We start from the raw sequence: 72089 nt of genomic DNA on the forward strand, positions 1-72089 counted from the left end.
TTATTATATACTATACAGGTGACCGCTCTGGTGGCCTGGTGGTTAGAGCATCTGCCTCAGATGTGGGAGGTCGCGGATTCAAACTCCGACCAAGTCATACCAAAAACAATGGTACTAACATCTGCCTCGCTTGGCGCTCAGCATTAAGAGGCTAGTGTTAGGACTGTTAGTCCTGGTTTCAGGATAATGTGACTTAGTGGGACATGATGCTACAAATCTGCAGCATGATGCCCCAGTGCCAGACATCACTATAAACTGCCACACTGCAGACATCGTAGCGATACGACTTGAAAATTGTTAACGCTACGTTATAGATCTAAAACACACTATAATATACAGGCAAATGTACATTTATATGCACGTGTTCTTTGTAAAACTCTAACAATAATGATTATTATTGTCACCAGATATGGATGAGCACTAACAAAGTGTTATCATTCAAGTTGACATATCCACTGAACAGACTTCTGATGTTCAGCTGATTGTAAAATATCAATACTATTGCAATCAGCAAATAAGTAAATAAAAAAATGACCCCCAAAGTATAATTTAAGTCTGCAAATAACAGAAATGAAGACCACGTGTGAAAATGAATGGCTAATAATGTATAAAACTATGATGTCACATAGTTGATAATATTTGGGTGGGTGGGTTCGTAACAGCAACTTATCGAAACGTTTCTTCTTGTGAAATTCGTTGATTTCTGCTCGTTTCTCGTACTGTATGATATAATTCTCATCTAGTGTATCCTATAATGAGTTTCTGTCTTTACAGTACAATAATGTCTGCTGGTAAAAAGCGTGGTCCACATCATTCTAGTTTATGTGATGAACAACAAGCTGGTGCCTTAGATAGCTCACTGAGGACGTTTAGTATGCTGAACACCAGAAAGAAAGGTGTAACCATCGATTTAAAAAGAAATCGTGGTTGATTCTTTGATTCTTCCAGTACACACAGTAGGTCATACAGATCATGGTTCCTGGGTTTGACCAAAAATACTTCTGCATATTTTTTGGCTGTGAGCACATGTTCTGTCGTATGCCTTGCTTAGGAGCATTACTGGGCAAATGATGCTTATAACTCAAAGTGACCATTACATTTTTATTCACGAAGATCACAGGTGAACACAATGTTGCCAATGATCATGCCACATTGTGACTTCAGTGATCAAAGATCTCTTTGTATTCGCCACCTTTTCATTGTTCTCATGGTTCCTGCTAACTTATAGATGATTCAAACAAATTGTCTATTTTTTATGTTGAGCTCTTTGTCCATAACAATATACATCTATGTATGTTTTGAACACACCTACTACCTGGAGTCAGCACTCTTCGTCACATCCACAAACAGCAAAACTACCGCACTTATGCATTTTGCTGACATGTTCATTTTTAAGTTCCATGTGGGGTCGCTATTTTTCAGCACCATTTTGCAGTTACATAGTACTCATCATTTACTGCTACCATAACATGCATATGAGTTCCAAGTTTGCTACAATGTCACAATTCTGCAAGATACCAATAATGGTGACCGGCCATATTCCCAGACAGTCAGACAGTGTTAGCGTGGGGGTTGAAACTCAAAAGGTGTGTTTTGTGGTCTCAAGAGGAGTCAGTGCACGTGACAACCAAACACAATGTTATCCAATTGAGAATAAGCTAACCTTTCATATAAGTCTGTGTAAAATGTTCTCAGCATTTAATACACTTACACAGAAAAAATGGTTGGTAGACTGAGTATTATCACACATCATCACCATAAACATACATATATGTGCAAACACTCACATAAACACAAAGATATTGATTTTCAATAAAAACAAGCACCCAGTTTATGTCTTTGGCTGGCAATATAAAGGTTTAATTAAACAGTCTTTGCTACTCTCTAGATGAGTTTGAAAATAATGCAAGTGTCTTTAGTGTTCATTACTACACTCGCTAGATACTAGATGGTACTGTGTTCAAACGTTTCTGCTGGATTCTCTGAGGGCGTCCTGGTCAGAACGGAGTTGTTGTTGATAACTGTAATGTTAGCCTGCCAAAAATGTATCAGATGCAGTTTGACCATGAGATATGCTTGTTTTTATAAATAAAAATTGGAATATACATCACATTTGGTACCTACCATTTCATTGTGTGAAGGGAGGTGCATAATATTTTCAAGTTGAATGAGGACTTTACACGTAATACAGCAGTAATAAACGCATCTATACAGCATTATCAACAGAAAGCAAGTGTGCAAACATGAGCTATTAAGATAATAAATAAGAATAAGGAGAACTAATCTGAATGTTCAGTTTAGCGTGTTGAATAAGTTATTTACAGGTGGTACTCCTATTTCGACAGAACTCGTATACACAGTAAATATTCTCATTCAAGACAATGATATGTAATAACTTTTGTTCCCCTACATGCATCTAGCATCTCTTTGATAAACCTATATTGGGTTGTTCCACTTTATGATCTTTACCTATGCAGATTAGAACAATGGTGCAGTCTTCAAATATATAACACTAGCTAGTGTCAGTCAATTAAGTGCTGTGTGAAATGGTGCTTTATACCCTCTTTGCCTTTTTATTTCCGCTATTTAAACTGCCCAAAGAATAGTTTTACATCAGCTTCAATCAGGACTCTTGTATACATGCTACATGCAACGAGCATATATTGAATTAGAATGATTTTTTTTAACCTTTTTGAAACATACTGAAAATCCGGGGGGAGGGGGTAAACACTACAGTGTCAGGTGGTTTGGGAATAAAAGAAATCGCGTCGTTAGCAAAACATGATGTGTTATGGCAGGTATTATATTATAGCTCGCCCCATGATTAGTGATCTGGATTACACTAATGTAACATCATTTAACACCAGCTCAATGTTACAGGTGATATGAAAGGCAAGTCTGACAGTATGGGATGTAATTGTTTAGCAGCTCAAAGTCAAATGACAAAATGAAGCATTTACCGAATGCAATGACAATATACACATTGGACTGGTCGGAAGTGCAGAAACATATGGCACAGTGTTAGCATTCTGTATACTCTGATAGACTGAGTTAGTATTCACTTTATCAGTCAACCTAAGATCCTTTCACACTTCCAAACTTTTTTATCATCTATACAGGCTGCTTCGTATCCTACAAGCTTTACACTAATCTTTCTGATGATGGTATGGCTGAAGTCTTTAACGAATGTAAATATGGGACCAAAGCAACTGTAAATGCCAGCCTAGCAGTACTGGGCGCAATAACTTTGTCGCCGATAAGGATAGAAAATCGTAAAACAAGCAGCTGATTTCGATCTCTGGTACCCGGGTTATTAGTCACAATGACTGCTTCAAATTCTCAGCGGCAGGGAGAGTGAACCCTACAACTGTTAAGAGAAGTCCATTTATGAAAATAAACCTTCCTACGAAAATTAATATAAAAGCATAAATAACACTAAACCGAGGCCTCTAACCCACCGAAATCAATCTTTTGTTTCAAATTTGTATGCGTTATCGCTTACCTACTCGACATTCACTGTTGGTCGTCACCCTCCCTGTTGCTGGTGGGGTAGCCGTTATGTGGCGTAATTGAATCATTATTATTGGTATAATAATGAGCGATTCTACGATAACCATGGAATCTCGAACAGCTAAACTAACTCGACAGCGACTATAGACAATTAAGAAATATCTTCCCGTCCGTAATTCTGTCAAGCAACAATTACAAGCGCGTCAGGAGTCTCAAGTGGAATTTACAGAAGGTAAAGAACAGTTATTTAAACAAATTGTCGAAACGATACCAGCTAAATGATATTACCGCGCTTGGATATCGTGATACAGATAAGTATATAAAACCCGAATATGTTAAAACTCTAAAGCCTCCCGATTGGCTTATGGATGTACTTCGCAGATGAGATCTGAGGAAGATATTAATCAGTTAAAACGTTTTAGCCAGACAGTAGATGATTATATTGAACAAGTTAAAAAAAAGAAACGTAACAATAAGAAATGAAACAGGAACTTGAAAAAGCAAAATCAGAAATGAAATCAACCTTAAGAGCTGGGAAGAAAAACCCAGACAAAACAACAAGTAAGGAAGGAGAAGAATGGTATGATGCTAATCCTACCCCCGGTGCCACTGGAAGTGGTATTGCTACTCGATGAAGTGGCCTTATTACCTCATGCCCCAATAACGTCCTTGCTGATGTTGATAGATTAGAAAATTTAATTGTCGGAAACGAGCCAGCAATAACTCCTCAGAAATCACTAAAGAAGCAGCTCCTATTTGTCAGAGATTATTTACAGGCGGCATCATGAACTTTAATGTTTATCGGTCCCTCATTGATGAAATCGTTTATGATTACCGCAGTGATTGATGCAATTAGATCAGTGACAAGAAAATAAGATGATCATACATAATGCGCAACGTGGACCTGTAATTGTCAGGATGACATATTCGCGATTACTAACATATAAGCGATCTGGACTCGATGATGTTGTTCAGGGTCTATGCAGAAGAATAGCCCCAAAAGCAATGCCGATCGCAAAGCAGCTGGGAATGAAAGCTATTGACGTTGCTCGTGATAAGTGTATTGGTGATGTTGCTAGTAAAGCATTCTTGTCAATCAAGGATAGACTAGCACGATTAATACTCAGACCATCAGCGGTGTGACCTCATCCAGTAAATTTGTTTAGCACTGAAATTATGTCAGCAAGTGTCAGTAAAATAGTAAATCAAGCTGCAAATCAAAACCTAGCAGAATTGGCTGGTGTACCACTCTCAGAAAAAGAAATCATATAACTGTCTGTCTAACAGCAGGAAGTTGTCTTCGTGTTAGACGATAACAAAGTTAAATAATGTTTAAACGTTTAACTGATCCCGCATTTGACATGGATGCGCCAGTCCTTAAGGATGAATCGGTGCGTGATTATCAACATTATTCGTATGATGCACAAAAGACAAACCAGCGTGGGCGAATTGAGCTGCAAGGTCAGGATACGGGCAGATTTTTCTTACCCGCTGGAGCATTTATTGAAGCAGAAAGTGAAATTCTAAAAACAGATGATACTGGATATGGAGCTGATGTTAGAGTTGGTTTTATTAATAATGACATTATGGCGTTGTTCAACAGTGCCACTTATAGCATCGACGGAAGAAATATTGACTCATGCCTGGAAAACGTGGACGCTGCCACGACGATATTGAGTCTAGCAAGATATTCCAATGATTATTCAAGATCAGCTGGCCGTCAATGATGTTTGTGAAGGATGCATCTAAGAAACTTCTCCGACAACGCTGACGCTAGTGCCTGGCCTGTTGTTCATGGTGCTAATCCAGAATTCAACTTGGGATTCTCAGCAAGTCATTCATTTCAGAAGAATGGCAGTAGAAGATTTTCATGTGCAATTCTACTGTCATATATATTTGGATTTTGCAGGAATGACAGAAAGGTTATTTTTGGAGCTAAGCATACAGTTGTACTGGTAAGAAATGCTGCTGACGATGATGCAGTCTGGAGACCTATCGGTGATGCAGGTAAAGTAATACTGACAAAACGTTCATTGTGGATGCCAACAATGATACCGTCATTGATCGAAGAACAACGTTTGTTCTCTTGTATGGATTCAGGTGATAAATCAACATTAACATGGTTAACGATGACCACATTAAGTAACGTTAATAGTTTATTCACATGACAGATAGCGTCACTGCAAGGTGTCTCTGCACCGCGATCGGTATTCGTTGCTTTCCAAAATAGTCAACAAGTAAACTCACAATTATATAGCACAATGATAATTTCACAATTTCAAAAACTTGATTTTACTGAAGTTTCACTGAGAATAGATGAACGAGCTGAGGACATAATATAGAACTTTGATAACAACCATGTTGTACGCGCATATCGTCGTTTAATAACATTCATGGGACGTGATCAAAATGTTGATTATGGTCTACAAATATCACAACTAGATTTAGCAACTCTGTATCCGATCATATTACCTTTCGCTGGAACACATGAATTTATGTAGACAATCTGTCGTTGGTATACACTTTCGAGCTCGTGTGGCAAGAGGAACTATTGCTAATTACAGAGCAATCGCTGTTATACTCTCAGACAAAACAATGTCGCTTGAAGGTGTTGGTGATCATCGATGCTCCAGTGGAAAACATGTAACCGGATCACTTGTGATCAGTAATTAAATCATTCATGATATTATAATGTCATATCATCATGTTAATGTTGCTCTGACTCCTGGTCAGATTAAGAAAGTACAATCCGCATCAAAAAATTCTGGAATACAAATATTACTGAAATCAGCACATACCGCAAGGGATCCTAAGAGTCCAAATAAACTATCATTGACAGAACGTCAGCTCAAAGAATTCAATGACGCCAAGACGATCAAAGACCGTTGTTAAACTTAATCTTTCTGCGAGTGCCATCAACGACATTGCCAAGACTGGTGGTATATTTCCACTTCTTTCAGCTATACCAGAGTCGATAGCCGCTGCAGCCCCAGCTGTTCAAAATGCAGCTGCATTTGGTGCTTTTGGAACTGCCGCTGGGATGGCATCAAAGAAATCAACTGGTCACGGGCTAATGACTTAAAAAAGGGCGGGGTCTAAGACTGTCAGGAACCCGCCATTCATGGTACGGTCAAGCCACTTGCGGATCAGGTCTGAAACTGCCCGGGATACTTCGCTAAACATGGTTCCTATGTCAAAGCACTCCCGTCTGGTATTCAACATTACCAACACAGACAATAACTGATCCGCCAATTTGTGGCCTTGAAGTAATCGATGTTTTTGACGCTGTGTCGGCATCGTCAGCGGCACCGCCTCATAAAATCATGCACGAGTATACATCGTCGCCCAACATTTTAAACAGGCTTTAGTGTAATGTACAATGGTAGATATTTAAGGAAGACCAGATCCGAGGTGACTTATCAAAATAAGCAGCCCTCAACGAGGTCAAGGATCAGCTAGCTATTCTTTTGCGTCTCGCAGATGTAGACCAAAATGAAGTTGGTGTTTTTCAGGATCAGCCAGGACGGTTAAAGACGAGCAATATCCCGTTGACAGATATTATTCTGCGGGTTCCAGGTTCGGACGAAGATAACTTAGTGGTGTTTGGTAAGAAAGGTAAAGTAGAAAACTCGGAGAAAATCAGTTCTAACACACCTTGGAGAGATTACTGGACGTATCAGAAGAATTGGAGACATTATCTATGGCGATCTCAACATGAGCAGAAATACAATTATCAATATGACAGAACCAAAATCGGACGATGAAGTGGCAACAAAAAATATATACGTGGAGAGCAATGACACCGCGCTCAGAACTGAGATCAGTAAATGCGTTGCTAAAACCGACGATGCTATGCCTGGTTCTCCCAATATGGGTAATAATAAAATTACTGGTCTTGTAGAACCAGAAACAAACGATGACGCTGAAACAAGAAATACGTCGACAATAACAACATCCCGATGATGACCTCGTCAATGACAATCAATGAAGGAATTACTACATTTAGATCTGAATATTCTAATCATGTAACCGCATTTACAAATTTTCGTAGAAACACAAATAGATCCATTAATGAATATTTTGGAAGTCCAGCAGTCATCGACATTAAGCTCTCTGACATCAAAAATATTACCGATAGTGTAGTATATAGAGTAGCGTCTGGATCAGCATTATGGACACCACTCAATAAATCTATCAAATATATCGCTGGGTTTATCGGCAGATAGAGGTTCTCAGTACTCGGCGTTACAACATTTGCATCTACCACAATTTCAGGGCGTTGTCCAGTTAGTTTATTTTCATACGCAAATACGAATGAATTATTTGCTTGCAATCCACCAAATGACTTTGATATGGAATTATAAATATATATATATATATATATATATATATATATATATATATATATATATATATATATATATATATATATATATATATATATATATATATATATAATAGCTGTAATATACTCGTAATTGTGCTGGAGCTATTTCCTTGGCTGGAATTGCCATTTGAAAGCTAACGTCACACTCAAGCTTGGTTGAGCTCGCTGATATCGTCGTAGTTGTTGATTGTGTTGTATTAGCGACGATTTGTTCTAGCAATATCAGGGATTGAGTTTGCCACATTATTATTTACTTCTTGATTTTAAATACCTGTCTTTGTTGGTATTTGCGTATGAAAATAAACCCGAATGAACACTAGACTGGAATGTTGTAGTTATACCTACGGGCAGTTATCAAATAGAACAGATCGATAGTGAATTCCAAAACAGGATTAAATCTATCACAGAAAAAAGAATCCATGATCGCTATCATGGTTCATGAGCCATCGTTATCAGCCGTGTTAGAAATACCGACGCCAGATTATACCGTCAATGTATATAAGTCGTCGATCCAAACTGTTTTAGGATGGCCAAAAGTGTCACCAAAGGCACCTCCAGCACCACCACCGCCTCAACTAAGATAAACGAGTATTTACTTCCCTTCCAGAGTATCAAAAACATCCATGGAGATGGATGAATCGACCCGAAAGATGTGGCATTGACGGGTCGCCATTAGATCCTGAAAAATAGTATTTTACTACGACTGATGAAACAAGACTCCTAAAGCCGATAAGAACTTTCTATCATTATGATTATAATAGAAAGCAGCAAGTCGACGAAAAATATATTAATTCGTTCGTCGAAGCTATTACGCCTGAACACACGCGTGTACACAGCAAATTGCGTCAGTTGTTTCAAAGTTTCATACGGGAATATCCAAACAACGATCTCAACAGCAAATCATTGAAACGATAAAACATCTAAATCAGGTTGTATCCGACATCAAAATGTGTTATTATTGAAACAACAATTGATACTGGAGATGTATTCATCGATCTTCCACCGTATAAGAAGACACGACAATTAAACCAGCTGTTTCTCATGGAGAAAAATCTCCCCTCCTCCGAAGATTCTCAAACATAATAATGATTCTGGCGGAGGTGGTCGTCATATATCACCAGATGTTGTCAATATTGCATCAACGATAGCAGCCAGTCTTTTGTATGTTATGAGATCTATGGCAGCTATCAAGTAGATCTTGAAATATCCAGACAAGCGCAGCAGCTAAATATCTTATACTCATTTACTCCTGAAGTACCACCTGGATTTTTAATTGTGTCAATAACTGTTAATCCAGTTTACTTTTGAAAAAAGAAACCCTTGTTGTCTTCTGCTGTACCTGACGTAGTTGTTCTAAAATCAAACGACAACAACCACAGCAACAAATATATAACAAAAACATAGTAACGTAAGGTAAATCCTTCTTTGAGAACCATACAAACACATTTTGAGAGAGACAAAGACACAAATGCATACGATGTCGAGCTTTTTGGTATTATGCTAGTTCGTTCCACACGTCATGGTCAGTTCTATCCTACATGCTTTCCTAGCTCAGTACATTTTCAGGTCAGCGTCATTAAATGTATCTAAAGCTACGTAGCTAGTTTTAAATACTTCATGTGAAACAAATTATATACTGTTAGCTACATTTAAAGAAGCTGACCTGAAAAATGACTGTGCTACGGATAGGATAAAATTCTCAACGCTGTGTGAAATGAACTGTAACAGAAAACACTGATCCATGCACACAGACTATAGACTTCATAGCCTACCAACTCTTCTAACAACTTTAGAAAACTTAGTAACAGCCAGAAAAGTGTTATATACAACATGCTTTATTTTAATTTTGTTAATCATCTCCATTGTGCCCCGGTTGAATAAAAAATATACCTACAATATTTAATGACAAATAATGCACTTACCAGCCAGAAGGAATCAGTTTTCCTTCAACACATTAATCTATAAGCAAATTTCACTGTAGAACTTGCCATATTTCCAAGACAGAAAAATAAATGTTCAAAGAATCCGTTTACTTGAAAGTTTAGAACATGGTTATCCTCTAGAGTCCGTTTATGGAGGGTCTATTATACAAGGAGATAATTTTACAATCAATGGTAAGGACAACACAAGTATGTCACAAACAGTTTCACCTGCTCCAAAGAAAAGAATAGTTTTATACGATAGTGACACAGATCTATTATTACCCATGAATAATCTCAAGAAAGATGTTACTCTTCGTTACAGTTGTACTAAGTATAACTATAGTAGAGCTGAGCAGCCAATATCGTTTTATTATTTACAATATAACTTTTCAAAATTGGAACTGTAATAAATATTAATTATTTATTGTCAATTTCATATAACATCCATATATTAAATGTGATAATACCTCATTACTATGCGACGTTTTATGTTGTTATTTTTCTTTTCTCAACCGTATAAACTGTGTACTTCGGACGCAACGAAAAATGGCGTTAAACACGGTAACAACAACAATTAAATCACTTTAACAAGACAAATCAAATATGATGTTTCTACCCATTGCATAGGTTTAGATTGTACGCTATTCTGTTTTGTTTTCTATTTGTAAGTTTTCCTGACATTTGGACTCTTTGTTTTGAAACTTTAGTACAACTATGGAAAAACCACCAACCCAGGCAAACAAAGCATATACTAATTACTGACGTGCATAAAACCCAGGCAAACAAGGCCTATACTAATTGTTGATGAGCATATGATGGAAATGATCTTAATTGATTTTTCGGCCACTTAAATGATTACCGTCATCTTTATCCAATTTTAGGACTTTATGAACTTGGTCCTTTTTTTGTTTGCAGTGGGGTATACATTTTGCATTAATGTTTTATAATACAGTTGATTTTGTTTTTTCAGCTGATACAAACATGGATCAACCTTAGAAAAATTATTTACACCATGACATTGATTGACAATGGTTATGGGGAGATTGAGTAATAAATATCCCTATCAAAAGTCAATAAAAAGTTTTTGTTTATGAAATAAAATTTCAAAGCCTGATAATGCTTGAAACCATGATGTAAATGGCAAAACAAAACAATGTACAATTATGCCAATGGCTGACAAAAAGTATGTAAAATTACTGCATCAAACCTTTATGTAACATTATGGCAAATAAATTAAGTACCTTTAAATATGTACTTTATTGTGCATGGTAAGTAGTTTTGAACACTGTTTTCACCAAAAGACTCCAACGTTCAAAAAGTTCAAAAGCTTATTTAAAAAAAATAAGAATCCTGACAACATGGAGGGTCCTGATATAATACAGTATATTAAACAAGAATATCCCCCTAAAAATGTAAGTCCAAATATACTATCTGATATATGTGACGGAAAAGACAGGTTAGGACAGATCAAGAGATTTCCAAACTTTGGTTTGGAGTTTGGACCTCAAAAGATGGAGGATTTTCATCAAACTTATTTTAAGCATACAAATGGTCAAAATTATAACTAATGAACAAACGTAGATATTTAAAAATTAAAATATGCACATAATCAGTTCTTTAAAAGTACTTGTTGCAAATTCATATTCTTCCTATTTGTAGTATAAGCATTTTTAGCATTTCTTATGAGATCATTTCTGGATTATAGAAGTAGCAGTCTTCATCACTGCTGATCTTAACACTTAGTAGATGATGTTAATGGATTCTAATTCCCACTAGAGTTAGTCTGAATTTCCTCTGAATGGAAAATGTCCATTTTAGTGTCTGCATTGGAATGTGGCAATGTTGATACAATTTTACCAAGTCTGTGTGTAAATTCAGATTGTTGACTGCCTGCCAGAATTGCTCAAGATTGGTACAGTACTGTCTGGGACTATTGTTGTTTTAATGGCAGTATGATTCACATGAAGCACAGGGACATACATTATACAATCACACCCTTGTGACTTTAAACCTAATTTGCAGTTACCTTTGTTGTGATCATTATTATCACTATCACCATCCTTCAATAATCAAATCCAAAAGACAATTATCACTTACTAGCATCATAAGCAGAGACAAAGACCGGATTTCATCCCAGGCATTATGGATTAAAATGGCAGTTAGTAACACTTTAGTCTTGTTTTTATTCATGCTTACAAAGGATAAAGTCCAGGTCAGTGAAGTTTGTATCATTTTTTGCGATATGGTTATTCATGGTAGTATCGAATGCATAATTTGCCTAAAACTTGTGGTCACTCATCACATTCTAGATATTGTCATTTGTTTATATAAATTTGTATTATTATTATTATTATTATTATTATTATTATTATCATTATTATTATAAAATGAAGATTACGATTTCTTATAAACAATAAAATCATCACTATGTGAGTAGTTAATGTCCATTTGCATGAGAACTTTTTGATAGTTTTTTAAGTCAGGGAGCATTATTTCGAATAGATCTGAAATATGATCTGCTACCCAAAATGGATGATTTTATGTTAGGCTATAAAGATCACAAATACTGTCTCAGTAACTTTATCCACATTCTCATGCAGATTCAGAAACCATGGATTTCAGTGATGCCCTATTTTGTTGCCATAGTTATTATGCTTTGATGGGATGGGGTTTATCATGACATGTGATGTCATTCTTGCCACAATAACAGGAAGAGCTGAACGCATATTCATGTCCCTTTGAACATGAGTGCAACCACTGAAATTCAGTATCCAGCCATCATTGAATTGTATGTTTCAGTTGCTTGGATTTTGGTGATTTGGCATTGGCAGGCTTAGACATTTTAAAAAACTTTAAAAACTGAAGTCAAAGCAACCCAGTTTTATGCCACTTGAGCACATAAGTAATCCAGCCATGATCAGTTAACTTCTTAATCCTCTCCAAATGAATTTTGATCATACACTGTACTGAATATAATCATACACTGTACTGAATATAATCATACATTGTACTGAATATAATCATACACTGTACTGTATATAATCATACACTGTACTGAATATAATTATACACTGTACTGAATATAATCATACACTGTACTGAATATAATCATACACTTTACTGAATATAATCCATACACTGTACTGAATATAGCCATACACTGTACTGAATATAATCATACACTGTACTGAATATAATCCATACACTGTACTGAATCTAATCCATCTCAGCAACTTTAAGCACTGAAGAACATACCTTACAGACAGAACCAAAGTAATGTTTATGGATTTGTGCTGATTGGGCTCTTTAGTAACCCAACTGCATAATCAATTAACGTCTCTGATCCTTTCCGAATTACTTCTGCTCTTATTCAGCATAATCCACCTTAACAAAATTCAAATAATGCAGCCAGCAGACCATGCCAACAAGATCAATGGGAGAAATTAGCAACTAAATCATCTTGCCCTACTTAAGCCATCAATGCTGCAGAATCATAGGCACTATTTCTGTAAATATATTACACTGGAAGGAAGATGTGAAATAATTTGAAAGAAAATCAAAGAATGTACGAATAAGTTTGTGTTTGCAGAAGATTTCAGTGAGTGATTAGAAGGATGAGAGACACCCCTAAATTTGGGGGAAACACCATTCCATGCGAGTGGTTCACAAGTATGCAATTTTAGCTCTCTTCTTTTCTACCACTCATGGATGTTCCAGTTTAACATATATGATTCCCAGGGAAGGCAGTTTATTTAAAAGTATATCCCTAAGTACTCTGATTACTCAAAGAGTTCATATGAATATGATAAAAATTCTAAATTGTATCTATGGGTGACAACTCCACACTCGAAGTACCTTCCCTGTGTCTCAAGTGTTTCACGGTATCAGCTGTCAAAACAGAATTGTTTAAAATGTTAAAATACTTTGAAGGAAAATAATTTAGCAATGATCTGTCATGAGCATTTCAATTAAAATGATGTACTGATTTTAATACCACATGGAAGATATCAAATTATGTCAAGGGAGACAACCCCTCTGCATTTCATGGATTAAAGATGTCAAAAATAGACAAATTGATTTAATGGTACAAACTTTTAGAAGGTTACTACATATGCAAATACATACCTAATAAATTATTTTTTTCTGGCAAGTGATTGCTGCATAATTGTTCATAGGCTGGATTATAGAGCTGATGTGCAGTCTGAACCCAATGAAGATGCACTGGTAACAAAACGCAGTGAAGGTTAAAATGTAATGTGTGATGTTCATGCAGTAAAACAAAATTCAAGCAAATGCATTTTGATACAAATATCTCAAATTTATCAAACAACATTTTGACCACTCAAGATTATGCAGTGGTCTGTATTCATTCTATATTGTCTATCTTAGAGTGAATTATTCATTTCTGTAGTACTGTACTTACCTACAGCATGTTTGTTATCACATACACACATGTATGCACATAAACACAAAAGAATTTCTAAAATGGACATATTTGCCAGATATAACCCACAAAATACTCCATAGTAACAAATCACAATACAATAGAGGTTTGAAAGCTCATCTCCTGGACTTAACAAAATTTTATCATTTGACCAAGTACTTCTTAACTACATTTTATGGTGGTGTGTAGCCTAGGCCCCACTTGAAAAAGAGAAAAGTTTTCACCAACAACAATTAACCTTTATTATCACCCTCCAAGGCTTGTTTAAGGTCGTAAACAAATAACACTGCACTGTCCTGACCAGAAAGGTCTGTCAAAGTATATGTTGCTTATTGTCAATTAAAAATTAATTTTGAAAAGTAGCCAAGTGAAATAAAATACATCTGCTTGCATGCTGAAATTCAAGTTTTCTAGTATTGAATAATAGATTATTTAGCAAAATAGAACAACTCTTGGTAAACTATTTTGATAAAGTTTGTATTTTTAAATTTTACACTGACCGATTTTTCCAAAACTAATGCCAAAATCAAACCATCACTAAAAGAAGGACTATAAATAAATAAGAAGCACTGCATTTATTTTAAAAAATTCTGGAAAAATGTGGGTCATCGCTCATAATACATTTTGTATATTTTCATAACTTAAAATTATGCCACAAATTCTTCAAAGGATAACATGCATTTGAATCCTCAGTTTAGGACATTAGGTTAAATGTGCAATTTCAAATTAGTATTAAATATGTAATTTGAAAGTAGCATTCTTGTTGAATATTTCAGATTTATCTTAATCACTTAAATTATACTCTTAACATTGGTACCCTTGTTGCAAGCTTAACTTCAATAATATAAATTAACTCGATGCATGAGGGTGCAGACAGAAGTATAAACAAATTGTAAGCTTGAACTTTGAGCTTGTAAATTTACAAGACAGCAATCTTGGGTTTTTGCTTATGTTCTTGGAACTTAAACATGACTAATGCATGTAATATCTCCCATATCATTCCTTTGGAAAACTGACTTCATTTGCATATTTTAATATAACGTTTCTACATACAATGAGATGAAATTTCATGTCCCCTGAATTTATTTAAGCAGCAGAGGGGGTGAACAGATCGACCTTAGAAGCGTCCAAAACCCGAAATAAGGCCTCTAACTAAAAATATTTCAAGCCGAACATTTGCTTGAGAACTTCGGTTAATTAGAAAACTTGCAAGATTACAAAAAAAAAAAAATGAACCAACTTGAGGTCATCGCCCTCTCTGCTGCTTTTAATTTATCCAAATATGTTATCAAGTCCAATACGATATCTTGTTCAAGGATCGTGCAAATTTATTGTTATAAATCCGTGCGGAGTAGCTTGCGCTCGTAAAAAGAAATTTGTGAATTTAATTATATCCATGTCACCGCTGCACCAGGTTTGATGAATATTTCGCAACGTATGTGTATCAACTCCATTAAACACAACTAAAATATTACAGTTATCTCTGATCACTTTTGGTATTTGTGTGTATCGTTGAGTAACATAAATAACATCGGTATTTTTATGTCTACCTCGAGAAAAAATCCTAGCTGGGTTTGATTGTTTGTCCAGCATCACATCGTCGTATACAACTAAATTATTAATAAGTCCGTCTATGGAATCAACTGATGGTGCTTCATCAATATCGGTTATAAACTCGATAACATCGTTATCCGCGTTTTCATTAAAATCCTTAAGTACATTATAACATCGTTGATCATCAACTGACGGGGCTACCAAATACAATTTATCCCATTTTAACCATCTCATTATAAGATTGAGTAACAACTGTGTCTTTCCACTTCCAGATGGTCCTATTATTATCATTCTGATGGAATTTGGTAACGCAGGATGGTGCTTGACAGGTTCTTGTTTTCTTGTCGCTGAGAAATCAATTATATCCATGCTGTATAAAATATCTATGGATTTATATTGTTTACGCTGTAAAGTTAAAACTCCAACCACTGATTTAGCTAAGGTTATAACAAAAAATAAAAAAATAGCGTATGGTGGAAAATGATCTGTGTGCGGTAGAAAGAAATTTTCGTTTTTACCTAATAAGCACGGTGGTGATATTGCTAATTTGATGTCAAAGTTTCCAGGTACTCCGTGGGCTAAATACGCAGGAGAAAAACATCTACCAGGATATAATTATTGCGGTCCTGGTACTCGACTTGATATCAGGCTTGATAATCAGGATCAACCAAAACCAGGCGAGAAACCAATAAACGCTATTGATCGAGCTTGTCATGAGCATGATGTCACATATAAAAGCAATGATCTACAACATAGGCATATTGCAGATGCGAAATTAATTCATGCGTTAAATGCTATAAAAAATAAAAATATCAAAGAAAAATTAGGTAATTGGTTAGTAAAATCCGCGATGAAAGGTAAATTAGCACTAGGGGCTGGTAATATATAAATGGAATCGATTTATTATTCACCAATTGGATACTGGAAGGGTAAAGCAGCAATTAGTAAACTCGCTGATGCAGCAGCGGTTAAACATTCTACTGCTAAAGCGTGGTTATCCAAACAGGCAATATGGCAAATTTATCTACCGCGTCCTAAGCAAATTCGATTTGCACATTTCAGTGTCAGTGTTCCTAATGAGGTTCATCAAGCTGATATTCTGTTTTTACCACATGATACTGTATGTAGTAAAACGTACAAATACGCGCTAACTGTTGTTGATGTTGCAAGTAGATATAAAGATGCAGAACCGCTATCATCGAAAACAGCAACTGAGGTAGCCGATGCTTTTAAACGAATTTATCAACGAGATGGTCTACGATGGCCACAGCTGTTACAAGTTGATCCTGCAAGGAGTTTCTTGGTCCAGTATCATCGTTGATGAAACAACATAATACTAAAATACGACGAGGACATACTGCAATTCATCGTGATCAGGCAATTGTTGAAAGATTTAATCGAACACTTGCTGAGCGGTTATTTGGATATCAATACGCGAAGGAATTGATTCAGGATAAAAGATCTCGTGAATGGGTGGTAAGATTACCAAATGTGATAACAGCGTTAAATAATGAGATTACTCGAACAACCAACATGAAACCTATTAATGCAATTACAAAAAAGAATATACCTACACAACAACGTGATTTTTCAGCACAACCATTATTAGGTAATATCACTGTTAGGTATTTATACGAGCCCGGTGAACCTGAAGGCGGTAAAAAAAGAGCAACTGATCCTATTTGGAGTGTTACCACACATAAGATATCCACCGTGACAAGATCCTCAGGTAGACCCGCAATCTACAGACTGGATTCAACTGCTCCTCAACGTGGATTTGTACGTGAACAATTACAGATAATTCCCGATAACACACAATTACCACCTAAATCACTTAAATAACACTGGTGTCAGCACCACGACGTCGATTACATTCAAAACAGGTCAACATGATATTTTCTCGTGTATGACCAAGATTGTTATTTTTTCTATCTACGGTAAATTGTCTTGGATCATTTTTCAGATACCGCCATAGCATTATACAATTACAACTTGCACAATGATTATTCTGTTGTTGTTTCAGCGCATTAATAAAATCAACATCAAGATCAAAATCGCGTTTGTTGTTTTTATCACATTGTTTATAACCAGATAATTTTTTTCTTATTATATCGCTTTGACATTCGTCAAGGTCTCGACGATAGACGTCATCATTGATTGACGAGTCCATGACGATTCGTCTCAATTGAGATATTTTTTTAACTCGAGACACTGCAAGATAAACCAAGTTCGACCATTCGATGTGATCATCAACGATCCAAACAACTGTATCAGTAATAGTTAATCATTGAGATGAATGAATCGTCATCGCGTATCCAAGCGTCCACGGGGACTTATCAGCACGTAGAGCATCTTCAACAACATCAACGTTAACTGCAACAATATCATTCAACACAAGATTCTGTTTCCTCCTTGACTCGGTGTGTCCTGGTATATCAACGTCGATATTTTACCGTCGCGTATCTGCTGGTCGATAACATAACGGAACTGACAACGTTGGAAACTTTTCTCGTTGTAACTGAAACAACTCCAGCTGAAGTGTATCACGAACTATCTTTCTACTTGCAACTATCAAATCGTTTGGTCGCCACGCGCGCAAAAAGTCTTTCATGGGTGTTTCTGAAATTATCTCGCGCATTACTTCACATTGAATTTTATTCGGTTGTAGTCTGATTAATTTTTTAAATTCCTTCAACGCTGCATCAAGTGCTCTATGATCATCAGTTATTTCTTCAGCGTGTTCAACGAAATTTTTCAGCCATCCATGTGGAGATGGTCCAGCTACAGGTGGTGGTTGACCTTGATCGCCGCACATTATCACGGCAGTATTTCTTGTTAACAACCAATCAAGAAATGTTTTTAATGTTTCTAGCGGTACAGTGCATATTTCATCCCATATTATAATTCTTGAAATGTATTTCTCGCCCATCCTTAAAGATGTCCATGTATCACCCTTCCATCGGAAAAAGCTGTGATAAATGCAGGAATTAACACCGCGTTGTTTCATCTCTCGCGCGAGTCTGTGTGTAGGTGTTAGCACAATCATATATGAATTCTGAAATAGTTCGATAGCTCGAGTGGTTTTACCAGAACTGCCAGGTCCATTTAGATAAACCGTTTTGTGTCTAGTTATTGGATCGTATACCGATGGTAACAACGAAGTTGTCAACGTTTGATATTTTTTACAGTAAATATCTTTAACCGCAACATCAGCGGATTCGGAATAATCAAGCATATATTCCTTTTTTATTCTCCACGAACCCCACGAAGCATAAGTGCCTATGTTTAATCCTTCTAACAGTGTTGAATGTTTTTTACTTATATAAAACGAATCAGTAGCAACTCTGACGGCATGCGTAGAAACCTTATTTATCATCGATAATAGATTTATTGAAACATACGCGAGCATCGATGATCTTAAATGAGTATACTGAGGTGACTTACCGTCCATGTAGCTCACAATTGTACCTAGTTTATTTCCATTTGACAAGAAAACTGTTTCTCGACTTATAATCGTTGTATCAGCGATTATAAAATCTAACTCAGCATCGTCCATGATCAATCTTGTACAATGTCGTCTGTGATCATATGCTCCTCCTTGTGTAAATTTGCCAATTATTTTTCTACCAAGATCCTTCGAATCGGTTTCGTCCGAATGTGGTAACCAAACCTCGGTTTGTTTTCGATATGATATAATTGCTTCACTTACAATCAACCGTGTTAATATCGCACAATCAAGCATATACCGTAATAGTACTATTGGTGCCCACATTTTTTCTGAAAAATGTTTTCCAAACCAAGTATAACAAATCGCATGGAGATCTTTAGACATTTCAAATGACTCGATACAAGCAAATCCAGTTAAGTCAAATTCCGGTAATGGTCCATTTATCGATACTCGTGTCATTTCGTGCGTCGGATGACCGAATCGCTCAAAATACACAGAACAAGCTCCGTATCCAAGAAAACTTCCGGGATAACACGCAACCATATCAACTGAAATAACATCTCTGTGATCGTATTTAGTATTCCACAATCCGCCGTGTCCATATTCGACACAACTGGATACTATGTCATTGAGAAAATCAAACCGAGTTGGTTTCCACGAATTTTTCTTTCTAGCAAAATGAGCCGCAACTGACGGAACAGTAAAACAGTTGCTCAATAATTCGTCAGTGTCATCAGTATATTGCAGTGCAAGATTTTTCATTTTCTCGTGAAGAGGATTTGTTCGATAAATAAAGCCATTTGGTCTCACAAACTGATCAAATTGATTATTTTCTTCCACGTAAGACTGAAATAACCATACTGACACAGGATCGTTTTGACTTATTTCGTTAATGAAATCAAACATATCTCCGGGATAACATTTAACAGTTCTATCTCGTGGAAATATTGTTACTGCGTTAGTCCACGCGTGTACGTTATGATCAATAATTTCGATCGAAGCTCCTTTTGATTTATATTTTGATTCATACAAAATCTCTCCCGTTATCGTCGCTACGGTTATTGGAAATTTTAATTTTTTCCTAACTCATCGACATCTTTGATAGACGCACCGGTATCTTTAACCATTTCCCCCCACGTGTTTATTATTTTACGTCTTTTATCCGTTAGACCGTTTCCACGAGTCGAAACGGTAAAATGTTCTGTTACTCGTTCAGCTACACAATTTATTTTTGAAAATTTCATCGGCGCTAGTTTATCAACGCTAGGTTTTTCATTCATCACATAGATTCCATAAATAACCGCGGTCACAGGATATGCTCGTTCATAATACGGTCTGTCAATGCCAGTCAATAGACCTGGTTTGGAATCTTTACTTAGTACGACAGTTTTTTTATCACCGTGGACAGGATCATATTTGTCACGGATAATCCAATCATCTGTTTCTGTCAATACGACGAATTTTATTCTGAAAAGATACTTGCGATTATCAAGATAGTTAATGATAATTGCTGCTCATTTGTCGTTCATCATAGCGTTAATGATATTTTTGTTGCGTATAATCTTAAACGTTGACCAGACATAAGATGCACCATCTGTGTGAAATTCTTTCTTGGTGTCGTGAATTTTCGAGATCAAACCCTTGTTTTTTGGATCAACCAAATCTCGTATCAGCACGTCAGGAGATATTCTGTCAAGATTAAATCTATCTCCGCTCGAGGGCTTTATTCGGGATAATCTATCGAATTCGTTCATATTATATTTCAAACAAATATTTAAATTAAAATATTATGTATACAATGTCTCAATGGAGATGGCTCATGGTGGATTCATTGACTCGTTGTAATAAATCCTGTAAAAAGGAATTCTGCGGACAACACATGCAGTGCTTTCACCGTGGAAGCTTAGGACCAATACCATGTCTGCGATGTGGTGCTGGAGTGCGAGGAAAAACAGAATTATGTGGAAAGTGCGGTGGTAAACGATACAGAGAGCTTAAAAGATATTATGACAAAAAAAATAATAATAGTGAAAATGCTATAAAATCCGTGGAGGATTATCTAACTAAGTTTTCAGACAAACAATGATTTAAACAAATAATATTATCATATATGGAGCAAAATGAATTTGTCCAACATCCTACAATAACAAACTATGAATCAAATATTAATGGTATGATCAGAAATTGTCGATTGAAAAAACGAGTTGGTTATATTAATAATTTGGGTTATCTATTGTTTTCTGTTGGGAAGAAAACTTATCTCTGTCATAGATTTATTCACGAGTGTCACAAGGGGTTGATCAAAGACGGTCTTGTAATCGATCATATCAATGGGGTGAAAATTGATAATAATTTATCCAATCTTCGAGCTGTTACACAGAGCGAGAACTTAACACATGGTAATACTGGAAGATGTAAAACAATTGCAAGGAGGGCGGTAAAGTCTACAAATACAGAAACCGATAAAGAAATTATATTTCAATCAATGAACGAGGCTTCGAAATACTTTGATATCTGCATGCCTTCAGTACGTTATGTCGCGGAAAATATATGCAAATCCACTTTCTCAAAAAAATATAAGCAGAAAATCACCTTTCAATATTGTTAATGAGATAAACTATCATTATTACCTTAAATTATACTTATTAACCATTTAGTATTTGGAGTCGCTGTATGTCCCCCTTATACTACTGAATTTTTAATTATGCAAAAGGGAGATTACTTTGTAATATATAGTTTTCTTCGTAAATTTCCGATTTTTATGGTCGTAATTGGTTAGTTTAACCATTTGCGTCGTAATTAATTACTCGTAGAAGTATATTTATGGTTTCTAACTTACAAAATAGAAAAATAAACGTATTTCCCATCATACAATATAGCGAGTTATTTTTAAACCTGTTATGAGAAATCGAGGCACAGCACGCTGTTTTTAATGCAGATATTTACAATCTTACATAAATATTTAAACCGATCTGCAGGTGGTGGTGTCATGGTAATACAAAACACGCTTTTAATGCAAGATCTTGGCAGAAACCGCTGTTTTTAATGTACAAGTATTCATAACCACTGTTTATAATGCAGAAATTTACAATCTATTCAGAACCGCTGTTTTAATACAGAAATTTACAATCTATTCAAGAAATACAGAAATTTACAATCTATTCATGACCACTGTTTATAATGCAGAAATTTACAATCTATTTATAACCACTGTTTTAATGCAGAAATTTACAATCTATTTATAACCACTGTTTTAATGCAGAAATTTACAATCTATTTATAACCACTGTTTATAACGAAGAAATTTACAATCTATTTATAACCACTGTTTTAATGCAGAAATTTACAATCTATTTATAACCACTGTTTTAATACAGAAATTTACGATCTATACAGAAACTTACAATCTATTCAGAAATGCTGTAGCTATATATTAACTTCCGAAACATATAGTGTTAGGTAAGTCTGATAGCTCAATCGGTATCATATTGGACTGTGACGCTCGCGGTCCAGGATCGAATCCCATGACTGACAATTGGTCGGGTGGTTACGCATATTAGCGATTTTTATAATTAATTGGGGCACCGCCAGCCCCCCTCCGCCCTCAGAACCCTTCCAACCACACCACATATCACCGGTGGTTGATACATGTTTTGTGTCACCCACGGGTTGATTATTTGGTGGGTGGGTGTTCTGAGAGCGGAGAAAATGGCCTCATTCATTCATTTCATCTCATTATATATATATTTCATTTCATTATATATATTTCATTTCATTACATACTTAAACCTGCTAAAAGACTCATTCATAGTATATGTTTGTGCCGTCCTCCTTCTTGGGCCTCTAGACCGTTGTTTGACGGGTTAGAGGCTCTCGTAGAGGGAATATTTCCTGTGCCTGATGAACTTGATAGAATGCGATGGAAAGCTATGAGTTCTTGGTTGTACTGTCCTTAATTAAGATTTCATTCATTCATTACATACTTAAAGACTCATTCATAATATATGTTTGTGCCGTCCCTGAAACATCCCGACGAACTCGCTAGGGGTTCTATAGGGATAATTTTTTTTATTTTAAATATATATATACTAAATAATGAACTACGAAAATATCAATGATGTAATTGTTGCTATTAAAAATTGGAAAAAGATGAAATTAATATATCCGATGAACTAAATCCTGAAAAAATAGTTTCTGATTTTGAGATTTTACAAGAACGTAAAAACCAAGGAATACACACACTATCATCTGAATACAAGCTCATGAAACGGATTCAGGCGGCAATGTTTCAGTCGCTAGCTACCGTAGAAGATAATCAGGTGAGGGAATTCGTTCCTCTCTCTGCCGCAGTAGAAAGAATTAGATCGCTGTTATCCCACGAGTACGAGGAAAAGAAAACAATTAGTACTCGCATAAGACTATTAAGAAAAATTATGTTAGCGAGTAACCTCGTTACAGGTGAAACGATTCAAAGTAATAATTCTGGTGAAAATGAAAATGACTGGCCTGACCACGTGTAGATCTTTGATCAGAAATATTATTCTGAGATTATATTTTTTCTGAGATTATATTTATTCTGAAATTATTTTTTTTCTGAGATTATATTTTTTCTGAGATTATATTTATTCTGAGATTATATTTTTTCTGAGATTATATTTATAATTTTGATGGGCTAGTTGGTACTCAGATTTATGTAAAATGATCAAATTTATAATTTTGATGGGCTAGTTGGTACTCAGATTTTTTCTGAATTATTATTTATTTCTGAAATTGATGGGTTAGTTGGTACTCAGATTTATGTAAAACGATCAAATTTGTAACTCTGATGGGTTAGTTAGTACTCAGATTTATGTAAAATGATCAAATTTATAACTCTGATGGGTTAGTCGGTGCTCAGATTTATTCTGAATTATTATTATTTATTTCTGAATTATTATTTATTTCTGAATTATTATTTATTTCTGAATTATTATTTATTTCTGAAATTGATGGGTTAGTTGGTACTCAGATTTATGCAAATCAATCAAATTTATAACTCTGATGGGTTAGTTGGTACTCAGATTTATGTAAAATGATCAAATTTATAATTTTGATGGGTTAGTTGGTACTCAGATTTATGCAAATCAATCAAATTTATAACTCTGATGGGTTAGTTGGTACTCAGATTTATGTAAAATGATCAAATTTATAATTTTGATGGGTTAGTTGGTACTCAGATTTATACAAATCAATCAAATTTATAACTCTGATGGTTTAGTTGGTACTCAGATTTATTCTGAATTATTATTATTTATTTCTGAATTATTATTATTTATTCTGAATTTGATGTGTTAGTTGATACTCAGATTTATGTGAAATGATCAAATTTTCAGAAAAAAAAAATATTTCAAAGAAGCTGAATTTTTCAACACAATTACCTCATCAGATATATTTTGCACCAATATTTTTATTTATTTATTCTGAAATATTATTTTTTTAAGTTGATCGACTTTAATACAGGAATGTGCATAATTTAGAATCTGATCTCTGTCACAAATGATCGCGACAATATGTTCTCGACGGAGTTCATCTAACTGTTCTTGTGTTAATAAGAATACCTCGCTTCCGTATTCATCAATAACTAAATTAACGTTAAATTGCTCTGTGTTTTGTGAAAACGCTGTTCTGATGGTGTTTTCAAGTACTTCTTTGTCGTGTATAAAAACCCTCACGTGCTGGTACATTATATAATATTTACTGGATCTTTAAAATCAAAGATCTACGATTTCACATATAGATTTGTTACAAGCTCTTCTCCACGCAGGTCAATTAAGCGATTAAGGTGGTCTGTGAGTTTGAAATTTATTCGTGACAAATGCTGATTATGTGTGCGTAGGTAAACATGATTGGTTGGTACTTGCACGATCAAATCGCCAGGGGGAACTTGTAGTGTGAACGTGTATATTATGAAACCTTGTTGAGCCTGATTTGATTTTCCAAGATCTATTTGATAACTGCCTTCGATTGCGTCACAAACAAGATTGACTGCGATTGTCGATGTTGTATTAACGATTCCCTGAGATACGTGTCTGCCACCGCCGTGTGGATCATTATTATATCTAAGAATAAACTCCGGTGGAGTTATTTTTTTCCATGCATCGATTATTTTAGGAAAGTTTTCGTTGATAAGATCCTTGAGTGATTTTGTCAAGTCGTCGGTGGCAAATCCTGGTAGTATAAAATTTAATAAATCCGTTTCATTTATTTTATAATGATCAAGATAAATTTGTTTGATACTTTTACCCGTCTTAAGCGGAAGAATGTTTTCATTTATAAAATCAATAAAATATCGATTATCGTATTTAAGATCTAATATAATTTGATTCAGATGTTGTATTGTTTCAATAATTTTTCCTTTCAGATTGTTATTAGGATACTCCAGGATATAATTTTTAAACAACTGTGTTAATGTTGTTGATGTATTTGTAAACTCGGCCTTAATTTCGTCGGATATAATCCTGACATATTTTTCACCAACAGTTGTGGTTGAAGCTAATAAATATCAACGGCATAATCAGGAGAGTTTATTTCGACTGCAGAAGACAGTGTTGGTTCATGAACATTAACTGATATTTTTGCTTCTTTTCCTGTTATTGATTTTATTCTACGCGCAAATTCATCATTGATTTGTTCGATCTCATAACTGCCAGTTGGTATTCCAACAACAACCCAGTCAGGTGTTCCATAGGGTTTGTTTTTATTAGCAAATACAAGCGAATTATTTGCTGGTGTACCATTAAATGATTCCGATCTGATATTTGGCCAGCTGTAATATACTCGTAATTGCGCTAGTGCAATTTCATTTACTGGAATTGCAGTTGGAAAATTGATGCTAAATTCAGGATTAATCGAGCTTACCGAGATCATCGTGGTCTTGTGCGGGGTTGTGTTTGTCACGATCTGCTGAAGTAATTCCGTCATTATTGATACTTGTACCTTTAATACCAACGCAGTTGTATACGCTAATCATCTCGGAAAACTCAAAATCAGATATAATTCCATCACTGAGACTCGCTGATAACAACGAGGATAACCTCGTGTATGCGACAGTTGTTATGTGTAATTTTATCTTGTAATCGGATAATTTTTCATTCGTGCAAGTACATATTTTTTTTGCAATGATATTAAGCACACCTGCAATTGTCGTAGTTGCACAAACACAAATAGTTACAGCTACTGGTGCCATCATTGTTACCGCGGATAATATTATTCCAGCTCCAGCAACAACAGCGGATACTGAATAAACAACAACTTCGATGATAACTAATCGTCGTTGATACTTTTTATTTTTTATTGTATATTGTTCAACTCGATCTTTTAAGTTCGTTTGCCATTCACGCGCTTGATTGTACCTGAATCTTTGAACGTCGATATAGGTACTCATTATATTTTATGCAGTAAGCAATTGAGGTGTTTCAGCTACAAATTCCAAACACCACCAGAAAGATGTTGCTGTTAATTTCTTATCAGCTGCTTCCAGAATAAATATTTCCTCGGTTCCGTTATTTAATATAACAGACACAACCCCGGAAAACTTATCAGTTGAATGACGCCATGGATACGTTGTAAATATTTCAAATTTTGCAGCACTAAACACAGACAGCCTGTACACGCCAGTGACTGTTGTGGTATATCTAATGGTTTTATTTTGGTGCGACCATGTTGCAAATCCCGATGATACCGTGTATACGATGTTGGTAATATGTCCGGGAGTTATTCCGGCTGAGATTTTAATCAAACTGGTTTTATTAACGATCTCAGGAATCCTCGCTACGATGTTTTGCTGTGTTTGTTTGATCGTGTCTAGGTTAGTTTTGATATCAACGAGTTTGATGTCAACGACCAACGGAGTGCCGAAGAATTCCTCTGCGGTTTCATTAATCTTTCTAAAGTTTCTACGGAGATTTGCAAACGCGTTTGCGTGAACGTCATACTCGGCCCGCAACGTGGATAATTTACCGTCAACGGTGTCAACGTACATTTTTGTTGCTGCATCTTCGTCGGATGTTGGATCTCTTAAAACTACTATTTTATTTCCGTTCATGCTGAGTTCACCCGTCATTGTGTCGCCGGTGTTTTTCACGCGATTAGCAACATTTTTTGTAATTTCATCTCTGATGGTTTTAAACGATATACTTGAATCCCTAATTCTGCCGCTGTCAGTAAACACAGGAATATTATCCGTGACCGCACCGAGTACTCGTCGAATTATATCGTTCCATCTGATGTTGCTCGTTTTTAGTTTACCATGTCGATCCTGAAAAATAACAACCTCATCTGGGTCAACTCCAGCCAGGTTCATAATATCAGCGAGGTCATCCTTAGTCGCGTACTTTGACAAATCAACGTCATCGGACTTTTTCTTAACGCGCGAAGAAGATCTTCCGTAAATATCAACCATTATATAAGATCTGCTGTTTAAACGCTTTACGCGCAACGAAGCGGTTGCTTGTATAATCATGCACGACTTTATGTGGTGGTTTGGATGATTTTGATATAGCGTTAAGTACATTAATTACTTCACGGCCGCATATTGGCGGATCTGTCATTGTTTGTGTGGGTAGCGTTGAATACCAAACTCTACAACCAGAGGTTGTTGCGTGAAGTGGTGCAACATACTTGATAAATTCAACAGGTGGAGCTAACCCGTTTGAATCAAAATAAACCATTCCACGTGGATCAACCGCGTATGATACCCATCGAGTACCAGGTCCAGAACGTTCATCGAGATTAATAATACCTGTTTCGAGTTTGTTTGGTTGTTTTGGTAATTGATCTCGCATGAAAACACCTCTGAAGTTTTCTAGTTTTAATCGTTTAGCAGCATCAAGTAAATCAAAATTTGATGCTGGAGCGTCTAACGAAGTGATCCTGGAAGCCTCAGACCTCTTCCCCAACGAGATCCCGGCAATCTTAGACCGCGTCCCTTTTTTTGTATCCATTTCCAGTTGCTTTCTTTAGAGCCATTCCAGCAGCTGTTCCAACAGCACCTAACGCGGCTGCTTTTGCTACGGCTGGCGCGGCAGCAGCTATTAACGCTGGTATATCCGCGAGAAGTGGAAATATACCACCTGTTTTAACCATGTATTTGATGGCGCTCGGAGAAAGATGAAATTGAACTCCGGTTTTTGATTCTAGGGCTTTATTGAAATGTTTAATCTGATTATTTGTCAATGATAATTTGTTTGGACCACCACCAATCCGATCTCGTTTTAGTGATATTTTAGTTCCGCATTTGTTGGCGGTTTTTGATTGAAGCTTTTTTACCTGACCGGGGGTCAGAGTAACATTAACATGACCATACGACATTTTTATATAAATAATATTTTTCTAAATAACACGATCAAAGATTTTCCACTGGTGCATCAACGATTCTCATTCGACCACTACCACCTTCAAGTAACGTGGCTTTATCGCTGAGTATAATCGCGACTGCTCTGTAGGTGCCGCGAATAATTGGTGGACCAGCTATATCAGCAGGAGGGTCAGTAACGCGAGCTCGAAAGTGTATATCAACGACAGATTGCTTGGAAAGATCAAGATGCTCCAGCGAAAAGTAATAAATCTGATATAGTTTGTAAAATCTAACTGTGATATTTGCAAACCGGTATCCACGTTTTGATCACGTCCCATAAATGACATCAAACGATGATATGCACGCGCTACGTGATTTTGATCAAAGTTTAGCAATATACCCTCAGCCGGTTCTTGATGCCCATTTATCCGCAAGGAAACTTCATTAACTCCAATGTTGTCAAATATCATATGTGAACGTTCTTGATTATTCGTCCGATTATTATTTTGCAGCGCAATAAAAATATGCCGTGGCGCAGAAACACCCTGTTGTGATGCTATATTCCATGTAAATAAACCATTAACAGAACTTTGAACAGCATCTGTGGTTACTGTTAACCATGATAGCAATGATTTACCGCCTCGATCCATAAAAGATAGTAATTTTTGTTCTTCAACAATAGATGGAATCATTACTGGCATCCACAATAAAAGTTTCGTTATATTTACTTTACCAGCATCAGCAACACCAGTACCTCGCCAGATTGCATCATTATCATCACCTTTTCTTACGAGCACAACTGTGTGTTTAGCTCCAAAGATGACCTTTCTAACATTTCTGCAAAATCCAAAGATGTGAGATAATGGAATTGCACATGAGAAATTTCTATCATTTCCTGACAACGCTGCTCGGCGTGTTGCAAACCCTAAGTTGAAAGTCGAGGTAATATATTTTATGATTTCAAAAGCACCTGCTGGTCTAGTTTCACGATCGGGGTTCGCAGCTTCTGCTTGATTATCAACAGAAGTACCCTGCGGTGTGAGTAACTTGGTGTATTGAATATGGTTGGCGTTGTCGGTGATATCTTTAGCAAACATCATTGTTGGACCGGCTGATCTTGTGTAATCATCGGAATATCTCGCTAGACCAATTATTGTTGTAGCAACATCGACATCCTTCTGAATTGATTCAATATTTTTTCCATCAATCATGTATGTGGCGCTATCAAACAGTGCCATAATCCCGTTGTTGACAAAACCAACTCGGTCATTGGCGTTGTAGTTAGTATCATCCGCCTTTACAAGTCCACCTTCTACTTCAATAAACGCCTCCGCGGGTAAAAAATATCTACTTGTATCATGAACCTGTAATTCGATTCTCCCCCGCTGATTTGGTTGTCTTGCGTCATAGGAATAAAATTGATAATCACGTACCGATTCATCTTTGAGGACCGGTGCATCCATGTCAAATGCTGGGTCGGACATGCGTTTGAACATTTTATTGTAATTATCATTTTTCCAAATGGTGATCATCGTCGACGAAGACCGCTTCCTGCTATTAAATTTGCTGTTATATTTCTTTCTGCTTCTTCAGATAATTCCGTTAGTTTTTTATTTGCAGCCTGATTTATTATTTTACTGACATTTGCTGGCATAACCTCAGTACTTGCCAGTTTCAGTGGTGGTTGTTGTTTTCGTCTTATTAATCGTGCTAGTCTATCTTTGATCGCCGAGAACGCCTTACCAGCAACATTGACAATTGCACCAGGAGCTTTTTCACGAATAGCCTCAATAGCCTTCATACCTAATTGTTTTGCAATCGGTATTGCTTTTGGAGCCATCCTTCTAAATAAACCCTGAACAACATCACCAAGTCCATCTCCGTAAATTACTTTGTAATTTGGCAGTCGTGAGTTTACCGCTCTGACCATGATCGGTCCACGTTGAGCAGTGTGTATAATCATTTTTATATACTGATTAATTAATTGTTTAGTCGCTGTGATAATCATCAGCAATTTCATCAATAAGGAAACGATAAATGCTGCGATCCATAATACCACCTTGAAATAATCTTCGACAAATATCAGATATTTCATTAACAATTTCTATTGAGTTATTTCCGGCACGTTTTCCTCCTATGAGAACTTCTAACCGTGACACGTCATTTAGGATATTATCAGGACAAACAAAATTATTTTCTCCTGGTGCAGTCAGAAAACCAATTCCTACAGCGCCCGGAGGATCATCGTCATCCTTTTCTGCCAACATCTGTTCTCTTTCTCTTTTAAACTCCTCAATTGGTTCACTCAATATAGTACTTCGTCGGGCGTATAATCGCTGCATGGGTGAAGGTTTTTGCTGCGGTGAAGAAGATTGTTGTTGTTCTATTTGTTGCAGAGGTTGAGGAAGTTGATACTGGGAGAGTTGTTCTTGTTCTAGTTGTTCCAGTCTCTCTTTATGAAGCCTTTTTACTTCTTCATAAATACTTTTGAATTCTGGACCTCTAGCTTGTTTTTTGTTTCTATATACGCGATACATCCATTTAATAAGATCATCATTACTCACTTTTTTACGACTGGGTTTTAAAATATTAGATTTATTAAATATACCAAATAGCATTATTTCGATAATTTTTTCTTTTAGTAGTATTTCTAATATCTTTAACAAACCCTTCATTAAATCTAGCAATTAGTTCTGCGTTTTCTCCTACTAGTTCGGGTTCAGATGCAAGTTCTTTTCTCACGTCGGCGACTTTAGTAAGAAGTTTTCCAATATCTTCACCAACGGTTGGAGGTTGAGCTGCAGCTATATCAGTTGGAAGGTCTCGTAAAATCCTTTTTGTTTTTTTAGTTCTCGCTGCTATTTTTTCAGTCTGCGATGCAGTTTGTTCTAATACTGGAAAAATACCCTTTTTCCTCTTATCATCCTCAATATCTCCCATATGGTTTTCACAACAGCCGCTGAAGCTTTTTCAGTAGCTGTAGTGACAGGTTTAAATAGTTTTTCAATGTCTTCATCGCACTCAGCCTGTGCTTCTTGCTGCGCTTGTAGATTTTTTCTGAACGAATCTCTAACAGGAAGAAATTTTTTGATTGCTTCTAATCGTTCTCGAGCTATCCTTGCAGTATGAGATTCCGGATGTACCATTTTATTATAACATAATGATTTAATTATAGCAGCAGAGGGGGCGATGACCTCAAGTTGGTTCATTTTTTTTGTGTTGTAATCTCGCAAGTTTTCTAATTAACCGAAGTTCTCAAGCAAATGTTCAGCTCGAAATATTTTTAGTTAGAAGCCTTATTTCGGGTTTTGGACGCTTCTAAGGTCGGTCTATTCACCCCCTCTGCTGCTATTTATGAATGAAGTTTCCTCTATTTTGAAAAAATATTACCTGAAAATGAAGAAAGATGACTGAAGGTTGTTCTAGGAATATCACATGTATATATAAAACAGTAATTCTACATTACAGTTAGATGAAATAAGTAGGACAATTCATTATGTGGTGAAAGATAGATCACAGAATATTCTATAATTATTGTATGACATACAAACTATTGGCCTTGCAGCTGAACCAGGTATGTCATAAAACAATATGTATTTTTATGCATAGTATGTAAAAGAAAACATACAGAAAAAAGGTACATACACCTGAATAATTACTGTTATTTACAAAATCTGTTAATGAAATATTATATAATATATAATGTAAGAGATTAATATGAAAATTAGAAATAATGACCAAATTACTCAAATATATGTCAATTCAAAAAGGTGTTTCACCATGCTAATAAAAAACGCTCAGTCATTTCCATTAAACCTGATTATATTAATTCTCCTCGGTACAAAATACTTATCACCTTTGTCTTGATCTTACATATCACATTATCCACCAACAGCATGTGTTGGGTTATCCCTTGGATATGCTCATTCTTTTCTTTATACAACTCTACCTCACAATAAGGCCAATGGCATTCATTACAACACATTTCCTGTTATAAGGCAAGTCTTTCACTATGTGAAATTATGTCTGAACCATGTCCTATAATGTTATATACTCAACTGCTTCCATGAATAGCATTAATATCAGGAAATGTTGTATGTCAAAAGAGAATTTAGTCAAAACAGTCAAAACAGTCAAAACATAATTTGATCAATTCTTGATTTATTGTGATTATACCCCTTTAAAAGTACAACTTTCATATGAATGGCTGTCAGATCTGATCATTTATAAATTTTGGATTGCCTCCCTTGACATATAAAACTGATCTGCAAAGCAAACAAATCTGTTGCTTATTTCTAAATTTAGAAAGGCCATAAAGTTTGTTACTACTGTATTATGAGTAGCACATACCATATTCAAAATAGACACTATTGAATCCCTCCAGCCAACAACAGAGATATAATGCTAAAATTATGTTTTACAGACAACTCTTGCTATGACACTTTATTTCAACTTAAATTAATGTTCTTGATTGGTTTTTCTAAATTTATTGATAGTAGTCAGATAAAGACTTTAATGCGTTTATCAAATATGGTTTTATTAGAATATTGCAATAGTTCAAAAAAAGTTGTTACAGTTCTTTTGTAATGGTAGCTATATCAGATTTTCACTTTCTTAGTACTGCACGGCTCAAAAAATTAAAATTAAACCTCTGGTCCAAGATAAGTAAATTTTCTGAATGATCAGCCCTCACAAACCCACTGGATCAGTAAATATTTCCACCAGTCACTATAAAATGTAAGCAAGTACTATTTTCTGTAATCTATTTAACAAAACCTGGGGTGGTAATTCATTTTATGATCAACTGATAAGTTTAATGCCTTAATCGAGTTCCTGCCAAGACCAGGCACTTTACAAGGTACAATGAGAACACACAGTGGAAATGGCTATGTGTTCTTCCAGCCATCAAGTAAATATGGGTACTGCTTGTAAAACATTCAGTATGCACACCAAACTAGTCTGATGCCAAGTCCAAATGCACTAATTCCAATACTGATAATACAAAATGACACAGGGTATTAAGTTTCAACTGTTTGTGACAAAATTTGACCAATAAGAAAGACATTGTTGGCTAACTTAATAAATAAAGCAAAAATATGTTGAATAATAAATTTTATTTTGAGATCATTGTTGAAAAATATTCACTGCATTGCAAGGTCTAACGTGTGGAAGTTCCTGCAATATGCACTTTCTGAATTTAGATGATGATAAAAAAAACAGGACCATATATGTGATCAAGACATGAGAGTGAGAAATTACCAGTAATGCTGGGGAAATTAATGTAAATAGCTGAAATATGTTTCAGAATTAAAAGAAATATGAAAATCTGAAGGGTACATCATTCACTGATGGTCATAAAAACTATCTTAGATCATTACAGGACGTAATCATTACAGGACTTAATCTATGCAAGTTTCCTATATAAAAAATGTCAGTTCCTCAAGAGCAGAGAAGACTATTTCATTTTTGAACAAAAGTGTCTGGAAGAGGCCTTAAAATAATTATGTTCCAAACTTATCATGCTCTCAATTTACCGATACTGTTTGTATTTTAAATTTGACAGAAAACATCATCAGCTTTGTCCATTTACATGAAAACTTTTGTGTGATGTATGAGTCAGGGAACATTATTCTCACTATATCTGAAAAAATGGATCTGCTACCAGAAACAGGATATTATTTTCGACTATGAAATTAGCAAAGACTGTTTCAGGAACTTTATCCATGTTTGATGCAGATTATGCAAACATGAATTTCCTTTGGATGGCATATTTGTTGTCACAGGTAATATGCTTTTATGAGATATAGATTTCTGTATGATATATCATTTTTTTCCCACCATAACAAACTTTGAAGTCAGCTTTACAGGAAGAGCAGAATGCAACCAATTAAATTTATGTTTCCAACCATCATCTACTTTCAGTTGCTTGGATTTTGGCGATTTGGTTTTGGCACACTTAGACATCTCAACAAAATTTAAACTCCATAGTCAAACTGACCCAGATTTATGCCACTTGATTAATATAAACCATATCAATTAACATCTTTAATCCTGTCCAAATTACGTCTGATCATATAATGATAGACTCCAATCCATCTCCACAACTTCAAGCACCAAGTCAGAACATACCTTGTGACATCAAAGTAATGTTTATTGTTTTAAGCTGATTTATTAACCCAACCATACTCAGTTAATGTCTTTATTCCTTTTGGAATTACTTCTGCAAACACATAGTCTAATCCACATCAACAAACTTCCAACCTCAAGTTATTATATTTAAACTCTCTAATCCAAGCAAGTCTAATGAAAATGTGAGTCAACCACCAAAGAACAAAGTTGACTCTCATGTAAGTATAATGAAAGTGAGTTAACCACCTAAGGACAAAGTTCAGTCACAGGTAAGTGTAGTGAAAACGTGAGTCAACCAATTAAGGACAAATTTCACCCACAGGTAAATATAATGAAAATGTTATTCAACCATTTAAGCACAAAGTCACTCACATGTAAGTATAATGAAACTGTGAGTCAACCAAATAAGGACAAAGTTCTCTCACAGGTAAGTGTAATGAAATTGTGAGTCAACCATCTAAGGACAAAGTTCACATTCAGCTAAGTATAATGAAAATATGAGTCAACTACCTAAGGACAAAGTTCACACTCAAGTACTGAGAATGTATGTCCCATCAAAAAGTCTTTATGTTTTTAAAAACAAATAAATAGATGCTGTGTGAAATGAATTGAAACATCTGATACAAATAAAGCAAAAGAAAATATTATGTTGGTAAGGTCACTCTTGAAGATGGAATTCTCGCAATCAGCTATCACTTCAAGCAGAAATCCCTTGACCCATTTGCCCCAACCAACATAGTCTCTTTTAGTCAATGGTTTATCTTCTTACTTGTTATTCAGCATTATGGTGGGTAGAAGCATCAGGAAAACCCACACACCTGTAGTTTCAGTATAAGTTAGGAATATCATTCATGTTTCATCAAATATTTACACACAACAAGCCAATTATGATCGTTACTTTCTGCTAGAGCCATTATTGGTGGGTACAATGCAAAGTCTCCAGCCCACTGCTATTTACAAACTCTATTAGTAATGGCAGCAATGCAGACTGTCCTGTTTACTGTTATTTACTAGAGCTATTAGTGATGGCAGCAATGCCAAGTGTCCTGCTCACTGCTATTTACAATATCTATTAGTAATTGGTACAATGCAAAGTGTCCTGATCACTGTTGACCACTAGAGCTATTATTGATGGCAGCATTGTAAAGTGTCCTGCCCACTTATATTTACTAGCGCTATTAGTAGTGGTAGAATTGCAAAGGGTTCTCCTTATCACTTGCTCCAAAGAACCTTAAACTGAAGAACTTCTCTTGGAAAACCAAGCTTTAAGAACATGCACATTCAGGGGCCTTAACTCTTCAAAATGATGATAAGGAATGCTGTAAAATCAAACTCATTCAAGGATTCATTAATACAAGGATGCATGATAGCAATGGAAAAATTCTGTTTTTGTTTTTATTATTAAAGTTAAGGTTGTGAAAAGTGAAGATAGCAGGATGGGTAATTAGGAGTGATAAATCCTGCAAATAAAGTTTTGAAATAGTATACATCAAAATCATTCAAGGCATTGTGAATAAAAAGCAGCATCTCTTAAAAAACTATGATTTATGGAAACCCAAATATGGAGAATGTGTAATCAGGGGCCATAACTTCTTGTTGCAGAACAGTGAAAAGAAACTCATTCTAGGAATTATCAATATAAAGCAGCACATCAAATTTGGATGAAATCCAATAAAGCTCCATGAAGTTATACTGCAGATACCAAAGTCTGAACAATGGGCAATCAGGAATCAAAATGCCAGTAAACGATATTCAGGAATGCCAGAAATCCATGTCATTCGAGGTTTTCCCAGGTTGATACAGCAATAACAGACCATAACGTTTCTAAATGTGACTAAACTCATAAAAATCACATGTAAGTTTATGAGAAAATTTTCGTACCAAACATTGCTTCAAATATTTTGAAAGGTTCTTCAACTTTGCCAGTTACAAGCAACATCCCAAAGAAGATACAAGGTTAACTCTCAAGGGCACTAACTCTATAAGAAAACAAAACAGAACTGATCACATAAAACCAATAAAAAGGCAAATCTAGGTATGTGACGCAATGTACCCAACAAACTACATCAGAAAATGTTTAGTGATTCATAAGCTATGCTGGTTAGTAGGATCCGCTCTTAAAATCTATAAAAAAAGATCAAAAATCTGATCCAAATTGGGCCTGAAATGTTACCTGTAAAAGACAATGTCACCCAATTATGTATATGGCTGACAGAGATCTGCTGATTACAAGAAGTGTCAATGTATAGGACAGATGGACAGACAAACTGTCAGACAGAATAGCAAAATGTGTGGAAGGACAAGGTGATTAATTTAAGGCTTCCTATCATGATATGGTGTCCTAAAAGTCTCTCTCCAACTAAAGAACAAGTTTTAGTTTTCATCTACAGTCTGCTGATTCTTAACCTAAAAAGAAAGTAATTTACATGTTTTCTGTACCTCTTGTGTAAATTTAATTGAAACCGCAGAAGGAAGAGCTGGACATTTTCACACTCTGTCAATATGATTTACCACAGAAAGTTAAGCTTCCTATTCCGTATTTCTTGATCTGCGGTACTTAAATCTTAAATCTAAGTCCAAAGTTAATGACCATGTCTTGCGAATGTTGCAATGAAACATGGTCGCTTGAGTAAACACTTAAAGCTGCAATGTCTGCATAATTTGTTCTGTTATTTCCTTCTCAAATTCACACAATCGCCTTGATTTCATACATAATTTTTTTAGTGAAAACCATGCATGCATGTTAATACTGAGACAGATTTATGCTGATGGATTAGGGACCACCTGATTAGAGAAGCTGTTGTCTGTTTTCACATAAACTAGGTACTTTATGTATGTACATCAGGGCCAAAATAAAATAAAATCATTACTTAAAATGATCATTTTAAAGTGTAAACATGTCTTTACATGGTTGTTGAAAAAGTATTTAAATTCAGTTGCTTTCCAATCATTGTTAAACTATTTACCCATTCTGGAATAATCAAATCCAATGAATTAAATGAGAAATCTTCAAATTACACGTAAAGAAACTGACTCATTTATTTCTTAACCAATTTTACTAACAATCTGCAAAAGAACTAATTTATGCAAGTCAAACAGTCAATTTCAGCAAACTTGCAATGCAGCTTTAAGTAACCTGTAGATAATTAAAACAAGGATGACTTTGATCATAAAGCTGTAAACCCTTACATCTGGTACCAGTGAACTGCACAGTTTACTTACATTTTGAAGTTATTTGCAAACTGCTCAAAACTCTCAGAGAAAATAATTAAAATCGTAAAAATGTTTGTGTCATCTCATATGGACTGGGTACCTGGAAAATAATACTAATAATTGGAAAGTGTCACAACCTTCAACAAGTCTGCATTTTATTTTGGTGTCTAGAGAAACTGCGTGTCAGAACTGTACATGCAAAATTATGATGAATGTCAATTTTAAACATCAGAATACTTCATTCTACTTAACTTACTTTTCTCTAAATTTTATGTGCAGGTACTATTGTCTTATTAATTTACTCTACTGAATGTAAATTTTCCACTCTAATTTTTCACATACATTGAGCATAGAGGATTAATAATTATAATTTAGTCCTATAATTTTATGCACAAAAAAATTTCTTATTTAAAATCTGCAAATTTTACACCCATTTACTAAAGAAATCAAGTGCCCAGTAATTTTTTAAAGAGTGTGTGAAAACTTGCAGACAACTTACTAAAGTTTCCAAAGTAATTCCAAAAACATATTTTACCAAGATTCACAATTACCTTGAATGGTCCAATAAATCCAAAACATGGTTGGATTTCCTCAGACTTTGTTAAACCTGCTATCTTGTCCACTTTTTAAGACTGGTGAACAGGAAAATACCCAGTCTGCAAAATTAAATAGGTCATATCAGCACAATTTATTTCAAATTCCAGAAACACGGCCATCAGACAGGCATGAAAAAATTAACTTAATGTTTTTATACACATACCATACCAGATCACATGAAGAGTTTCCAAAAAATTATTTAATGCTTCAAAATTTCTGTCTAAGGAAAAATGCAAACTGAATCCAGAATCTCTCTTGAAGACAGTCATCTTGTAAAATTGTATGTACTATAGTTGGTAGAAGGCCCCACTGAAGATTGGTTTGTCTAACAAACAAGCCTGTTCTTTATTATTATTATTATTATTCAAGCCTATTTTACTTCTAGATGCCATGTAGAACACTGTGAAACTCTTCAGAACATCTGTATGATATGCTATGCAAAACCTTTCTCTTGTCAAAATATTTTAACAGAATCAAATACTTTATACTTATGGGCATAAAAGGTTCTGTCAAGCCATATCCATGGAAAGAATTTTAATGTTATTTTCAATCTGTATCAAAAATGCAAAATCTTGTCTACAGATATATTTTCCAGACAAGGGAAAATGTATCACCATTACTGTTTGTTGATGGTCAATGTCTCTGTTAAAATGAAATGTTTTAGCAACTGTTAGTAATATTTTACTTCAGGCACATGACAATAATGATGCTCAGGAGTCCTTGAAATTAATTTTACTGTTATATACTGTAAGCTGATAACAGTTTATTTACAGAATTTGCAGACCAGCTTCAAAACAGCCTTACACAGTATGGTTGAATGCTTCAATACATTCAGTTCTGAATAAATGCACCAAAAACAAGGAAAGTTCAGATATTTTCAAAGGACTCTCTTAAAAAGGGTCCTAATGTGACAATTTATATATTGATATCTTACCTGATTAAAATACTTGGATCTGTAAGAAAGATAAACTATCCGGTATGCTTTATAGTGACTTAATGCGCAATTATGTAAACAGCACAGATCAGTTCCCATGGTTACTTTGTGTTATAAATATTTTAGATGAACATCATATATCCAATTTATTTGATAATCAAACCTTTCTCTTAGACTAAAGTCAGTTTAAACAATAATGGCATGTTCTTATAGTATTATCTATTATAGAAACTTCAAAAAGTTCAAAACATGGCTGCTCAGATCAGCCTTAGAGTATGAAGAATTGAGCACACCTCCCCGCCTCTGTAACCTTCACTGGCTACCTGTTTGACCCAGAATCAAACACAAAATCTGTTCAGTATGCTACATTTTGTTGGCTGGATATATATATATATATATATATATATATATATATATATATATATATATATATATATATATATATATATATATATATATATATATATATATCTGACCTCGCCCATGTGTACAACCCTATCTAGAAACCTATGCTCCTCTTCTGATACTTGTATTCTCATTGTTACCACTTTTAAAATGAACTTTTTAAAGTTCTTTTGCTTACCAGGGCCCAGCTACATGGAACAAACTGCCCATAGATCTTAGACACAAGAACACTGATCTCATTCAAGAGTGCTCTTAAAATTCACCAAGTTTGACTACAAGAACAGACTTAAGGACTTAATAATTTTTACTTCCTTAATTAATATCAGTATGTTTTTGTTCTGCAATCTCATCATGTTTGTTTTTGTAATTATTTCATTGTTTTATGTTATCTAATATTGTAAAATGCTTAGAGCTGTCAAAGATTCGGTGCTGTACAAAATCCACAGTATTATTATTATTATTATTATTCACTGCTCCAGTGGCCTCATTGGTTAAAGCATCTGCCCCAGATGTGGGAGGTAGCGGGTTTGAACCCAAGCCGAGTCATACCAAAGACTTATAAAAATGGTACTAACATCTGCCTCACTTGGCACTCAGCATTAAAAGGTTAGTGTTAGGACTGGTTGGCCTGGTGGGTCATCATACTACATGTCTGCGGCATGATACGCCAGTGCTAGACATCCCTATAAACTGCCACAGTGTAGACATCATAGCGATATGACTGCAACATTGTTAAAGCTACATTAAAAATCCAAAACACACACACACATGAATATTATTATTATGATAATAATAATAATAATGAGGACTTTGCATAGCGCCTAATCTTTAGAAGCTCTAAGCGCTTTACAACATTAGACAATTATTATTATTATCATTATTATCTTGTGAATGGTTCAACAATTACTTCAAAGATTTTATGCCAAGAAGCATTTATTTATATTGAAGTTTCCACAAACTCAAAAATTATTGCAACAGAAAAACCATCTAAATTAAATTTATTAATTTTGTATGCATTTAGTATTATCTAAGTCTGTCTTTGTCTTTACATAAAGGCTTTGACTTATTTTACCATAACATTGATTACAGTTTAAAACATCAATATTCAGACAAATGATGTTGTGCTCAGATACCCTATCAAGTCCTTGAGATTTTATTAATGATACTTGAAATCTTTACAGTTTCTTTTTTAAAATTGTTCCGAAATCTTGTCATTCGGAAATTTGAATATAAAATTACAAAGTAGCATAATGAATAACCATATACAGTATCAGGTATTTTTGGCAACAGGAAATTATAACAGTTTGATCAACAGGTGTATAGTTTTAGTTCATTTTAAAATTATAAGTAAAATACTCAGAAACAATCAAGTTTGGGAAATTTCACAAATGTATTTATGACAAAGATTTTCTGTCCATGGATCAAAGTCTAAGAATACTCGGAGTTTGGAGAGTTCTGACAATGTGGATCAAAATCATGCACATAAATTGCTAGATATTGGTAATTATTCTATGATTATAAATACCAATATCACTTTCAATATATAACATCCTAAAATTATGGTATGAAATCTTTTCTTATTTTTATCTCTCAGCTGAGAATTATTATTTTTATCTCTCAGCTGAGAATTATTTTTAAATTCATGAAATATTTTTTTTGAAAATATTTCAGCAATTATCTTTTATGAACATTTTCAAGTGCTACACAGAAACTGACATATTAAGGGAGGTAACCACAATAAGTCTAATTTCTGCTTATGATTAGAATTGAGTTCTGTCCCTTTATATAGATTTACTTTTTCCCTACCAACTACAGAAATGTTCATATTAATAAAAATGCAAACTATTCTGTGTAAAGAAAAGCAGACAGTATACCATAGGCTTGAAGGGATTCCTCCAAGCCACAAATTCAAACTCAACCTAAGGTCAAAGATACCTGATATAAGGTAAGTGAAAATGATAAAAGAAACTTATTATAATGTAAAAAAAACCAATGATATAAAATTATATAAAATAACTTAATTCATCAAAGTAGCATATGCAAAAATGTATCTGGCTGTACATAAGTTACAACTGCCTGAATCTGCAATGCCACTCAATTAAAAATTACACGAATATCAAATAATACTTTAGATATCTAACAGGGTTTGTTTTGTTTTTTATTTGTATTGCAATTTGTCATTTTTTGGTAAACATTTTCTAAATTATCACTATACATGTATATCATTTTGCTGCCATCATTAATAATTTATTGTATAAATTCTTTGTTGAGAGTGACCATCTGCAGAATGTGACCAGTGACCACAATTTGTAGGCAAAATATTCGTTTGACACCATAATGAACAACTGTATCGCAAAATCTAATATGAACACCACTGACCTATATTTAATCCTTTGTAGAAATGAATGTAAACCATACCAAAGTACATGTCATTTACTGTCACTGTAGAATGTAATGCCTGGGATGAATGGGGTATTTAGTCTTTGTAATACTTGTTAGTGATAATCATTTTCCGGAATTTAATGCCATTATTAAAGAGTGGCGATAGTGACAATAATGATGACAACAAGGTATCTGCAAATTAGGTTTAAAGTTGCAAGGGTGTGATGGTATAATGTATGTCCCTGTGCTTCATGTGAAAAATCTAACTGACATCAAAACATTAGATCCAGAAAATACCAATCCTGAGCAGCTCAGGAAAGCAGTCAGCAATATGAATCTACTCACAGGCAGAAATCAGTTGTCGGATACAGTTGTACTGACACATTCCAATGCAGACACTTCATTTTCCATTCTGGGGAAAATTCTGGCAGACTCTAAAGGAGACTTGGACTTGGCAACAGTACATCATCTCGTAAGTGTTAAGAACAACAATGATGAGGACTGCCACCAATATAATCCAGCAATGATCTCCTAAGAAATGCTTAAAATGCTTGTGGTTCATATTGGAAGAGTACAAATGGCAAAGAGTTTCTGTGAAAGGACTGACTTGATGAGATGATGGACATATTTCAAATTTCAAAAAATGTAAATTTGTTTCTATAGTTGTAATTTTTGTCCATCTGCACACTGAAAATGAGGTTACCGAAAATCCTCCCTCTTTTGAGGTAAAAACACATGACCATTAAAATGTTTAGTTATTCTCATGACAGGTACTTTTTCATCCAGTACAAACCGGAAATCACCCTGACCAGATTAATAGGTCTTTGGCATTATATGCTGAATTCAGATGATTATGTAATGACTTGTTCATTATTTTCACAACTCAGAAAATATTTCACAATGGAGAACAATTGCCAGTACTTGAGGACAAAAAAAGACATTTTAATGCTATCAGTTTCATAATGAATTCTCTTAACTGTGCTACTGGACATAAAATGGTCTACCTGGTTCTTTTTCTGGCTACCATCTGAATTAAAAAAATATGATGGATCCTTTATTACCTTCTGTTTTCTCCACTGATATTCTACTCTAATATTTGGTTTATACGGATTAAATACTTCCAGGTGTTTTATAAAATTGTTGGTCTTGCTCATCACCCTTAGACATATCTGATTTATATCTTGCAGTAAGGCACTCTTTCCCAAAATGGCAATTAGCCAGTCACCAGCTGGATGCAAATTGTGTAGTAGGTTTCCAATCTTTTGGAATGAATATGGAGACAGAGACAATTGTTTGTTAGAAAAAGCTAATTTCAGGATCAACTTTTCAGACAGCATTTAGTTATTTGAACACAGAACTATTTGAATATTTTTCAGATGATATATTATAACATGTCCTTGTTCCTTTGTAAGGTCAGGTGATGGCAACCCTTAAAGTTAGTTTCATCTGTATGACTCAATACAAGTCGAAACAGATTTTGCTATACTGCATGGGAAATAACTCTTTGATGATCTCCTCATGGCAACCACAAATCATGTCAACAGCAAATCATTTGTTAGAAGAAGCAACGTTATTAGAGATTGGCAGCCAGATTACTTGTGTAACAATTTAATTATGGCACTGTTTATCGGAGATCAACTCAGTATTAGCTTCTGCCATTTTTCTTGTACATATCAACTGTTTAACTTTGCAATTAGTGTGCACATCATTATTCTAAAAGCCACATCTTAAACAACACTGATAATTGCTTAATTCCCAGCAAGCAAACACTCATGTCTTCACCATCAGTAATATATGGGGTGAGATTAGCGACAATGGGAATTAGCATTAAACCCCCCCCCCCGGGTGAGATTAGCGACAATGGAAATTTAACATTAACCACCCTGGGTCACTCTAGCGACAAGGGAAATTTAACATGGGCAAAAAACCCTGGGTTACTTTAGCCTCAAGGGAATTTAACATTGGAGAAAGGAAATATCCATGCTAGGGACATTCTAGGGACAAAGGCATTCGAACAATGGAAATTTAACATGGGAGATATTGCTGGGTCACTCTAGGGACAATGGGAATTGAACATGGGGAATAGAGTTTGGGCTTGTCTAGGGACAAGGGGAATTGAACATGGGGAATAGAGTTTGGACTTGTCTAGGGACAAGGGGAATTGAACATGGGGAATAGAGTTTGGGCTTGTCTAGGGACAAGGGGAATTGAACAGGAGAATAGATCGTGGGACTGTCTAGGGACAAGGGGAAATTGAACATGGGAATAAATCGTGGGACTGTCTAGCGTCAAGGGGAATTTAACATATAGAAATTGAACAGGGTGGGTCTGTATAGCGTCAAGGGGAATTGAACATGGTGGGATTGTCTAGGGACAATGATGGTAGAGTGTCAAACACAACAGAGACAGAGACATACATACACTAGTACAAGCGTGAGATTTATATATAAAGCATTACCAAGACCTGAAATCTTGCTGGGGTGTTCAAAAATTTGCATAATTGTAATGATGCTATAAATAGCTATAATCAAGGAAATGCTCAACGACAAAATGGATGTGACTAAAAGTAACGCTAAAATGACGAAATTGTCCCAGAATTTAAAGGAAAATAAACATATCCCCGAAAATTAAGTTACAATGGTTTAGACTAAAATGGATAAAATTAGTAACTACTTGCAATATCAACTTGTGTGACGATCGTGGATAAACACCCATGTATCTATTTATAGCTATAATCAGCTAAAATTCCTATGAAATCCCACTATCTATTTATACTACAACTTGTGGGTTATTCCTTTGGAAAATCCCACTATCTTTTTATAGCCTCAGCTTGAGTGACGTTCCTGTTTATAAACTCTAGTACATATGTATAGCTACAACCTATGGAAATCCCCAAGTCCATATTTATAGTCTCGAAATTTCCAGCGTCAGTGACGTCACTGTACTGAACACTAGGGGATAAATGTCAACAGTGTTGCAAGTGGCTGACCTGAATACACCCTACTGCAGGTAGGTAGGTAGAGTGTATCTGATAGGGATAAAGTGAGTTTTATAGGGACAAACAGACCAATACACACACACCCACACACACACAACGTACGCGCGCAGACATACGCACACACACACACACATACACACACACACGCAGAGGGAAGAGGAAAAAACAAACCCCAAATATACTATCAACACAGAAGGGAGATAATACAAACCCCAAATAAACTATCCACAGAAACGTACGCGAACGCATACAAACCCCAAATATACTATCCACACAACGTCGCTAACGCATACAAACCCCAAATATGCTATCCACACTCGGGAGGAAGAAGAAAAAAACAACCAAATATACGATCTACACAACGTACGCGAACACACACACACACACACACACACACATACATACACACACACACACACACACAGAGGGAAGAGGAAAAACAAACCCCAAATAAACTATCCACACAAACGTGCGCGAACGCATACAAACCCCAAATATACTATCAACACAGAGTGAAGAAGAAAAAGTTTTTTGAAAGCACCTAAGCCCTCACCTGCAATGACCAACTCTGCCAAACACCTACACTCCCCCCACTCCCAACACTACAAAACCCATTTAACCCGTTATTTTATGGCATCAGTGTGTGATTTAGGAAACATCATGACACAAAATGATGGATGAATAGACTGACTATTGTTTACCGACTTGCATGCCTAAAGAGCGTGCGTGAAGGAAAATATCCTTCCATTTCAATTCTAACTAAAACATGATCCAGAGGGATAGAGAGAGGTGAAAGAGCACAATTTCATAAAGTGTGAGTAAAAACAAAACACGCCATCCTTATTATACAATGTCAAGACCAAGAGACACTTACGTTTTCTTTCTGGTCTATTCTCTTTTAGAAGGTAGTATGAAATTTCACATCAGGGCCAACGCATCGGCTCACATTGTCAATTTTTCCATTTCCATGTCTTTACTGGCACAAGTTTTTCATCATCTTCAATTTCTTCTTCTTCTGAATCCCTCTTCTGTTTCGTCTTGTTTTTGTTTCTTCTCTTTTCTCGTAGGGCACTCTGAATTCCAGTGTCCTTTCTCCTGACAACGATATTAGGTATCTTGACTTTTGTCTCTCTTTCTTAGACGAAGCAGGTATTCTGGAGACAAATACCCATTTACCTTTGCAGATATAGCAAACTTCATTAGCACTTACACACTTTCGTATGACTCTCATCAAATCAATGACCAAAAGAGTAAGTTTTGTTGCCACTTTCGCCTGTGAATTATGCTTTCGTATGACTTTTAGCAAATATTTGACCAGCAGGTCAATCTGTGCTGACTCTTCCATCTTCTTGATCGTTTGAGAGCGGAATGAATACTCTGACGCTATGACACTCTCCTTATATACAGGGACCTGCTGCGTATGAAACCTAGTCAAATGTAATTTTGCAATAAGATGAAACGATTTCATTGAGGAAGTAAAAAGCAATGATGTACCGTATCGCCTCACACACAACCTGAAGTGTTAGTTCAAATCCGTGTCAGCGATTTCGAAGACGACATAACTGAGCTTTAATCAATGCTCTCCATATTATGCCACAAAACCACGAGTCCTGATTCACGCCAAAAGAAATTTCGTTCGGTCCATAAAAAATAGTATCACATCTGAGAAACGCAAAAACGAACTTCCAGAAAACTGAGAACGACGGCTTACACCTACAACGTAAATATATGAGTTCAAGTAGTGCGTAAAACTTAGTCAAATTAAATTTTTATAGTCAAGACGAGACGATCTCTTTTCGAACAAGAAAGCAGACACCAAGCGACAATGGCGATCCGTGTCACACAACACTTTTCAAAATGTATATTATCAGAGGTTTGTTCTAGCGATCTGCACGGTTAAATTAAATGTTGATGTATTTTGCAATAAGACGGACACAACTTCCATGGGATCGCCCATGGTACGATTGTTCGTGCATTAGTTTAATTTTTAAAAATAATTTTTATATAAATCGCCTATAGGATAGACCCAGTAAAGCATGGCCATTCTCGTCACTGTCTGAATAGCTACTCAAGTCAATTCGAAGCGAACGCGGTAAGAAAATAAGTATAGCCAATGAAATGGCTTACAACGGGTGATGCATTGTTTTGTTCTAGGACTGTGTGGCATAATAATCCCTATGTTCTTGCGTTGTTACCATTACAGTGCAGACAGACTGAAATGTGAACTTACAAGCCCTCTTTGTGTGTGTGTTGTACCATTTCCTCTTACCACATCAAAATACTGAGCGTCACAGTATTGGTTCGCGTTTTCAAGCTGACCATTTTTTTTATATCTCACTTAAACATTTCGACATAAACACTCACACTCACATCGGTAGAGTCAGAACAGACGTGTTACAGTATTGATGGGCATGTTATCTTTTTTTTCTTCAAACTAATAAATTTGGGGTTTGTATGAAGTAAAGAACCGAAAGTACAGTGAAACTCAAGGATGATGACCCAATCTGTCTGTCTATTGATGCGTGTATTTACTTAAGAAGAAATATGACCTCTAAAACACAAAGAGATACGGCAAGCATGATTAGATTAAACACAACGATGTTTTTCCTTCACGCCCGTGTAATTTAGAGTTTCAATCGTCTTTGAAGACAAGCTTGGTCTCCTTTTGTAGGGCTTGAAATAATAAAAAAGCTGAAAAATCTTAAGCACTTTGCTATAGATAATTTCATCAACAGACCAAACAACATAAATACCGTTACAACAATAGAAAGCCTTAAATCTTCTATCAAAAAGAAATGCATGAAAAAAAATTAAAGATTAACGATAACTAACCAATGAAACCGAATTTAACAAAGGCAATGACATGTGAAGAAATGCTTCTCACTTTGGAAAGGTAGGCGAATGTACTCTGTCATGCACCATCAACTTGAAAAAAATTATAAACAGAGAGAAACCTGAATTCAAAATTCAGTTGTTTTTTTTTCTTAAAAATTATTTCGTTTCTTTTTTCTTTTTTTTGTGGAACAAATCTAAGCACTAATATAGAGTGGAAAAGGGAAAATGCACATACAAGCTTTGATATTTCTGAAAAAATGAGGGGATATTCCTAATGTTCATAACCACCTATATATGCTTGGACTTGTCCGTGACTTATCCACAAAACAAGATGTACATATTTCTGGTCAAGCTGCAAGTGTGTGCGTGTTTTTGAAAATGGTAAAAATGGGATATACAATTTTCTCGTGACACTTATAAAGTGAAGAGTCTGTGCAAGTGTCAAAAGCCAAAGTCATATAAGTTTTGTATTTTGTACGGCTTGTAAAGATTTCCACTTTAGAAAATGTGAAGTATCACAAGTTATTATCACAAACAGAAGTGGAACATAGGGGCTTGCAAGAAAGAAAATAACCCAGACAGTTGGTGTCATCAAGAGTGCTAGAGACGGTACCCGAACTTGCTTGCTTGCTTACTTGAATTAAAGTGATTTTCGCTCTGATGGAGCATGTATCACTGTTTAATAACGCACCGCGTGATTTTTAATTACTCCTGGGGAAGGAAAGAGAGCTTCATCCCCCAGGCTTTTATGTACTCACAGACTATTTTTAAATTTAGCCACTTAGGTGTAGGACTAACTAGTCCTTAACAACCTGACTGAAAGGCTTTAAACATGAGTGGGAATTGTCTCACCACACACTCATTTGTCTGTCCGAGCGTGGTAAAGGAGGAAAAAGGTGCTCAGCAAGACAGCCATGGATGTTAAGTACTCACCAAAACGCTAGCCCGTACTTATTTCAAATCAAGTCCCGTTTTTTGCTAATCGACAATAATAAGTACCAATAATGTGTTAACCACCTGTGCAATTGGTTCAAATCTAACGAGTCTGTTAAATTTCCTAATATATCTGTCTAATATTAGTACTTAGTGTAGATAAAAATAGCCATACTGATCTTATTTAAATTATTATGTCTAAGCGACATATACCAGTTTGGTCACTGTTAGGTTTAAAAAGTTAAGTTTGTTGCGGTGTTCCAATGGGTCAAGTTTGTTTCGAGAATAGTTTAGTCAAGGAGGGATACCAAGCCAAATATGGTTCCCTATTTAATAAAAAGCAATCTTTTGGAGACCTAAAAGAAGTCTGTTTTTCCTGTTAGAAGGTAACACGTCTCTCTTTTGCTTTCACGTTCTTTCCCGCACTCCTAGTCTCATGATTCTTGATATCAGGAAATGCGTAGCCATGATGGGCGGTAATGTAAGCAGCGGCTTCTACCAGTTGACTGAGGGGGTATCCAGTGTAGGCTTGTCTGTAGACTTGGGGAAGAACTCTGACCCCTAATCCCCATTGAGAAGGTCTTGGTTTAAAGGTGTCTAGAGATCTGTAGGCAACGTATTGTATGGCTCTAATAAACTGCCCTGCTATGTTGACGTCATACAATGCTTGATCTAGCCACATTTCGGTGTACTTTTCAATGAGGGTCAGCGTCCCCCTCCTCCTCCTCAACCGCCTCAATTTGCAACAGCAGCAGCATAAACCTGACAGAGGCTTTCTCAACAGTTGTATCGACACCAAAGAGTTCTTCTTCTCTTTTCCGAAGAAGCAGACCTTATCCTGTGAGAAAGCCTGTCGTCAGAGGAGGCCGTCATCTTATAACCTAAGCGATCGCCATAGCTTCAAGTTCCCCAAAAAAATTTCAGGGTTGCCCCATACTCTCGAAAAGAAATAACATTCCATTTCCTATGATATGTTAGTCAGTTAGAAGAAAAAATACAGAAGTGAGTCTATCAGCACATGTGTTCTTTATCTTGGTTAGAAAGTGTGACTCTAAGTTGTTCGTTTCCGTCGCTTATCAAAATTTTAAAAATAGTAATGTTCTGTAAAAAGTGAGTGAGTGTTTCTTTTAGGTCTGTGCGTTTTTTTTTTTTTTTTGGTGATGATATGGATAATGTAAGTTCGGGTACAACGAAATTTAAAGAATTAGGCCCAGAACTCGGTGTGGAGGGAAGAAATATACGCAACAGCAGCGGGAGCAAGAAATGCAGACCTAGCCAGTTAGCATTGAGGCATTCTGCGTTTGACAATGCCTTTGATGTCGTACACGTCGTCTTTTTTGGTGACACGACTTGATTTGAAATAAGTACGGCCAAGCGTTTTGGTGAGTACTTAACATCCATGGCTGTCTTGCTGAGCACCTTTTTCCTCCTTTACCACGCTCGGACAGACAAATGAGTGTGTGGTGAGACAATTCCCACTCATGTTTAAAGCCTTTCAGTCAGGTTGTTAAGGACTAGTTAGTCCTACACCTGAGTGGCTAAATTTAAAAATTGTCTGTGAGTACATACAAGCCTGGGTGGATGAGGCTCTCTTTCCTTCCCCAGGAGTAATTAAAAATCACGCGGTGCGTTATTAAACAGTGATACATGCTCCATTAGAGCGAAAATCACTTTAATTCAAGTAAGCAAGCAAGCAAGTTCGGGTACCGTCTCTAGCACTCTTGATGACACCAACTGTCTGGGTTATTTTCTTTCTTGCAAGCCCCTATGTTCCACTTCTGTTTGTGATAATAACTTGTGATACTTCACATTTTCTAAAGTGGAAATCTTTACAAGCCGTACAAAATACAAAACTTATATGACTTTGGCTTTTGACACTTGCACAGACTCTTCACTTTATAAGTGTCACGAGAAAATTGTATATCCCATTTTTACCATTTTCAAAAACACGCACACACTTGCAGCTTGACCAGAAATATGTACATCTTGTTTTGTGGATAAGTCACGGACAAGTCCAAGCATATATAGGTGGTTATGAACGTTAGGAATATCCCCTCATTTTTTCAGAAATATCAAAGCTTGTATGTGCATTTTCCCTTTTCCACTCTATATTAGTGCTTAGATTTGTTCCAAAAAAAAAAGAAAAAAGAAACGAAATAATTTAAAAAAAAAAAAAAAACAACTGAATTTTGAATTCAGGTTTCTCTCTGTTTATAATTTTTTTCAAGTTGATGGTGCATGACAGAGTACATTCGCCTACCTTTCCAAAGTGAGAAGCATTTCTTCACATGTCATTGCCTTTGTTAAATTCGGTTTCATTGGTTAGTTATCGTTAATCTTTAATTTTTTTCATGCATTTCTTTTTGATAGAAGATTTAAGGCTTTCTATTGTTGTAACGGTATTTATGTTGTTTAGTCTGTTGATGAAATTATCTATAGCAAAGTGCTTAAGATTTTTCAGCTTTTTTATTATTTCAAGCCCTACAAAAGGAGACCAAGCTTGTCTTCAAAGACGATTGAAACTCTAAATTACACGGGCGTGAAGGAAAAACATCGTTGTGTTTAATCTAATCATGCTTGCCGTATCTCTTTGTGTTTTAGAGGTCATATTTCTTCTTAAGTAAATACACGCATCAATAGACAGACAGATTGGGTCATCATCCTTGAGTTTCACTGTACTTTCGGTTCTTTACTTCATACAAACCCCAAATTTATTAGTTTGAAGAAAAAAAAGATAACATGCCCATCAATACTGTAACACGTCTGTTCTGACTCTACCGATGTGAGTGTGAGTGTTTATGTCGAAATGTTTAAGTGAGATATAAAAAAAATGGTCAGCTTGAAAACGCGAACCAATACTGTGACGCTCAGTATTTTGATGTGGTAAGAGGAAATGGTACAACACACACACAAAGAGGGCTTGTAAGTTCACATTTCAGTCTGTCTGCACTGTAATGGTAACAACGCAAGAACATAGGGATTATTATGCCACACAGTCCTAGAACAAAACAATGCATCACCCGTTGTAAGCCATTTCATTGGCTATACTTATTTTCTTACCGCGTTCGCTTCGAATTGACTTGAGTAGCTATTCAGACAGTGACGAGAATGGCCATGCTTTACTGGGTCTATCCTATAGGCGATTTATATAAAAAAATATTTTTAACAATTAAACTAATGCACGAACAATCGTACCATGGGCGATCCCATGGAAGTTGTGTCCGTCTTATTGCAAAATACATCAACATTTAATTTAACCGTGCAGATCGCTAGAACAAACCTCTGATAATATACATTTTGAAAAGTGTTGTGTGACACGGATCGCCATTGTCGCTTGGTGTCTGCTTTCTTGTTCGAAAAGAGATCGTCTCGTCTTGACTATAAAAATTTAATTTGACTAAGATTTACGCACTACTTGAACTCATATATTTACGCTGTAGGTGTAAGCCGTCGTTCTCAGTTTTCTGGAAGTTCGTTTTTGCGTTTCTCAGATGTGATACTATTTTTTATGGACCGAACGAAATTTCTTTTGGCGTGAATCAGGATTCGTGGTTTTGTGGCATAATATGGAGAGCATTGATTAAAGCTCAGTTATGTCGTCTTCGAATTCGCTGACACGGATTTGAACTAACACTTCAGGTTTTGTGTGAGGCGATACGGTACATCATTGCTTTTTACTTCCTCAATGAAATCGTTTCATCTTATTGCAAAATTACATTTGACTAGGTTTCATACGCAGCAGGTCCCTGTATATAAGGAGAGTGTCTTAGCGTCAGAGTATTCATTCCGCTCTCAAACGATCAAGAAGATGGAAGAGTCAGCACAGATTGACCTGCTGGTCAAATATTTGCTAAAAGTCATACGAAAGCATAATTCACATGCGAAAGTGGCAACAAAACTTACTCTTTTGGTCATTGATTTGATGAGAGTCATACGAAAGTGTGTAAGTGCTAATGAAGTTTACTATATCTGCAAAGGTAAATGGGTATTTGTCTCCAGAATACCTGCTTCGTCTAAGAAAGAGAGACAAAAGTCAAGATACCTAATATCGTTGTCAGGAGAAAGGACACTGGAATTCAGAGTGCCCTACGAGAAAAGAGAAGAAACAAAAACAAGACGAAACAGAGAAGAGGGATTCAGAAGAAGAAGAAATTGAAGATGATGAAAAACTTGTGCCAGTAAAGACATGGAAATGGAAAAATTGACAATGTGAGCCGATGCGTTGGCCCTGATGTGAAATTTCATACTACCTTCTAAAAGAGAATAGACCAGAAAGAAAACGTAAGTGTCTCTTGGTCTTGACATTGTATAATAAGGATGGCGTGTTTTGTTTTTACTCACACTTTATGAAATTGTGCTCTTTCACCTCTCTCTATCCCTCTGGATCATGTTTTAGTTAGAATTGAAATGGAAGGATATTTTCCTTCACGCACGCTCTTTAGGCATGCAAGTCGGTAAACAATAGTCAGTCTATTCATCCATCATTTTGTGTCTTGATGTTTCCTAAATCACACACTGATGCCATAAAATAACGGGATAAATGGGTTTTGTAGTGTTGGGAGTGGGGGGAGTGTAGGTGTTTGGCAGAGTTGGTCATTGCAGGTGAGGGCTTCGGTGCTTTCAAAAATCTTTTTCTTCTTCACTCTGTGTTGATAGTATATTTGGGGTTTGTATGCGTTCGCGTACGTTTGTGTGGATAGTTTATTTGGGGTTTGTTTTTTCCTCTTTTCTCTGTGTGTGTGTGTGTGTGTGTGTGTGTTCGCGTACGTTGTGTAGATCGTATATTTGGTTGCTTTTTTCTTCTTCCTCCCGAGTGTGGATAGTATATTTTGGGTTTGTATGCGTTAGCGACGTTGTGTGGATAGTATATTTGGGGTTTGTATGCGTTCGCGTACGTTTCTGTGGATAGTTTATTTGGGGTTTGTATTATCTCCCTTCTGTGTTGATAGTATATTTGGGGTTTGTATGCGTTCGCGTCCGTTTGTGTGGATAGTTTATTTGGGGTTTGTATTATCTCCCTTCTGTGTTGATAGTATATTTGGGGTTTGTTTTTTCCTCTTCCCTCTGTGTGTGTATGTGTGTGTGTGTGTGTGTGTGTGTGTGTTCTCGTACGTTGTGTAGATTGTATATTTGGTTGTTTTTTATTCTTCCTCCCGAGTGTGGATAGCATGTTTGGGGTTTGTATGCGTTAGCGACGTTGTGTTGATAGTATATTTGTTGTTTATTTGCGTTCGCGTACGTTTGTGTGGATAGTTTATTTGGGGTTTGTATTATCTCCCTTCTGTGTTGATAGTATATTTGGGGTTTGTATGCGTTAGCGACGTTGTGTGGATAGTATATTTGGGGTTTGTATGCGTTCGCGTACGTTTCTGTGGATAGTTTATTTGGGGTTTGTATTATCTCCCTTCTGTGTTGATAGTATATTTGGGGTTTGTTTTTTCCTCTTCCCTCTGTGTGTGTGTGTGTGTGTGTGTGTATGTGTGTGCGTATGTCTGCGCGCGTACGTTGTGTGTGTGTGGGTGTGTGTGTGTTGGTCTCTGTTTGTCCCTATTAAACTCACTTTATCCCTATCAGATACACTCTACCTACCTACCTGCAGTAGGGTGTATTCAGGTCAGCCACTTGCAACACTGTTGACATTTATCCCCTAGTGTTCAGTACAGTGACGTCACTGACGCTGGAAATTTCGAGACTATAAATATGGACTTGGGGATTTCCATAGGTTGTAGCTATACATATGTACTAGAGTTTATAAACAGGAACGTCACTCAAGCTGAGGCTATAAAAAGATAGTGGGATTTTCCAAAGGAATAACCCACAAGTTGTAGTATAAATAGATAGTGGGATTTCATAGGAATTTTAGCTGATTATAGCTATAAATAGATACATGGGTGTTTATCCACGATCGTCACACAAGTTGATATTGCAAGTAGTTACTAATTTTATCCATTTTAGTCTAAACCATTGTAACTTAATTTTCGGGGATATGTTTATTTTCCTTTAAATTCTGGGACAATTTCGTCATTTTAGCGTTACTTTTAGTCACATCCATTTTGTCGTTGAGCATTTCCTTGATTATAGCTATTTATAGCATCATTACAATTATGCAAATTTTTGAACACCCCAGCAAGATTTCAGGTCTTGGTAATGCTTTATATATAAATCTCACGCTTGTACTAGTGTATGTATGTCTCTGTCTCTGTTGTGTTTGACACTCTACCATCATTGTCCCTAGACAATCCCACCATGTTCAATTCCCCTTGACGCTATACAGACCCACCCTGTTCAATTTCTATATGTTAAATTCCCCTTGACGCTAGACAGTCCCACGATTTATTCCCATGTTCAATTTCCCCTTGTCCCTAGACAGTCCCACGATCTATTCTCCTGTTCAATTCCCCTTGTCCCTAGACAAGCCCAAACTCTATTCCCCATGTTCAATTCCCCTTGTCCCTAGACAAGTCCAAACTCTATTCCCCATGTTCAATTCCCCTTGTCCCTAGACAAGCCCAAACTCTATTCCCCATGTTCAATTCCCATTGTCCCTAGAGTGACCCAGCAATATCTCCCATGTTAAATTTCCATTGTTCGAATGCCTTTGTCCCTAGAATGTCCCTAGCATGGATATTTCCTTTCTCCAATGTTAAATTCCCTTGAGGCTAAAGTAACCCAGGGTTTTTTGCCCATGTTAAATTTCCCTTGTCGCTAGAGTGACTCAGGGTGGTTAATGTTAAATTTCCATTGTCGCTAATCTTACCCGGGGGGGGGGGGTTAATGCTAATTCCCATTGTCGCTAATCTCACCCCATATACTGCTACCATCCTCTTAGCAGAAAGCAATTTAATATTTCCAACCAGGATTATCATGCACTCAACACATGCAGGTGTTTTATTTAAACTGTGTGTGTATGTTATTTAAGCCAAATGTTTATGTCATTTAAGCCAAGTGTTTATGTTATTTAAGCTGTGTGTATGTTATTTAAGCCGAGTCTGTATGTTATTTAAGCCAAGTCTGTATGTTATTTAAGCCAAGTGTGTATGTTATTTATGCCGTGTCTGTATGTTATTTAAGCCAAGTGTGTATGTTATTTATGCCATGTGTATATGTTATTTAAGCCAAGTGTTTATGTCATTTAAGCTATGTGTGTATGTTATTTAAGCCAAGTGTGTATGTTATTTAAGCCAAATCTGTATGTTATTTATGACAAGTCTGTATGTTATTTAAGCAATGTGTGTTATTTATGCCATGTGTATATGTTATTTAAGCCAAGTGTTTATGTCATTTAAGCTATGTGTGTATGTTATTTATGCCTTGAGTATATGTCATTTAAGCCGAGTATTTATGTTATTTAAGCCATGTGTGTATGTTATTTATGCCATGTGTTTATGTTATTTAAGCCAAGTGTTTATGTTATTTAAGCCATGTGTGTATGTTATTTATGCCATGTGTTTATGCTATTTATGACATGTGTGTATGTTATTTATGCCATGTGTGTATGTTATTTAAGCGAATTGTTTATGTTATTTATGCTATGTATGTATGCTATTTAAGCCAAATGTTTATGCTGTTATTAAGATCAGCATCATGATTTTGTGTTACAGTTTCACATGTGATGTTTCTGGAATGGTTATCAAGAAAGACTATTTCATTTCCAGGAGATTTTTCCAAAATATAAGCAATAAATAATAATGTTCTTGATTAATTGTAGTTTCAGGCCATGAAATTTCCTGTCCTCATCATTTGTTACTTAAATTAATAATGGTCACATAGTTGTTTGGAGGAAAGGTACTTTAAATTAATATATTCAGTAAGTTATCCACAAATAAAGAGAGAATTCTCAGCCTCAAATTGCCCACTAGACACAATGTTTATCCATGAAACTGGAAATAAATTTATGTCTACAGTATCATGGTTTCCTGCTTGAACAAAACCTATACCAGACTGCATATTAGTTTAAATCACACAGTTGTAGCAAGCCTAAGGGTTTAGATAACTGAGCTAAGAAACCAGATTCACTATATTAATTCAATTATTAATTCATTACAAATATACATCACAATTATGGCATATTTACCGATTTTGCATACAATTTGTAAATTCTAAAATATTTGTATCCACAGTTACTCCCCTAAGACTGACATGAAGCAAAATGGGTTATCAAGTTGGTAGAAGAAATGTATCTAGTCCCAGATCATCCTTGATTGCCAGTATCAGTACAACAAATACTTGAACCACAAGCTAAATTTTTCTGTACATCAAATGTGACCCTTGTGATGGTTATGTCTAGGCTGCAGTCAAATAAAGTTGTGGCAATTATACATCTATAAATAATGGCGTGTCCCTTATGCAGCAAAGTATAGATAATGATGTGTCCCTTATACAGCAAGTTATAAAAATGGTGTCCCTTATAAAGCAAGGTATAAAAAATGGTTTGTCCTTTATACAGCAAAATATAAATAATGGTGTGATCATAATACGGCAAGGTATAAATAATGGTGTGTCCTTATACATAAAGGTATAAATAATGATGTGTCCCTTACACAGAAAGTTATAAAAATTGGTGTGTCCCTTACAAAGCAAGGTATAAACAATGGTGTATCCCTTATACAACAAGGTATAGATAATGGTGTGTCCCTTATACAGCAAAGTACACAAAAATGGCGTGTCACTTACAGAACAAGGTACAAATAAATGGTGGGTCCCATACACGGCAAGGTATAAAAAATGGTGTGTCTCTTACAAAATATGATATAAATAAAATGTGTCCCTTACACAGCGAAGTATAAATAATGGTGTGCTCCTTACATAACATGGTATAAATAAAGGTGTGTCCCTTACACAGCAACGTATAAATAATGGTGTCCCTTACATAGCAAGGTATAAATAATGGTGTTTTTTACACAGCAAAGTATAAATAATGGTGTCCCTTACACAGCAAGGTATAAATAATGGTGTCTTTTACACAGCAAAGTATAAATAATGGTGTCCCTTACATAGCAAAGTATAAATAATGGTGTCCCTTACACAGCAAGGTATAAATAATGGTGTCTTTTACACAGCAAAGTATAAATAATGGTGTCCCTTACACAGCAAGGTATAAATAATGGTGTCTTTTACACATCAAAGTATAAATAATGGTGTCCATTACACAGCAAGATATAAATAATGGTGTCCCTTACACAGCAAGGCATAACTAATGGTGTGCTCCTTACATAACATGGTATAAATAAAGGTGTGTCCCTTACACAGCAAAATATAAATAATGGTGTCCCTTACACAGCAACGTATAAATAATGGTGTCATTTACACAGCAAAGTATAAATAATGGTGTCCCTTACATAGCAAGGTATAAATAATGGTGTCATTTACACAGCAAAGTATAAATAATGGTGTCCCTTACACAGCAAGGTATAACTAATGGTGTGCTCCTTACATAACATGGTATAAATAATGGTGTCCCTTACACAACATGGTATAAATAAAGATATGTCCCTTACATAACATGGTATAAATAAAGGTGTGTCCCTTACACAGCAACGTATAAATAATGGTGTCCCTTACACAGCAACGTATGGATAATCGTGTCCATTACACAGCAAGATATAAATAATGGTGTCCCTTACACAGCAAGGTATAAATAAGGGTCTGTCCCTTACACCACATCGTATAAATAAAGATGTGTCCCTTACATAGCAAGGTATAAAAAATGGTGTGCCTTACACAGCAATGTATACATAATGGTGTCCCTTACATAGAAAGGTATAAATAATTGTGTCCCTTATATACAGCAAGGTATAAATAATGGTGTGTCCTTACACAGCAAAGTATAAATAATGGTGTCCCTTACACAGCAACGTATAAATAATGGTGTCCATTACACAGCAAGATATAAATAATGGTGTCCCTTACACAGCAACGTATAAATAATGGTGTCCATTACACAGCAAGATATAAATAATGGTGTCCCTTACACAGCATGGTATAAATAATGGTGTCCCTTACACAGTACTGTATAAATAATGGTGTCCCTTACACAGCAAATTCTAAATATTGGTGCCTATTACACAACAAGATATAAATAATGATGTCCCTTACACAGCATAAATAAAGATATGTCCCTTACATAACATGGTATAAATAAAGGTGTGTCCCTTACACGGCACGGTATAAATAATGGTGTCCCTTACACAGCAACGTATACATAATGGTGTCCACTACACAGCAAGATATAAATAATGGTGTCCCTTACACAGCAAGGTATAAATAAGGGTCTGTCCCTTACACCACATCGTATAAATAAAGATGTGTCCCTTACATAGCAAGGTATAAAAAATGGTGTGCCTTACACAGCAATGTATACATAATGGTGTCCCTTACATAGAAAGGTGTAAATAATTGTGTCCCTTATATACAGCAAGGTATAAATAATGGTCTGTCCTTACACAGAAAATTATAAATAAAGGTTTGTCCCTTGCACAGCAAGGTATAAATAATGGTGTCCCTTACAAAGCAAACTATACAGAATGGTGTGTCCCTTACACAGCAAAGTATAAATAATGGTGTCCTTTACACAGCATGTTATAAATAAGGTGTGTCCCTTACACAGCAAGGTATAAAGAAGGGTCTGTCCCGTACACAACATCGTATAAATAAAGACGTGTCCCTTACACAGCAAGGTATCAATAATGGTGTCCCTTACATAGAATGGTATAAATAATGGTGTGTCACTTATATACAGCAAAGTATAAGTAATGGTGTGTCCCTTACACAGCAAGGTATAAAAAATGGTTTGTCCTTACACAGCAAGGTATAAATAATGGTGTGTCCTTACGCAACAATGTATAAATAAAGGTGTCCCACTTACACAACAAGGTATAAATAGTGGTGTCCATTACACAGCAAACTATAAATAATGGTGTGTCCCTTACACAGCAAGGTATAAATAAAGGTGTGCCCCTTACACAGCAAGGTATAAATAAAGGTGTGTCAATTACTCGGCATAGTATAAATAAAGGTGTGTCACTTACACAGCAAACTATAAATAATGGTGTGTCCTTTACACCGCAAGGTATAAATAATGGTTTGTCCTTTCACAACATAGTATAAATAAAGGTGTGTCCCTTACAGAGCAAAGTATAAATAATGGTGTCCCTTACACATGAAGGTATAAGTAATTGCATGTCCCTTATACAGCACCGTACAAATAATGGTGTGGGGTTTTAACAGATTACCTGGCTGACCAAGTCATCCCAAAACCAGTTTGAATTCTCTGTCTCAGAAAGTAGGTTCCAGCCCATCTCAACGTTTGGTAGGCAAGGAGGAAACTGTGCCTGAACCTGAGATGCAAAATAGTTATACCAATTTCAAAACAGTAAGTTATGTTTATCCTCTGAATAAATTTTCATTTTGGCCCTAGACAACCTCTGTCACCATAAAGAAAATTTTCACTGCCACCAATTGAGCTGACCGTAGTTAGCATGTATGATCACTAATGCCAATCTAGTGTTGTAATCAAGAGAAAGGGCAATACACAAGATTGGCACATTCTGCCAATATCACTTGTGCAAGTGTTTTCGTACTTAATATTTTCTGTTTTGCAAATTAAAAACTCAAATACAAATACGTATGAAAATTATAAATGCATGCATAGTAATACTGACATGTACAACATGCACAAAGTGTACTGACTATATTTCACTCATGTTGGGGGAAGGTGCTGTGGGGTGTAGTTCAGTGAATTAATTGTTATCAGACCTGATTCCACCTGCAAATCCTTGAAATTTCACTGATTAGTTTGGCGTACTTAGTGGATACCACACAGATATCATTGTAAAACAGTAAACAATATCTGCACATTAATAATATATTGAAGTATAGAACTATACAAGTGAAAAGCAATTTACTGTAGTCCAACTGCAATATAGGTAAAGTAAACCGTAAATTATATTAGCTCCATTCGCAAATATCTTTCAGCTGATGCCACTAAAACACTAGTGTTCATTAGTACTTTCAACACTGAACTATTGTAACTCAATTCTGTCTGGTTCATCTCAATATCTACTCCAGAAACTTCAAAAAAAGTTCAAAACACAGCTGCTCGGATCATAATTAGAGTACCACGATCAAAGCACACCTCCCCGCTGCTCTCTACCCTACACTGGCTATCCATTCGATCCAGAATCAAACACAAAATTTGTTCTCTGTGCTAAGTTTCACTGACGGACTCTAGTCCAACATACCTATCCGACCTCACCCATGTGTACACACCAGCAATATACTTACGCTCCTCTTCTGACAATCGTATACTCATTATTCCCACTATGAAAACAAAGTCATATGGACAGCGTTCTTTTGCATACCAGGGCCCAGCAACGTGGAATAAATTGCCCACTGAACTTCGACACAAAGACACAGTGATCCCATTCAAGAGTGCTCTCAAAACTCACTTATTTCGACTGCAAAAACAAACTTAAAGACCTAATAATGTTTTCTACCTTAAATATTCTCAGCATGTTTTTTATGTTTTCTAATTTCATGATGTTTGTTTTTGTAATCATATCATTATATATGTTCTTTATCTTATAGATGTTGTCTAATGTTGTAACGCGCTTAGAGCTTCTAAAGATTAGGCGCTATACAAAGTCCTCATTATTATTATTATTATTATTACACACTGCATGTACTGTGTACTATAGTCTATACATCATGTCTATACATGTGTACTATAGTCTATACATCATGTCTATACATGTGTAATAAAGTCTATACATCATGTCTATACATGTGTACTGTAGTCTATACATCATGTCTATACATGTGTACTATAGTCTATACATCATGTCTATACATGTGTACTATAGTCTATACATCATGTGCCATTTCTGGTGTTTTAATGCAATTAGTTTTTATACGGTTAAATTTGATATAAAAAAAATTCATACTTCCAACACATTGGATAAAATTTAAAAATTAAAAAGTCAAAGTTGTACAAGCTTGGTTTAGCAAGACCACACATTATTTGATACTCTTACAAAGGTTTACAATTACATTTTGCTGCTCCGTTAAATTTCATCCATAACTGAGTCTTTTATTGTTAACAACTTCCTAAATACAAATTTGAACTAAGTTCTAGTGTAACAATATTCATTGAACCAGTCTAAAGAGAATGACACAGCAAACTGGAAGAAGACTGTTCCTTGAGGTATTTCTGCTACCTTCTGGGGGTATTAATGGTACTACACCTCATCTCCAGCAAAAGACATGATGTGCCCCAAAAATTAAAGTCACTTATTATGTCTGAAACTTTGCCCTTCCAAAGCCTCACTTTAAAAACGGCACATCTGCCAGGTCTGCCACATGTATAAAGAAAACTGATAGGAGCAGACAGAGATGACAGTAGTATATAGGGATACCCTAGCGACAATGGGAATTAGCATTACAGACCCCCCTGGGACAATCTGGCGACAATGGAAAATTAACATGGAGAAAAATCGTGGGACAATCTGGCGACAAGGGAAATTAACATGGAGAAAAGTCGTGGGACTGTTGAGCGACAAGGGAAATTAACATGGAGAAAAATCGTGGGACTGTTGAGCGACAAGGGAAATTAACATGGAGAAAAATCGTGGGACTGTTTAGCGACAAAGGAAATTGAACATGGGATTTTTAAAAAAAAAAAAATAAAAAATAAAAAAAATAAAAAAAGGGGTAGGCAATCGAAAGTCATTCTCTTTTCGAGAAATATGGCTGGCCCTGAAAAGGCCTTTGGGTTTATGTTAATATTAATATTAACATAGATGGCATCTGTCGCATCTTCTTCTTCTTCTTAAACTCATTCTAACTGCAGGTCCATACACAAGTACCCTCTTGAGACATCCTTGTCTTTCTATGTAAACTCTCCTCATCCATAGACTAGTATCTGTCCTATCAACAACAGTCCACTTGGACCTGACATACATGAGCATGTCCGTCCTAAACATCATTGAAAACACAAGAGTGGATGATTCGACTGTGGTCCACATCTTGAAGCGACGAGAACAGGTGAATCAATGCAGTGAACTGCGCTTATTTATAGGTAGAGGAAGGATTGAAACGGATTGAGTTCATTCACCAATCCGAACACGCGTTACGAAATTCAGTCAGCCCGCATCCAATCCGAAGAGAGCAGTTTGTGACGTCACGTGGTCTATATAGATTCGCTAGCGCCTGTGTGCAGTCAATCTATGCGACAGTGATTCAACATGACGGAAACTCAGAAAACGATTCACTGGGGTGCACCAGCAGTGGAGACCGCCCAAGGGAACCCCGACTTACTTTCAGAAGAGGTAAATTGGGAATTTGTGGATTTTCTTACCTCGCAAGAATTTGTTCCGGAACCTTCGTTACCTTCTTCATTACCGCAAGTGGAGAATTTTAGACAGAGACAGAAAGAAGAATTGGAGAAATTTATACAACGACAAAAGGAAGCGGAACAAGCTTTTCTCCTACAGCATCAGCAGCAAGAAGAAGAGGTAAAAAAAAAACAACAAGAAGATGAAGAAGTAGCAGCAAAGAAACAAGAGGGTGAAAATCAAACGGTCACGGTACTGTTGGACATTTTAGCGGAGTTAAGAAGTCTGAAACTAATGTATCAGACTTCTTTATTACGACTGAAGAGAATACGACATTCCCGCGCTAAACTCGTCAACCCTGTGACTAAGCCTGTCGTACCACCCTTAGTGATTTCAACCAAATCATCAACATCATCAACAGTACGCAGTCCAGAAGTAGGCCTCGGCCGTGGCAAAGGCTTAAGGCAGTTAAAGTTGATTGCTTAAACTCACCCCTACACCAAAAAAGACCCATTTCAGGGCCACCCACGTCTCTCGAAAAGAAATACAATTTCAATTGCCAATAACTCAAAAATAACCCCATTTTACCCTTATAGTACGTGTATATGAGTGCGTGAGTGTAGCTTCTTATTTTAAAATCAAAACTCAAAGACACTTACCTTATGTAATTAATTTATTCTTTTATCCATAGTTACAATCCAATTCACAATTCACAACAGATCACTTTAAAAAGTTCATACACTTCTTCTGTCTCCTTGTTTAGTCTCTCTGTTTTTTAAATTTCTTCACCGTCATACTCTTTTCCTCTTCTTCCTCCTCGCTTTCTTCCCTTCTTTTCTTCTCCTGTTTCTTTTTCTTCACCTGTCTGCTTTCTTCCTCTGAAAAATCCCTCCCTTCTTCCGAAGAATCCCTCTTTTCTTCTGAACAATCTCTTTTTTCTTCTGACTCCTCTTGTTCTGTTTTTGGGCAATCTGGAGACCAATGTCCTTTTTCTTGACAATAATAACAGGTATCTTGACTTTTGTCTTTTTTAGCCCCTGTTTTTTTTTTTCTTTTTTGACGGTCTGGACACTCTGAAGACCAATGCCCTTTCTTCTGACAGATATAGCAAGTATCTTGACTTTTATCTCGAAAGGAAGGAGAGTAGTCCGTCGGCTGGTCTGAAGAGAATTTTCTAATGACCCCTCGCAAAGCTCTGATGAAACGTTCGATTTGGCTAGTCTCTTCCATCGTTGTGCTCGGTTAGAGAGTGAAATGAATTGTAAAAGGACAAGACACACACCCTTTTATATACGCTGGTCTGCCATGACTATAAATTAGTCCATGGTGTTTAAACTTGAGTCATTTGACGTTTTTTACTCAAGATGAAACGATCCTATTCATTCGAGAAGAAAGAAGAAGAAAGTAAGAGGCAGAAACGTGATCTATCGCCTCGTACCAGGGCTGAAGTCTTGGCACAAATTCATGCCAGTGATTTTGAAGAGGACATGAGTGAACCAGAATCCCAACCCTCCAAACCAAGATCGCCACCCTTAGTCAACCCTGAAAAATACTATTCCATTCGAGAGACGGAAAAGCGCTCCTCTAGAAAATTTAGAACCACGGCTTACAAATACACAGTGAAGTTTAAAGATTTCAAGGCTGAAGTACCGTTAGAGAAAGCAGAAGGGTTCATCACTGGGGTGTGGGATTCTTTGCTCACTGCACTTAAGCAACAATGTCAACCCAAAGAAGACGATCGCTTGAGACTTTCCATACAACACGACGGTTTGAAATCCCCTGCTTGGATTGAGTTTAGCACCCCGGCAGAATTGACCGCTTCCAAAGTCATGGACAAGATTCAACACGTGCAACAATCTAATGACCAGTTTGACATCACCGATGGAAAAGCCACACTGGACATGACCCACGTCTCTCCTCCTCAAGGGACTGGACGCAAAAAGATGTTATTGGTGGACGACCTTCGCAACACCAAAACAAGTCTCGTCCGAATTAACAACCCTCACGACCAGATGTGTTTAGCCCGAGCCATCGTGGTGGGACGAACCTATGCCAACAAGAACGACACGGTAGAATGGAAAAGAACCTGGAAAACTATTCAACGATCCGACCGAGCCAAACAACGAAATGAAGCAGAACTCCTGTTACAACAAGCCGGACTGTCCAAAGACACACCCTGTGGCATTCCTGAGATGCAAAAATTGCAAGATGCCCTAGCTCCACGATACACCTTGAAAGTGCACCCTCAAGAAATGCGCGGGCCTCTGTTGTTTCGAGGGAAAGACTTTAAGGACGGAAAATACATTCATGTCTATTATCACGATGACCATTTCGATACCATTACCAGTATCACTGCATTCCTGGGATACGGTTATTACTGTGAGAAATGTGACCATGGTTATAACAATCGAGAGCAACACAAACATTGCGGATTGAAATGCTCAAGATGTTTGGCCTCTCCACCCTGTCTGAGTGAAGGACCAGTGCCTTGTTCAACTTGTCTGTGCACGTTTGTCAGCCCTGCCTGTTACCAAAAACATCTGAAGACGCAAGGTTCACAGCAGAAATGTGCTTGTCAACTCCTGAGATTGTGCCCTACGTGTGGACAAGGCCTACGTACCAATACTGCCAAGGCACACGTATGTCGAGGAAAGAAAAAATATCACATTTGTCATCACATCGTGGACTTGGAACACGAATGCTACGTGCAAAAATAGCAACCCCCACCAGAGAAAGAGGACGGTCAGAAGAAGAAAGGCAATTTCATCTTTATCGATTTCGAATGCATGCAAGAGACCGGCATTCACATTCCTAATTTCTGCGTGGCTCATCGAGCGTGCGAGAAGTGCATTCAGGAACCTATCTTCAGTCATTGCCCTCACTGCAGCAAGATTCCCGGAGGGCGTGAAAAAATCTTTCGAGGACCGAACACGTTAGCCGATTTTGCCCAATGGGTCTTAGACCCCATCGACAAGACGTGGAACCAAGAGGACATCGAACGTTACGGAGATTGTCATCGTCATGCCACAGTGATGGCTCACAATTTCTCCGGATACAATGGACAGTTTCTTCTCAGATACTATACGGAACAAGGCACGGAACGTCCTAAAGTGACTTTGAACGGAGCCAAAAGCATTTTCATGCAAGTGGGACAAGTGCAGTTTAAAGATTCGATGAGCTATTTGGTCATGCCTTTGAGTCGAATGCCTAAAACGTTTGGAATGACAGAAATGGCTAAAGGGTACTTTCCACACTTTTTCAATACGGAAGCCAATCAACACGCCGTTCTACCCCATTTAACTGAGGCTCACTATTACGACCCCGACAACATGCGTACCGAACAACGAGAAGCTTTCTACGCTTGGTACCAGGCTCACGCCTCGTACCCTTTCGACTTTCAGGAAGAAATGTTAAAGTATTGTCGTTCCGACGTGGACATTTTACGGCGTTGCTGTGGAAAATTTCGAGAACTGTTCATGGAACACGGAGGGGTCGATCCTTTGAAAGAAGCTTGCACCATTGCCAAAGCGTGTTCCTTAGTGTATCGACAACGATTCATGCCTGAAAACACCGTGACTGTCATCAGTCCTCAAACGACCCACTTTGTCAAAAGTCAATACTCGGTCAAAGCCTTACGTTGGTTACATTACTTGTGCGACAAGGAAGACAAGTGGATTCAGCATGCCCGCAACGGAGGGGGTGAAAAGACCATCGGAACGTATTCGGTCGATGGCTGGGACTTAGAAAACCCCAAGATCGTGTACGAGTTTAACGGTTGCTTATTTCACGGATGTCCCGTCTGTTACCCTGACCGTGACACTAAAAATCAGACTTGTACCAGGACACTTGTCAGCGGCATCTAAAGTTAGAACAGGAAGGATACCAAGTGGTGGAAATGTGGAAACACGAGTACGATCGCCGTTTGAAAACCGATCCCGAGTTTAAACGCCTCGTGGAAAGTTACCAGTTCATGGACCCGCTGAACCCAAGGGATAGTTTGTACGGAGGAAGGACCAATGCCACCTGTTTGCTGTACCAAGCCGACGAAGAGAAAGGAGAAGAAATCAAATACTTGGACGTGTGTTCGCTGTATCCCTACGTGTGCAAATATTGTCGCTTTCCTGTAGGGCACCCACAATTGTTCACGGAACACATCGACCTGAAAAACATTCGACAATACGAAGGTGTGATCAAGTGTAAAGTTTTGCCTCCCACGGACTTGTACCATCCCGTCTTACCTCACCATTGCCAAGGCAAACTGATGTTTCCCTTGTGCCGTACTTGTGCCGAAACGTGCAACCAAGATCAGCCTTGTCAGCACACCCAGGAAGAACGGGCTTTGACGGGTACCTGGGTCAGCGTAGAATTGTTCAAAGCTCTGGACATGGGATACCAACTGTTAGAAGTGTACGAAATTTGCCACTTTCCCAAGATACAACAATACCACAAGGGTGACCCCACTCAGAAAGGCATTTTCGCCGACTACGTGGATGCCTTTTTGAAACTGAAGCAAGAAGCCAGTGGCTATCCGTCCTGGTGTCGCACTCCCGAAGACCAAATACAATTCAAAGAGATATACTATGAACAAGAAGGCATCTCTTTAGACCACATCGAGAAAAACGAAGGCAGGCGATCGTTTGCCAAAGTGATGTTAAATTGCTTGTGGGGTAAAATGGCACAACGACCGTGTTTACCCAAGACGGAATATTTGACAGAACCTTCCCGCTACTTTCAGATGATTCACGACAAAACCAAATACATGAAACACGTGGACGTCGTTCGCGAGGATTTGATCTTGGTCAATTACGAAGATCTGGACTTTGTACAAGACGACCCTTTTGGAAATGTCATCATTGCGGCTTACGTGACAGCTCATGCTCGCTTAAAATTGTACGAAGCTTTAGAACTGTTAGGGGAACGCGTCCTGTACTTTGACACGGACAGTTGCATTTACATCCATCACCCGAGTCGACAGCACCCTGACATCGAAGGAGACCGTTTAGGAGCCTGGACAGACGAGCATCCCGACGACAAGATTCTAAGTTTCGTCAGCGGCGGTCCCAAAAATTACGGCTACGAATACCGGGACAAACAAGGAGAAGTGCACACGACGTGCAAAATGAAAGGACTGACTCTGAATTATCGTACCAGTCGTGTGGTGAACTTTGGGGTATTGAAAGAAGCCTTGCAATCGGGAGAGGATGAACACTTTAAAGTGACCACCTATCAACCGAACAAGACTGTACGTTTACCCACTCACCACATCGTCAGTCGGGCCTTGGAAAAAGTCTATCAAATCGTGTACCACAAGCGAGTTCGACTTCCCAATCATTTCACCTTACCGTATGGACACGTTGGTACAAAACATTGGTTGTAAGAGGATAGTCACCCTATCGCCACAGCATGAATCGAGTGAGAAACCCGATGAGAACTCCAAGTTCAAACCCTACCATTTTCCAGTCTTCTTACCTGACTATTGTGATTGTGCCCGTCGATTGGACACGTTTCAGAAATGGCCTACGGATAGGGAAGGATTACCTTCTTCGCATGTTTTAGCTAGAACAGGATTGTCTACTTGGGACCTGAGTCAGGATTGGGATACGAGGTACAGTGTTTCGCTTGCGGACTGAAGTTACGAATGGATCTATGTATCTATAAAGATTCAGCTATTCTGGAACATACTCGATGGTCACCGCACTGCCCTTACCTTTCTATGGCCTTTCCACCCATCACACTACGGTACAATGATGACGGTACCTTAGAGACGGTACCTTGCAAAACAAGACATAAAAAACATAAAAAAGGAAAGATGTACAAGCTGGAGACTGCATTGCGACTAGTATAAAAAGGGGCTATGGTCAAGATCGATAGTTCATTGTGACTACCAAGACCGAGTGAACAAGATGAATACTTTCAGAGAAACACAAAACAAGTTGTTTAGAAAGGCACAATTCAAGTGTGAGGCTTCTGAAGTGGAATGCGATTCTGAGCCTTGCGATGGGTACGATGCTGTACGTTGTGACCTTAGCGATGCCGTAAAGTATCATGGGAACTTTGTTCTCACGACCCCTATCATGGAAAGTGATGCTGTGCGTGTCAAACCTGAGGGATGCGAAAGTGATGCCGCTCGTCCTCTTGGACATTTTACTGGGTTTCGTTTTAAAGGAGAATGTTCACCTTCACGTCTACCCCCCTACGGATGTCATCCAGCCCTGAGCAAACTCCTGTTCATGTCACCCAACCCTCATCGAAACGAACCTGTGAAAGATGAATATTCGTTTCCTGTGCGTTTTTCGGAATACTGCGACTTTGAAAATCGTCTTCAATCGTTCAAAGGAAAATGGCCTAAGTATCTGGGAGGCCCGACCCCCGAAGAATTAGCCAGAGCCGGATTTTTCTACTTGGGCGAAGGAGATAAAGTCAAGTGCTTCAGTTGCGGTGTGTCACTTCACCACTGGGAACCGCAAGATTCGGCCTACGTAGAACATGCTCGATGGTCACCGAATTGTTATTACTTACCCTTAGTGGGACCGAGACACTGAAGTAACTTACCATAATCTGTTCATGGATACTTTACACGAGAACATTCGTGCTTTGCCTGTGGAGTTGAGAGAACTCATTTACCGAGAGCTGGTCAAAATACAAGTCAAACGTAAAGAACAATTGCATCCGTTACGTCACCGGTGTTTGAACCACTGGTACCTGAATGCTATAAATGGACTGATTCATTTGAAAGTGTTCCATTGGACAGACATTGATCAACAACCGCCTGGTTTTAAAAAGGATTGGTTTGTTTTTGACGATTCTATCTACTAGAATGTAAACGTACTGCATCGAATTCCAGAGGAAGAGTTAACGAATTACCGACATCTTTTACACAATGTCAACTTAGTGAAAGAGGAAACGTCTGAACGAATTGTAACGTGTAAATTAGTAACTAAACGATTTAAATTCGACACTGAAGTAAAGCCATGTCTGTGCAAACGGTACATTTCTTGTGTCAGACAAAAGAGGATTTAGTATGACCTATTCATGGATACTTTGCTAGAGAACATTCGTGCTTTGCCTGTGGAGTTGAGAGAACGCATTTACCGAGAACTGATCAAAATACAAGTGAAACGCAAACGCAAAGTTATTCATCCGTTTTTAAATTATGCTCTGTTCCAAAGTATAAGAAGACTGGTTATGAGTGGAGATTACATCAGCCACAAAAGTAAACGAGGCTATTGGCCACCACCCAAGGATTCCAAAAACAGTGTATATACTTATGGATACTTTACAAGAGAACATTTTGGGCTTGCCTGAGGAGTTGAGAGAACGCATTTACCGAGAGCTGGTCAAAATACAAGTCAAACGTAAAGAACAGTTGCATCCGTTACGTCACCAGATCTTTAACCACTGGTACCTGAATGGTATAAGAGGACTGATTCGTCAGAAATTCTTTCAGTGGTCAGACCTTGTTGAACGCTTTCAGTTTGTGAATGATGAACTAGACGTTCGTAATTTTGGTTACTTCGAGATTCACCTACTGTAACGTATTGAGGAAGACGAGTTAAAGGATTACCAACATTTGTTATGTGGAATCTGCTTAGCGAAAGACGAAACATCTAGACAAACTCTGACGTTTCGGCTACAGTATGTAACATTTAAATTCCCTACTGGAGAACGAAGATGTCTAGTTAGAAATTACCTTTATTGCTTCCGAAACAAAGAGACTATAAAATCAGGCTGCCATGCCACGGATTATGTCACATATCATTGAACAGATTCCGTGGAATGAACTCAATGACCATATTCAAACCGTGGATCATTACCATCGATTATTACAAGAACTGTATCCATTCAATTTGGGTCGCCAAGTGGTGTGTGTCTTAGTGACTTGCTTTCTGGGATTTCGTTTACCAGCCGATTCTTTGTGGACTCTTTACGATCAGTACTTACCACCTCAATGGCCTTAAATGGTCACGAAAAACTCCTTTTGCCCAAAGCCTTGCGGTTTCATCTGGATACTTCTCGACCTCAACAGGAAAAAAAGATTCGTCAACTTTTAGCTACCCAAGACGTGTATGACGATGTGTGTGTAGCTTGTGACTTACACCCCCATTGGACAGATGTCCGTGCATGGAAAGAATGGGATTTTGAGGCTTGGACCCAAGAAGTGGTCCAGTATGCACGAGAGTTGTTCAAGGAAAAAAGTTACTTTTCAACCCGTGTTAGTGACGGTGCCAGAAGAACCCGTCACCCAGGACAGGACTGTCGTGGACAGGCCTGAAAGACCCTTTCGGGAGGACACTTGTGTGACCTTACCCCCTATAGAACTGGTCAGAACTTTACCCAAAACATGTTGTACAGACACTTGTGTTTATTCCACAATAATGATTTTCATGTGCCTTTTATCCTTGTACTTAAGCCTTTGGCTTTTATGTATTTTTGTCTTCCGTATTCATGTTTAAAACATTCAATAAACGTGTTCTGAAAAAAGTATATAAACTCCTGTCTTGTTTGTTTTCGTATCACAAGTGACATTCGTGACACTATGGCTACCTCTGCTGTCTCTGCTCCCTCTTCCTCTACTGTCAAAGTCATCGACGAACACTTAGATCGTGCCAGTTGGGAGGCTTTGTATCTTCGCCATCCCTTTAACATGCTCATTGCTGGACCTAGCGGTTCAGGCAAAACCGAATTCGTCAAACGTTTGATCGAACATAAACATCATTTGATCGATCGGCCACCT

Source organism: Sinohyriopsis cumingii, chromosome 17 (assembly GCF_028554795.1).
Source record: "Sinohyriopsis cumingii isolate HCF-2022 chromosome 17, ASM2855479v2, whole genome shotgun sequence".
Classification (NCBI taxonomy): domain Eukaryota; kingdom Metazoa; phylum Mollusca; class Bivalvia; order Unionida; family Unionidae; genus Sinohyriopsis; species Sinohyriopsis cumingii.